Source organism: Chrysemys picta, chromosome 12, assembly GCF_011386835.1.
Source record: "Chrysemys picta bellii isolate R12L10 chromosome 12, ASM1138683v2, whole genome shotgun sequence".
NCBI lineage: Eukaryota > Metazoa > Chordata > Testudines > Emydidae > Chrysemys > Chrysemys picta.
In genome coordinates this window covers 27,851,473-27,921,824 of record NC_088802.1, presented here as the reverse complement: position 1 = coordinate 27,921,824, position 70,352 = coordinate 27,851,473, and the positions used below count along the sequence as shown (strand labels likewise).

The following is a 70,352-nucleotide window of genomic DNA, read 5'->3' as shown; positions in this document are numbered from 1 at the left end:
ACACATACTGGGGAGCGCCCCTACGCCTGCCAGGATTGTGGGCGCTGCTTCAGCGATGGCTCCTACCTCATCAAACACCAGCGCACCCACACTGGTGAGAAGCCCTACACCTGCCCTGACTGCAGCAAGGGTTTCAGCGTCAGCTCCCAGCTGGTTCGGCACCGGCGCGTCCACACTGGGGAGCGGCCCTACGCCTGCTGGGACTGCGGGAAAAGTTTCAGCCAGGGCACAGACCTGGCCACCCACCAGCGGTCCCACACGGGTGAGCGCCCCTACACCTGCCCTGACTGCGGGAAGGGCTTCAGCGACAGCTCCTCCCGCATCCGACACCACCGGCTGCACATCCAGGATGCCCCGTGATGGGCTGGTCGTGTGATGCACTGTCAGTATTACCCTGGCACCTAGGACCGGGCCCCTGTTTGATGGGTGCAAATTTACCCTAATTGTAAGTGCAACTGTAAAACATGCATATAAGTACCTAGCACGTCGCACTATCGGAGCCCAATGAACGTTGCTGGGAAAAGGTGCAAGGAGGAGATAGAGTGAAGCAGCCAAATAAAAAGGCCTTGTGGTGTAACTCAGGGACTGTGTTCAGGTCACACTCTGTAAACGAGACGTGTGGGACCGAAAATCCACGATCCAAAATTGGTGTGTCAGAAATTAGGCCCATTGGTAGACAAATTAATGAGGGGCTGGGCTATTTGGCCTGTCACTCGCCTTTGGGGGGCCTCAGAAAGAGACTAGGGGGAAAATGGGCATGGATGGATCCAAAATGCTGGCTGGGGAAAGGGAAGGAACAAGTGCCACCCTCACCTGGGACCCTGGGCCTTCACCATCCTGTCCTGACCAGACAAGCCAGAGAGAGGGACCCAGGGCCACCGCCTCTGGCTAAGTCCCAGACACCACCTGGTCTGGCCTGCACCAAAAGCTCACATCAGCATAGCTGTCTCTCTCCAGGGTCTAAAAACCCCACTCCAAGAGCTGTAGCTCTGCCACCCTAGCCCCGGCACAGGCGCAGTTTGGGGGATGGACGGATTTTTCCATTGATGTAGCTACCGCCTTTGGGAGGTGGATTACTTGTGCTGACTGGAGAGCTCCTCCTGTCACTAAAGCGAGTGTCTACACCGAAGCACAACAGCATGCGCAGCTGTAGCTATGCCACTGTAGCCTTCTAAGTGTAGACACAGCTGGAGACTTTGTCGACCCCACCCCATTCTGTCTGTTTCCTTACCCACCTTTCTTTCCTAGTACTCTCTTCTTGCCTTCTGTTTAATGACCATCAGGCTTAGCTGCCCAAGACTCCATGCTTTGTAAGAACACTGTGAGCCGTGACCAGAGACAGCTAAAAGCAAGGCAGCCCGATGCTGGTACGCAGTTGCTAAGTCTCAGAGTGGCTGATGACACCCTGTGCTGGGCCTGTGTTTCTCCTGCCATGAGGTTCCAAGCGTGAGTCGGCGCCCGAGACGGAAGCTACATTTTCCTGCTTTGCTGTTTGTTTCCCTCGCCTTGTGTGTCTCTTCTTAGGCAGTGGGATCTGCCTTTAACAAGAGTCCATTTTCTCCTTTCCCTACAAGGACAGTTAGCATCTAAGAGACTGTCAGACCAGGGGCTTTTCCTTCTAAAAACTTGCTCCAGCTAAAGGAACAAAGGCTGTTGTTGAAATAAAAGCCTCACTTTGTATCGAGATTTCTAATGCATTAGCTGCTTTTCCTTCTTTTCTGTCTCATTGGTAGGTTAAAAAGATTTGTAGTGGGGTGTTTGCCCTGGCACTGAGCAGGCTGAGCTGCTGTGTACCCAACCCTGGACCTTGTTGAACACAGTTTAATGTTGAACAGTTTCAGGGTCATGTTAACACCTTTGACACTTTGGGCCCCTGCATTCCAACTAAATTAATGGGTAGGGACTCAGGGAGCAGGGGTATCTCCCCCTGACTGCTAAGCCTCATCTCCCCTTGGACAAGGGCTGTGCAGGGGATCCTGCAAGGGGGTGGCAGGAAAGCTCAGGGCTCAGCTTTGGAGGACACACTGGGGATGGGGCCAATGTTGGAGTTTTCGGAATCTGGAATTTCTCGGTGGGGGCTGCAGCTGCTCCCAGCTTCCCAACCATGCTGCACATCACCTCGCCTGTGCTACAGGCTTCAGCCACACACCAGGTAGCTGTGCAGGGTGGCATGGTCAGGCCTGGGTGACAGGGAGACTCCAGACATGGCAGAGGGACTCAGCGGGTAAGGGCAGGCCAGGCCAGGCCAGGCACAAGAAACAGGGCCGGATTGACTTTTTGTGGGCCCGGCACCAAACATATTTGTGGGCCCCCATTAGGGAAATAGGGCATGTGATGGGGGGCGGTCCGCAGAGCGAGGGGCCAGTTGGGGGCAATGAGGCACAATGGGAGTGGCCCCACTCAACCCAGCACAAGGGCACTGTTTACAAACCCAAAACTGCTAGACATACCCTGGCCCACCCAGCCCTGTGCTGCCAGCTTGCCCCTTCCACACTGCCCCATGCCCTGCCCTTATACCAGTGCCCCCTCATCCAGAGACTTCCCCCACAGATCCCTATGCCCAGCACCCCCTGCCTAGAGACCCCTCCCGCTGCCCTCCCACCACAACTGCACAGCACCCTGCACACCATACCCCCTGCCCAGTTCCCCCACCCACAGATCCCCTACTGTCCAGCACCCCCTTCACAGTCCCACCATCACAGCTGTACAGCGCTCCATATTCCTGAGGGAATTCTGCATCAAATTCTGTGCATAATATTTGAAAATTCTGAATTTTTTTGGTGCCTATGAGTGGGGGTTCCCAGGGTGAACATGTGATCTCAGCACAGCTTTGCAGTAAGGCCAATGGGCAGCAGTGACAGGAGACACGAGGAGAACTGGCCTCCCCAGTTGTTATACTTACAAAATAAAAACCAGCAGGATCTTATTCAAGGGATAAGGCAATATGCCATGTTTATTGTGAATACAGAAGGAATCTGAGTCAGCAATCAGTTATAGCTATAACATTCCATTCACTTACACATTCATTCAAACACACACACAAGTTCTGCAAGGCTGTTGTTATAGTTACCAGCCTTAGAGTTGGTTGTGCCAAGTCACTGGCCAGGTGGCCTGGACACGAGGAGGGAGTGGGGCCTTGTCAGATGCGCATCTGATGCTCCTGGAAGTTGGTTGCAGAACCAGACCCAAAGTCCTCAGTCTTCCGGATCTGTTTTGATAGGGATTTATCCTCATACAAGTCTATAGGGTTTGCCTTGTCATGCTGTTCTCACGTTTGAAGTGATAATCAAACACTGTTCCCACGTTTGAAGTGATAGTCAATCACGCAGATGGCACAGCAATGACAGCTTGTTGTTATCTTGTTCTTTGGTTTTTCAGCCCCCGTCCTTGGGGCGGTTGTGGGGGTGGATTCCAGTGTGCCCTTGGGGTTATCGGACTATCTCACCCAGTGCATTCTTTGGCCAAATGGTCCTGGGTAGTTGTTTTTCTTATTCTAGGGTTGGCACTTCAACCTTTTATTATCCATCAAACATCCATCTGCAATCACTCTCCATTTCCCTTAACATGTTTCCTATCACATCTACATTTTATTACCTATTCATTCTTTAACATAACCATTCTAAAACCATTGGGGCATGACACACTTCAGTAAGTCCATTCATACCACTTGTTACACACGAGAAGAAAACAAGCAAGATAAGAATGCAAAAGTGTGGGGGGTTAAAAAATCTTATTCCTGAGTTCCAGAGAAGAACAGAGTTGTAACAGCAGCTGTCCTAGAGTTACCTTATTACTTTAGAACAGACTCTTTGTCTCCGAATGTTCTTCTGCAATTAACACAGACCTTGTAAACTGTCAGGCATATTTCAATTAGCACAGATTCAGTCAGGCTGAGAAGCATATTTCTTTCTAATGGTCAGGCCAAATCTGGGGTCTGTTCTGGGCTTTCCCTTTCTCATACTTTCCCCCATAATATAAATGTATTGATTATTACTTTTATCCAACACAGTCTCTTACCTGGGACAAAGACAAACAAACAGCTAGAGAGGGCAAGGCAGGATGGAGCCTACAGCAGCAAGACCAAGGGAGCCGGGTGCCGCCTTGTCTGGACTATGTCTGAACTGTTGCTTTGCTGCACTGCCGAAGACCATTCCATGCGGCATGCCAGGTGACCAGGACCCGCCTCTGATTTGAAACGGGTTAATGGAGTCACTGCAGATACCTGCTGAGGGGCATTGATCCCTGAGGGAGTCAGAGTCTTTGACTAGGAATCACTCACAGTTGGACTTGCTGGACAGCACTCACAAGGAGAAAGTGGGATACGTCTACACAGCAAGCAGAAACCCATGGCAGCAAGTCCCAGAGCCTGGGTCTACAGCAGAGATCCCCAAACTTTGCGTTCAGGGGCACAGTGGGGTCCGGGCAGGGAGCACCACCCAGTCCTGCTCTGCCCTCAGCTCCGTTCCAACCCTGCCCCCAGTCCCAGCCCCGGCTTCTGGCACCTCGCTTGGCTGCAGCATTGGCTCCTGACCCTGCCCCCCTGCCCTCACCCACAGCCCCTGGCTCCTGGCCACAGCTGAAGCTCCAGCCTCAGCCCTCGGCTTACGACCGCACCGGCTACCAACCCCAAACTGCGGTCTGGCTCCAGCCTGGCTCCCAGCCCCAACCGTGCCCCCATTCCTGGCCCTGGCTCCCGGATGCCTGGCAACCCTACTGCTCTCAGCAGTGCAGCATGGCCTGGCCAGCAAAGAGAACATGCTGCAGATCCCACGAGGCAATGGGGGGTGGGGCACAGGCAGATTACATTGAGGGTAAGAGAGGGTGTGACGTAAAACATTTGGGGAGCACTGGCTTGCAGCATGGAGCTCTGGCAGGCCTTGGAGCTGAGACTAGCTGTGTAGATGTGGGTGCTTAGGTCTAGGGAGGGCAGAGGACTTGAAACCCTGAGCACCCATGTCTACACAGCTGCTTTTAGCAGCGTAGCGCAAATCCTCCAGCCCACGAATGTAGAGCCAGGCTCTGAGACGTGCTGCCAAGGGCTCTGCTTGCCGTGTAGACTTATGCAGGAGTGCCAGAATCCAAGGCTCAGGCTAGGAGGCCATGTGGCCTACCCTTGTGGAAGAGCAGGACCCCTTGGGGGTCTGGCAACATGAAGGGGTCCTCCCAAGGGACTCCTTACAAGCTGGGGCACAGCACAGCCCCTATGGGTCTGTGGCATCTCCACACTGCCCTGTGAGTGCTGTGAGGGGGAGGGGACACTCTCTATGTCCTCTGGCCAGGGTTACGGCCTAGCCGTTAGATTACAGCACTCCCAGAACACCCCACTAGCCACCCCCCGCCCTCCCGCTGGCTCCCCTGGCCTGGCCGCTCGCTAGGGTTACCAACTTTCTTTTTCAGGAAACCGAACACCCTTGCCTTGCCTCTGCCCTGAGGCCACTGCCCTGCTCCACCCCTTCCTGAGGCCACGCCCCCTCCCTCCATGGCTCGCTCACTCCCACCCTCATTTACTCTCTCATTTTCACTTGGCAGGGCCACAGGGTTGAGGTGTGGAAGGAGATGTGGGTTGCGGCTGGGGGTGCAAGCTATGGGTGGGGGGGTTGGGGTGCAGGAGGAGGCTCCAGGCTGGGGCTAAGGAGTTCAGAGTATGGGAGGGGGTGTGGGCGCCAGGCTCGAGTTTGGGTGCAGGAGGGGTCTCAGGGCTGGGGCTGGGGGTTGGAGTGAGGGTGTAGACTCTGGGCAGCGCTGACCTCAGGCGACTCCCAGAAGCTGCTTCTAGGTGGAGGGGTCAGGGGGCTCTGCCCCTGCACACAGGCACCGCCCCTGCAGCTCCCATTGGCCACGGTTCCCGGCCAATGGGAGCTGCAGAGCTGGCACACAGGGCAGGGGCAGCTCGCAGAGCCTCCCTGGCTGCTCTGCCCTAGGAGCCAGAAGGACATGCCGCTGCTTCCAGGAGTCATGCAGAGCTGGGCAGGGATCCTGCCTGCGCCACAATCAGACTTTAAACCGCCCAGTCAGTGGTGCTGACCAGAGACGCCAGGGTCCCTTTTCGACCAGGCATTCCAGTTGAAAACCAGACGCCTGGCAACCCTACTGCTCTCAGCAGTACAGCATGGCCTGGCCAGCAAAGAGAACATGCTGCAGATCCCACATGCTGTACAACCTGAGTGTAGGAGCAACCGGGTGGCGGGGGAGTCGTGTGTGGGATTGAAGCGGAGGCCTCTGGCCCTAAGAGCTCTGGCTACGGCAGCTTGGACAAACGGCATCACTCTGTCACTTCAGCAGCTGGAACAGACTTGGTGTGTGAGGCTGAGGAATTACTGGAATGGGGCTCAGATCCCCGCCCCCAGCCATGTGGACTCGGGATGCAGTCCCACGCCATATCCTGCCCATCCCTCACCCTCCCTGACACTGCCCACTCCCAGCGTCCTCCTTGTCCTGGCTCCCTGCCCCCAGCCATGCCCCCCTCACTGCCACATCCTCCATGCTCCCTTCCTAGCCCTGCCCCCTTCCGCAGCAGTATCCGCTTGCAGGTGTAGTGCCAGTCTGTGATATTTGTTCTTTTTAAAGCCCCAGCTCCTGGGGTGACAATCTCAGGGAGTTTCCAGCCCTGGCAGCTGTGAAGAAAAGCGTGGAAATGAGATCCCAGTGTGGCCGGATGACTCCAGAGCTGGAGGCCAAGAGAGACCCAGCATTGACCAGTGTTTATGATCCCTTAAGCCGGGGGCGGGGAGGTGGGTGATTGTGATTTTTGTGGGATTGGCAACACCACACCCTCCCTACCCCCATGTCCCCACCTGCGCCTCCCGCTCCATTCCAGGCTGCCGTGGGGGACACAGGGTGGTAGCAGCCCAGCGCTCAGTCCCTGCAGTGAGCAGACACTGAGGCATGGCAGAGGTGTCAGCAGCTCTTTGCTGGGCCTGACACCATGGTGCCTGAGCAGACGCAGGCCTTGCTGTGGGTGGGGGTGCCAGTAGGCACAGAGGGGACCCTGGCTGTCTGCCAGACGAGGATGGGAATGGAAAGGAGTCCACAGAGACGCCAGCTCCTGGCATAGTATCTCCCCTGCAGCTCTGTGCAGTCCTGCCTCCGGCTGGCAGATTACAGACAGAGGCCCCCCCGGGGGGAGGGGGGCGTGGGGACTTTGTGTCATGTTTTATGTGACTTTGGCCAGGTCTAGGCTAGGCAATGAGGGTGGTCTAACAACATCACTCAGAGTGGGAGAAATGCACCCCCGACGGAGAGGGGGAGTAGCTTTCGTGCCAGGAGCAGCCCTCCTGTCCGCCCATGTAAAGTCCTCACTGGAGCGCTGCAGCAGTGCCGCTGTAGCATTTTAAGTGTGGACGGCCCTTTCTAGTTCTCCCCTCCCCGGCCCTTTGTAGTGCTCCCCTCCCCGGGGCAAGGGAGTGAGAGCTGCATGGAGAGGCAGGGAAGCAGGGGCAGACTGGCACGAAGGAACTATCGGGCTGGCCACGTGGGAATGGGGTCAATGTGTTCTAGCCACGTGGCAGCCAAGGGAGGAGGCAATGTGGGAACAACAGAGCTGTGAGGGGGAACAAAGACAGGCGATTGTGACACTGCACCCCGTATTCTTCAGTGATATGATAATGGCATAATTATGATGCATTTTGTACAAGATGGGTCACGTGAGGTGTCACTGGAAAAGTTATGATTTGCTGAACATGATGAGGTTCAACAAGGACAAGTGCAGAGTCCTGCACTTAGGACAGAAGAATCCCATGCACTGTTACAGACTAGGGACCGAATGGCTATGAAGCAGTTCTGCAGAAAAGGACCTAGGGGTTACAGTGAACGAGAAGCTGGATATGAGTCAACAGTGTGCCCTTGTTGCCAAGAAGGCTAATGGCATTTTGGGCTGTATAAGTAGGGGCATTGCCAGCAGATCGAGGAACGTGATCATTCCCCTGTATTCGACATTGGTGAGGCCTCACCTGTAGTACTGTGTCCAGTTTTGGGCCCCACACTACAATAAGGATGTGGAAAAATTGGAAAGAGTCCAGCGGAGCGCAACAAAAATGATTAGGGGGCTGGAGCACATGATTTATGAGGAGAAGCTGAGGGAACTGGGATTGTTTAGACTGCAGAAGAGAAGAATGAGGGGGGATTTGATAGCTGCTTTCAACTACCTGAAAGGGGGTTCCAAAGAGGATGGATCTAGACTGTTCTCAGTGGTGGCAGATGACAGAACAAGAAGCAATGGTCTCAAGTTGCAGTGGGGGAGGTCTAGGTTGGTGTCAAGGCTCCTTCCCCACTCTGAACTTTAGGGTATAGACGTGGGGGCCTGCATGAAAACTTCTAAGCTTAACTACCAGCTTAGATCTGGTCTGCTGCCACCACTCCCAATGTGCTAATTCCCTTCCCTGGGTAGCCTTGAGAGACTCTTCACCAATTCCCTGGTGAATACAGATCCAAACCCCTTGGATATTAAAACAAGGAGAAATTAACAATCCCCCCTCCTTTCTCCCACCAACTCCTGGTGGATCAAGATCCAACCCCCTTGGATCTAAAAAACAGGGGAAATCAATCAGGTTCTTAAAAAGAAGGCTTTTCATTAAAGAAAAAGGTAAAAATCATCTCTGTAAAATCAGGATGGAAACTAACTTTACAGGGTAATCAAACTTAAAGAGCCCAGAGGACCCCCCTCTAGCCTTAGGTTCAAAGTTACAGCAAACAGAGGTAAACACCCTAGTAAAAGGTACATTTACAAGTTGAGAAAACAAAGATAAAACTAACACGCCTTCCTCTCCTGCCACCTCTGTAATGCCTGGCTGTTTACTTACAAGTTTGAAATATGAGAGACTTGTTCAGAAAGATTTGGAAAGCATGGATTGATGTCTGGTCCCTCTCAGTCCCAAGAGCGAACAACCACCAAAACAAAGAGCACAAACAAAAGCCTCCCCCCCCAAGATTTGAAAGTATCTTGTCCCCTTATTGGTCCTTTGGGTCAGGTGTCAGCCAGCTTACCTAAGCTTCTTAACCCTTTACAGGTAAAAGGATTTTGGAGTCTCTGGCCAGGAGGGATTTTATAGTATTGTACACAGGAGGGCTGTTGCCCTTCCCTTTATAGTTATGACAGTTGGATATTAGGAAACACTATTTCACTAGGAGGGTGGTGAAGCACTGGAATGGGTTACCTAGGGAGGTGGTGGAATCTCCTTCCTTAGAGGGTTTTAAGGTCAAGCTTGACAAAGCCTGGCTGGGATGATTTAGTTGGGATTAGGTCCTGCTTTGAGCAGGGGGTTGGACTAGATGACCTCCTGAGGTCCCTTCCAACCCTGATATTCTATGATTCTATGAGCTTTGCGGCAGGGGGGTTGCAGATGGCGAGCCAAGGACACGGCCCTGTGCACTTGCCTGCCTGCCTGCCCCACTCCTCTGGGGCCTGGCCGAGAGCAACCCGGGAGTGTTGGCTCTGCCCTTGCTGGGGTGGGCATGCAAGCCCAGGCGATCAGTGCCAGCAGCGTGGGCAGGCAGCCCTCTGGAGGAGCAGCCACCTGTTCCCCTGCCAGGCTCTGCTGAGTGCTGATCGGTAGGATCCTAGAACTCCCTTTGCCAGAGGAAACCGCAGAATGTGTATTGTTACAGGGAGTCTTTAGTTTTTATATTGTGTGAGAAAACCATATACAGCAGAACCCTGGTTATTCGCATTATTTGGCTGTCTGTATTAACCAAACCGTGCTGACAGCCTGAGTCCAGGGCCAGCAGGGCGCCCGCTGTCAGCCCCCGAGGGAGCCCGCTGTAAGCCAAAGGCCGAGCCCTGCCACACAGGGATGGCCAAGGGAGGGGCTCTAGGCTGGCAACTCAATTGCTGCTTTTCCACCTCAAGCCCCACCCCCACTCTCTTCTTGTCCCAGCAACTCCCCACCCAGCCTCTTTCACATGCTTCTCCCACACCCTCCCTTCCTCTCCTGCCACCTCTGTGATGCCTCCAGGAGCCAGCCCCCAGCAGGGCCAGGCCAAGGGGCTGCAGGGTGCTGGGATGGGATCTAGTCAGGCACAGACACTGCCTGGGTGAGTCAGAGCCCGCAGGTCGTGTCCAGCACCCCCTGTAACTGTGTGATCTAGTGGCACACCCACACACACGTTGTACCTACTGTCTAGCTAGGATCTTGTCTCCCTCTGTCTCGGAGTCTGGGTCACTGAGCGGGGCAGGCAGGGACTAGATAAGGATAGGTCCATCAATGGCTATTAGCCAGGATGGGAAGGGATGGTGTCCCTAGCCTCTGTTTGCCAGAAGCTGGGAATTGGTGACAGGGGATGGATCACTTGATTATTGCCTGTTTTGTTCATTCCCTCTGGGGCACCTGGCATTGGCCACTGTTGGAAGACAGACTACTGGGCTAGATGGACCTTTGGTCTGACCCAGTAAGGCCATTCTTATGTTTTTATGACACCCCGACTGTCAGCACTGCTCAATGTGAGGGGGGCGGATCTGCAACAGAGCCTCTGGAGGACACAGGAGATGGGATGGGCCCAGCAAGAAACACCTTGTGGTAAGCTGCCACATCAATACAGCCCATTGTGTCCAGATATGGCATTGTAGCAGCCACACCTCAGTTTCCATCACTACTCCAGCCATAGGAGCTGTCTGGGTTCCTTCCCCACTCTGAACTCTGGGGTACAGATGTGGGGACCCACATGAAAGACCCCCTAAGCTTATTTTTACCAGCTTAGGTTAAAAACTTTCCCAAGGCACAAATTCCACTTTGAACAGTATGCTGCCACCACCAAGTGGTTTAGACAAAGAATCAGGGAAAGGACCACTTGGAGTCCTATTCCCCCAAAATATTGCCCCAAGCCCTGCACACACACACCCTTTCCTGGGGAAGGCTTGAGAATAATATCCTCACCAATTGGTGCAGGTGAACACAGACCCAAACCCTTGGATCTTAAGAACAATGAAAAATCATTCAGGTTCTTAAATGAAGAATTTTAATTAAAGAAAAGATAAAAGAATCACCTCTGTAAAATCAGGATGGTAAGTACTTTACAGAATAACAAAAGACTTAAAAACACAGAGGATTTCCCCTCTAGGCAAAATTTTAAAGTTACAAAAACAGGGATAAACTTCCCTCTTAGTACAGGGAAAATTCACAAGCTAAAACAAAAGATAATCTAATGCATTTCTTTCTATTACTTACTATTTCTGCAATAGTAGATGCTTAGTTCAGATATGGCTTAGGGAGATGTATTTTCCCTGCCCTGTTTCCTTGTTGACTCCGGGAGACACAGACGAAAAACCTTCCCCCCACAGATTTGAAAGTATCTTCTCCCCTTATTGGTCCTTTTGGTCAGGTGCCACCCAGGTTATCTGAGCTTCTTAATCCTTTACAGGTAAAAGAGGAATTAACCCTTTACAGGGTAAAGAGGGATTTTATGCTACCCTTAGCTGTATGTTTATGACACATCCCCCAAATCATAGACGGTGCTGGACAGCCTGCTCCACACTGGCTGTGATTTCTTCCTGGAGCTCTAGGAGAAAACAGAATTAATAAGACACATGCACCTTTAGATATACTACCGATTATGTAAAAACTAACAATATTTTCCACATTTCAAGGATGTAACCAGTTGATTCTGGGAAACTTTCACGGGAGAGTGCATCAGCCACTTAGTTAGAAGCTCCTGAAATGTGTTGTATTTCAAAATCAAAGTCCTGAAGAGCTAAACTCCACCAAAGAAGTTTTTTGTTAGTTTCTTTGACTGTGTGAAACCACTTCAGTGCAGCATGGTCAGTGTGCAGGTGGAACTGCCGTCCCCAAATGTATGGCTGTAGCTTCTCCAGAGCATACACCATGGTGTAACATTCTTTTTCTGATACTGACCAGTGGCTTTCCCTCTCAGAAAGTTTTTTGCTGAGAAACACAACAGAATGGAATTGTTGATCTGGTCCTTCCTGCATTATAACTGCTCCTACACTGTGCTCGGACGCATCTGTGGTTACAATGAATGGTTGGTTGAAGTCCGGGGCCCTCAGTACAGGGTCAGACGTAAGGGCAGCCTTAAGCTAGTTAAAGGCTTTTTGACACTTTTCAGTCCACTGAACTGCATTTGGTTGTTTTTTCCTGGTCAGGTCTGTTAGTGGGGTGGCAATTAGGCTGTAGTTTGATACAAATCGTCAGTAATAACCAGCCAAGCCCCAAAAAGGATTTGACCTGCTTCTTTGACTTTACAGACCAATTTTGGATAGCATTTACTTTAGCCTGTAGGGGGTTGATAGTACCTTGACCCACCTGGTGTCCAAGGTACATTACCCTGTTTAGGCCTATTTGACACTTTTTGGCCTTAACGGTTAATCCTGCCTCCCTTATGCGCTGTAAGACCGCTTGGAGGTGTTCCAGGTGTTCTGTCCATGAATCTGAGAATATAGCCACGTAGTCGAGGTAAGCGACTGCAAATTCCCCAAATCCAGCCAGAAGGTTATCTACCAGTCTCTGGAAGATGGGGGGTACATTTTGCAGTCCGAAAGGGAGCACATTAAATTCATACAGCCCTACATGGGTGATGAAGGCTGACCTTTCCTTGGCTGGGTCATCTAGCGGCACTTGCCAGTACCCCTTAGTTAAGTCTAAGGTGGAGATGAACTGGGCACATCCCAATTTCTCCACTAGCTCATCTGTGTGTGGCATTGGATAGTTTTCTGGCCGAGTTACAGCATTGAGTTTATGGTAGTCCACACAAAAGCAGATTTTTCCATTTGATTTGGGAACCAGAACCACTGGAGAGGCCCATGAACTCTCAGAGGGGTGGATTACACCTGTCTGTAACATGTCCTTGATCTCCCTTTCTGTCACAGTTTTGGCTTGAGGAGCCATCCGGTAGGGTTGGGCTCTAATTGGGCAAGCATCACCTGTGACAATGGAGTGGTATGCCTGTTCTGTCCATCCTGGGGTGGTTGAAAACATTAGCACAAAGTGAGCTTCCCAAAGACGTTTCATGGTCCCTGCCAGGAAGTTAGTTCCCAAATCTGTAAGGATGTCGGAGAGCCAACCTACCCTGGCAAAAATGTCTGTCAATGCCTGGCTCACGCTTTTAGCCCTGGTGTTGCTTAGACCTACTGACCTAATTCTGGCCATTAGGTGTCAAAATCTATGAAAGTTAGTTTGTACAGCTTTCCTCTGGGTATCTTCTTAGGGAAAGGACCCAAAATATTCACAGCTACATGCTGAAATGGAACCTCAATGATGGAGAGTGGCTGGAGAGAGGCCTTGACCTGGTCTTGGGGCTTTCCCACCCTCTGGCACACTTCACAAGACTGGACATAGATAGAAATATCCTTGCCCATCCACTCCTAGTGGAATGACTTCCCCAAATGGTCCTTGGTCCTGTTCACCCCAGCATGGCCACTAGGGTGATCATGGGCTAAGCTCAAGAGCTTTTCCCTATATTTAGTTGGAACTACCAACTGTCTCTGAGGATGCCAGTCCTCCTTGTGCCTACCAGAAAGAGTCTCCTTGTATAAGAGTCCTCTTTCTATAATAATCCTGGACCTGTTAGAAGACCTGAGAGGTGGTGTGTCGCTCCGTGCTGCCATCCAAGCTCCCTTGAGTCTCTCATCCACTTCCTGCTCTGCCTGGAACTGTTCTCTTGATGCTGGAGACATTAGTTCCTCGCTGGGTTGTGGACTTGGGCTTGGTTCCACTGGAAGCGATGCAGGTGATGGGGTTGTTTCTGTTGACTCTAAACCGCTCTCCACTGGTGCGCTAGGTGGTATTTCAGGCTCCGGTTGAGCCTCTTGTGCCGGTCTAGCTGCTGCTGCAGGTGCAGGCTCTGTGGCGCCCTTTGGTGCTGGCTCCCTTGACTCTGGGGGGGTTGCAAGCATGGGCTCTGGTGCTGACTGCTCCACCAGTTCCAGTCCTTGGGCTGGTTCTGGCTGGGTTCCAGGAACTGGATTTACAACTGCTGCCATAGACTCTGGTCTGGAGTCTCGTTCCACCACCTCTGTTACAGTTTTGGGCTTCCCATCTAGGATTTACCTTTCAGTTTCCTCAGGAACACCCTCTAAGAACTGCTCCATTTGCATTAGGAGAGACAGATCTTCCAGAGATTTAACACTTGCTCCTGATATTCAGGCATCCCAATTTTTTACAATGTGGTAGGCATGTCGGGAAAATGCCACATCTGGTTTGCAACTTTAGGGCTCTGAACTGCCGACGGGCATGCTCGGGTGTTAGCCCCATTCTAATTCTGGCCTTTCGTTTAAAAAGTTTGTACTCGTTCATGTGTTCTTTAGGCATTTCAGCTGCCACTTCTGCTAAGGGTCCACTGAGCTGCGGCTTCAGCTCCACCATATACTGGTCTATAGGGGTGTTGTATCCAAGGCAGGCCCTTTCGAAATTTTCTAAGAAGGCCTCTGTATCATCGTCTACCTTGTATATGGGAAATTTCTTGGAATGGAGATTAGTACCTGGAGAAGGATTGTTAGGGCTACCTGATTGATCCAGTTTAGCCTTTTCCAGCTCTAAGTGCTTCAGTTCTAACTCCACTTCCAAGTGCTTTGCCTGCATTTCCGCCTCCAGGCGCTTCGCCTCTTTCTTCTTCCGCATCAAAGCACTTTGCCTCTCTTTCTGCTTCCACCTCCAAGCGCTTCGCCTGTCTCCTCTGCTCCGCTTCCAATTCCAAGTGCTTCGCATCTCTTTTGTCCTCTGCTTCCAAGCGCATCATCTATAGGAAGAAATCCCTATCTTCTGCAGTCAGAACTCAGTCTGGGTTAAGGGCATCCCTTCAGCTTGGCACCGGGATCTCGGTTCAGGGAGGCCTGTCACTTCCCTCCTGGGAAGTCCCTGTTCCCCCATCCTTTCCCTGCATTTCTGTCATGGAGCTGGATGTCTGGGCTTGATCTGGGTCTGTCTTCTCCGTGGCGTGCCACTTGGGAAGACTGGTTTCTTTAGGGTTTCAGTGCCTGACCTCAACCTCATGCACAGGCTGCCCTACTCTAGCCTAACTATTTCATTGCCATGAAGCTAGAAAAGAATAAAATAAACTGCTTGTTGGACTCCCTGGCTTTGCTCCCCGCTCACCCCCTCACCCCCCCCCCCCCCCAAGTATAAAGCCTCATTCAAAGACCCAGGGGTCACTATATTACTGCACACAGCAGTCAATCAATGCAGTTGTAGATAAATCTCTGCATTATGCATTTTTGTATAACTTTTATATAACTTTGTATTGAACCTTGGTAATATGTTATAGCGGGCCCCTAAGGTAGTATAATTAAGGTAAAAGAAAAATGTCTTTTTGCTAGAAGTAGAATAAAATCTTCCCCCCACTTTGTAATCAATTGCCCTGTTGAATGAATGAGGTGTGAATGAGGAAGGCATGGAAGGCAGGCACCTCCAGACACCTGCAACCCTTGGAGAGGGGCTAGAGAAGAGCAAACATACTGACGGCCTAGGGGGTTAGAAGCAAGCACCTTTCTTTGGGAACGCCCTTTTTGCAGCATTGGAACAACCCCCAGCCCAGAGAAAAGCAGCAAAAAGGACCAACAGACACAGTCCCAGATTTTGAATCTGGGAGATTTGCCCCCCTCCAGCCACCGACACGCCGCTCGCCTCCTCACCCCCCCCCAAGGATAAAGCCTCATTCAAAGACCCAGGGGGTCACTATGTTAATGCACACAGCAGTCAATCAATGCAGTACCAGAAATTAAAATACTGAAAATGGATGGTTCGTAGAAATTTTGGTGGTGCCCAGAACGCTCAGAGCCCCCCTCCCCCTGAACTCTGTCCCCCACCTGCCTAAGGCTCTGCGAGGGGGTTTGGGTGGGGGGAGGATGTCTAGGGTGCAGGCCCTGGGTTGGGGCAGGGGATTGGGGTGTAGGACGGTTGAGAGGTTGGGCTCTGGGATGGAGTCTGAGGTGCAGGCTCTGAGAGGGTGTGTGGGAAGAGGTGGGGGTGCAGGCTCTGGGACGGAGTTTGGGTGCTGGGTGCAGGCTCTGGGTTGGGGCAGGGCTTCTGGGTGCAGGCTCTGGAACAGAGTTGGGGGCAGGAGAGGGTGTGTGGGAAGAGGTCGGGGTGCAGGCTCTGGGATGGAGTTTGGGTGCTGGGTGCAGGCTCTGGGCTGGGTCAGGGCCTCTGGGTGAAGGAGGGGGGGAGGGATGCAGGCTCTGGGACAGAGTTTGGGTGCAGGAGGGGGGAGGGGTACAGGCTCTGGGACAGAGTTTGGGTGCAGGAGGGTGTGTGTGGGAAGGGGTGGGGGGTACAGGCTCTGGGATGGAGTTTGGTGCTGGGTGCAGGCTTCAGGCTGGGGCAGGGCCTCTGGGTGCAGGAGGGGTGCAGGCTCTGGGACAGAGTTTGGGTGCAGGCTCTGGGGTAGAGTTTGGGTGCAGGAGGGGGGGGTGTGGGGAGGGGTGAGGGGTACAGGCTCTGGGACAGAGTTTGGGTGCAAGCTCTGGGACAGAGTTTGGGTGCAGGAGGGGATGTGGGGGGGGAGGGGTGCAGGCTCTGGGACCGAGTTTGGGTGCAGGAGGGTGTGTGTGGGAAGGGGGGGGGTACAGGCTCTGGGATGGAGTTTGGGTGCTGGGTACAGGCTTCAGGCTGGGGCAGGGCCTCTGGGTGCAGGCTCTGGGACAGAATTTGGGGGCAGGAGGGGGTGTGTGGGGAGGGGGAGGGGTACAGGCTCTGGGACAGAGTTTGGGTGCAGGAGGGGATGTGTGGGAAAAGGTGGGGGTACAGGCTTTGGGACGGAGTTTGGGTACTGGATGCAGGCTCTGGGTTGGGGCAGGGCCTCTTGGTGCAGGCTCTGGGACAGAGTTTGGGGGCAGGAGGGAGTGTGGGGGAAGGGGTGGGGGTACAGGCTCTGGGACTGGGACGGAGTTTGGGTGCTGGGTGCAGGCTCAGGGCTGGGGCACGGGGTGGGGTGCAGGATGGGTGGAGGGGTGCAGGCTCTGGGAGGGAGTGCAGAGGGCTGGGTGCAGGGTCTGGGACAGAGTTTGGGGACCAGAGAGGGGGTGTGGGCTCTGGGAGGGGGTGGTGGGTGCTGGAGGGGAGAGGACTGCCATCAGATGTGGCTTGCTTCCTTCCTCCTCTGCTGCCCCTCGCCATAGCCTCACTGGGGGTGGGGGATGGGGCTGCCCCTTGCCCAGTTTGCAGGAGTGGTGGCTGGGGGGCGGATCACAGGGTCAAACACTCACCAAAGCCCCAGCAGCTGCTCAGGTGAGTGAGGTCCACTGCCGATGATCCTGTCTCCCACCGGAAGCCCCCTCAGGTGGGTGCCGGGGGAGGGGAGGGCTGCGAAGCACGTGTGCGCTGCCTCCTCCTCCCTCCCCCTCCTGACGTGCAGCAGCTGGCTGCTTGCCCTCAGCCCTCTGCCGGCCAGCGTCTCTTATTGCCATAGAGGCAGCAGCAGCCGGGAGAGCCACACAGCTTTCCTTTCGGCAAGGATGCTCTGGCTTTTCTGTGCCCCTCGGCTTTGTGCGCCCGAGGCAAGTGCCTCACTCGCCTCACCTTTGTTATGGCACTGCAGGGCTGGGCAGACCAGTGTGCATCTGGCAACTGCCAGTTTGTACATTGCCTTGTACTGGGCTGGGTGGAGCGGGGTCAGTCCCACCATGCTATGCCTCATTGCCCCTGGCTGGCCCCTTGCTCTGGTGACCGACCTCCCCACGCCATGCTCCTTTGCCCCCATGGGAGCCCACAAATATGTTTGGGGCCAGGCCCAAAAAAGGTTAATCCAGCCCTGGACATCAGACAAGCTATTGTGGAACATTGTGGACAAAAGACTCAGTTGATGGCATAAGCAATCAGTTTGAACTGTGGGGGAAGGGAATAACAATGCCTGGCCACGAGGAACTTTATCTCTATGCTGCTTGGAGGGGTGGGGGCTGGATGGGGAGATGTTTTAGGCACAAAGTGAGAGAGTTGCAACTGCTCAGGCCTTGGCTACACTTGCGAGTTGCAGCGCTGTAAAGCTGCCCCCAGTGCTGTAACTCACTCCCCGTCCACACTGGCAAGGCATTTGCAGCGTTGTATCTCCTTGGTTGCAGCGCTGCATGTACTCCACCTCTCCGAGAGGAATAGCGAGTATTGTGCTGCCGCTGCAGCGCTGCGGCGCCAGTGTGGCCGCCCAATGCGCGGTGAATGGCCTCTAGAATTATTTGGCAGTATCCCACAATGCCTGTTCTAGCCACTCTGGTCATCAGTTCAAACTCTACTGCCCTGGCCTCAGGTAACCAACCATGTGACTGACCCTTTACATTCCCCAGGAATTTTAAAAATCCCCTTCCTGTTTGCTCAGCCCGGCGTGGCGTGGAGTGCTATCAGCAAATCTTTCCAGGTGAAAACGGCCTCTACACACCAAGCGAGCCCCAGCATGGAGCAATGGCGAGTTGCTGGACCTCATCAGTGTTTGCGGGGAGGAAGCTGTCCAGTCCCAGCTGCGCTCCAGCCGTAGGAATTACGATACCTTCGGGAAGGTATCAAAGGACATGATGGAAAGGGGCCATGACCGGGACGCCCTGCAGTGCAGGATTAAAGTCAAGGAGCTGCGGAGTGCCTACCGCAAAGCCCGCGATGCAAATGGCCGCTCGGGTGCTCCCCCCACTACCTGCCGATTCTACAAGGAGCTGGATGCGATACTTGGGGTTAACCCCACCTCCACTCCGAGCACCACCATGGACACTTCAGAGCCGGTGTGGGGGGGGAGGAGGAAGAGGAGGAGGAGGAGGAGGAGGAGGAAAATGGGAGTGATGGTGGTGGGCCGGATGGAGACACCCCGGAATCCCTGGAGCCATGCAGCCAGGAGCTCTTTTCGAGCCAGGAGGATGGTAACCAGTCGCAGCGGCCGGTACTTGGTGGAGGACAAACAGAAGAGCGGGTTCCAGGTAAGCGGTTTTTTTTTTCGGGAAGGAATTTTTTCGGTGCGGGCTCTTTGGGAGAGGAGGGTTAAACATGCATGCCTAGATGTGGAATAGTGCATTGATGTGGTTTATCACATCGCGGTAATCGGCCTCGGTAATCTCCTCGAATGTCTCATCCAGAACGTGTGCAATGCGCTTGCACAGGTTTATAGGGAGAGCCACCGTGGTCCTTGTCCCAGCCAGGCTAACGTGTCCCCACCACTGTGCCGCAAGGGGTGGGGGGACCATTGCTGCACACAGGCAAGCTGCATATGGGCCAGGGCGGAAGCTGCATTGCAGTAGAAGACCCTCCCTTGCTTCCCAGGTCACCCTCAGCAGCGAGATATCATCCAGGACGAACTCCTGTGGAAAATGTTGGGACAGTGTTCAGTGTAGGTGCCCCCTGAAGCTGTTGGCTCTCCCCAAGGCACAGAAACCCAGAAGACAGTGCAGCCCTGAAACAATCAGTCCCCATTACTCACCATTTTGAGGCTCCCGTGGGATATGTGTGCTCTATTTCAGACGGGAAAATTATGCTATTGTGTACACCTGTGTGTTTTCTACTCCTTAAGTGCGGGGGGAATCATTATTCTGTCTGGTATAAACAATGCTGCCTCTGTTAAATGTTATGTTTTGCCTATACAGCTGCATCAACCTTGAGACCTCAGCCGTCCCTCTTATCACCTGCTCAGAGACTGCAAAGACTCAGGAAGAGACCGCGAAAAAGCAAAGAAGACATGCTGCAAGAAGTGATGCAGCAATCTATTAAAGAGAACGAGAAGGCACAGGACTGGAGGGAGAGAGAAAGCAGGATCCGCCAGGAAAACGCAGCGCACCGGCGGCAAAGCACCGCGCACTGGCAGCAAAGCAGTGATAGGTTCATCAGCATCCTGGAGCGCCAAGCAGATGCTATCCAGGAGCTGGTAGCCATGCAGAAAGAGGAGCAGTACCGAAAACGCAAACGCCACCCCCCCCACAGCCCTTGTCCCAAAACTCTTTCCGTTGTGCCCCACTGTCACCTCCAACCCACTTTCCCCAACTTCCGTGTTCTTCACGCCACCCGCTGCCTCCAACACCAGTATCTTCACCACCCAACCCTGAAGACCACGACCCTTACCCTCTGCACTCAACCCCCATCACCATGCAGTATAGCTGCCCTGAAGTGCAGCACTCACTGCACAGCACACCAGACAGGACATACACGAATCTGTGATTGTACTGTTCCCCACTCCACCCCCTTGTTTCTTTTCAATAAATTTTTTTTTCTTTTCAATAAATGGATACTTTGGCTCTGAAAACATTCTTTATTATTGCATAAAGTAAAAGACTCCTTAGCCCAGGAAATAAACAGGCACTGCAAGTCTGCTTGTCTCCTAAGCAGACACTGATTCCTAAAGATTGGAACTACTGCACTTCACTCCCGTGCAAGGCACCAGATATCACTGCTGGTTTTCAGCCTCAAATTGCTCCCTCAAGGCATCCCTAATCCTTGCAGCCCCGCGCTGGGCCCCTGTAATAGCCCTGCTCTCTGGCTGTGCAAATTCAGCCTCCAGGTGTTGAACCTCGGAGGTCCATGCCTGAGTGAAGCTTTCACCCTTCCCTTCACAAATATTATGGAGGGCACAGCACGTGGATATAACCGCGGGGATGCTGCTTTCGGCCAAGTCCAGCTTCCCATACAGAGATCGCCAGCGGGCCTTTAAACGGCCAAAGGCACACTCCACAGTCATTCAGCACCGGCTCAGCCTGTAGTTGAACCGTTCCTTGCTGCTGTCAAGGCTCCCTGTGTAGGGTTTCATGAGCCACAGCATTAACGGGTAAGCGGGATCTCCAAGGATCACAATGGGCATTTCAACTTCCCCTACCGTGATCTTCCGCTCTGGGAAAAAAGTCCCGGCCTGCATCTTCCTGAACAGCCAAGTGTTCCGAAAGAAGCATGCGTCATGCACCTTTCCGGGCCAGCCTGTGTTAATGTCAATGAAACGCCCACGGTGATCCACAAACGCCTGGAGAACCATAGCGAAATACCCCTTCCGATTAACGTACTCGGATCCTAGGTGGGGTGGTGCCAGAATAGGAATGTGCGTCCCATCTATCGCCCCTCCACAGTTAGGGAACCCCATTTGTGCAAAGCCATCCACTATTTCCTGCACGTTACCCAGAGTCACGGTTCTTCTGAGTAGGATGCGATTAATGGCCTTGCAAACTTGCATCAACACGATTCCAACGGTCGACTTTCCCACTCCAAACTGGTTTGCGACTGACCGGTAGCTGTCTGGAGTTGCCAGCTTCCAGATTGCAATAGCCACCCACTTCTCCACTGGCAGGGCAGCTCTCAATCTCGTGTCCTTGCACCGCAGGGTGGGGGCAAGCTCCTCACACAGTCCCATGAAAGTGGCTTTTCTCATCCGAAAGTTCTGCAGCCACTGCTCGTCATCCCAGACTTCCATGACGATGTGATCCCACAACTCGGTGCTTGTTTCCCGAACCCAAAAGCGGCGTTCCATGGTGCTAAGCATGTCCGTGAATGCCACAAGCAATTTCGTGTCGTACGTGTTACGCGTCTCGATAGCATCGTCAGAATCCTGACCCTCACTCTCACTGTCACTTTGGATCTTAAGGAATAGTTCAATAGCCAAACGTGACGTGCTGGCAAAACTTGTCAGCATACGCCTCAGCAGTTTCCATTTCCCGCAGACAGATCGTGCTGCACAGAAACCGTTGAAAGATGGCGCCAAAGGTGGACGGAAACAAAGGGATTTCCGGGATGCGAAGCGATGCATCACGGGGCATTGGGACAGGACCCAGAATCCCCTGCACCCACGCCCCCTTCCCACAACCCACGGTGCCAGAATGGGAAAAGGTGCTCTGTGGGATAGCTGCCCATAATGCACCGCTCCCAATAGCGCTGCAATTGCCGCAAATGTGGCCACGATAGTGCGCTGGGCAGCTGTCAGTGTGGACAGACTGCAGCGCTCTCCCTACTCAGCTGCACGAAGTCAGGTTTAACTCACAGCGCTGTACATCTGCAAGTGTAGCCAAGGCCTCAGATTGGGCTAGTCCTAAAGGATGTACAGAGCTTGCTTATCATAGAAGCTACTATTACCTTTTGAAACTTATGATTGTAACTCATTTGTGTGTGTACATTTGCCTGCTTCAATCTTTTAAATAACTCTCATTTCCTTCTCTTAACCAATAAATCATTAGTTAATTTATTATAGGACTGGTTACAAGTGTTGTCTTTGGTTTGAGATCTGATGTGCAGTTGACCTGGGGTAAATGACTGGTCCTTTGGAATTGGGAGAAACCAGAATATTGTTGTGATTTGGACCATCTATCACAAAGGTAGGCTTGCATGGGTGGAAAGATTTATATTCCCTTAGGGGATTGTCTATAACTCCGTGGTAAAGCTGTTACAGTACTTGAAGAGTTCACACTTGATACTTGGTTGGTGAAATCTAATTGTAGAACACACAGCCAGTTTGTGGTTTGTGCCCTGGTTTGTGACAGTCAGTCCTCAGGTCACTATTCATGTTCCTGAGCTACTCTTGACAACCTAATCTACAATGGAAAGAGATTAATAAAGAAATAACACCTTCATTCAGGAGGTTACATACCATAGCCCTGAGGTTTAACTCTGTAGAATGCTTTCCCAAATGATAAAAATACCTTTCTTTGTGTCCAAATTTAAAATAGAGATTACACAATGGTAGCAATTTGTGACAGAGATGAATTCTTGTGTCATAATTTGCTACATCGGGACCAAAGGATGGGGAAAGAGGGTGGCAAGCAGCAAATTGTGACAGGTGCACCCCTATTAATCACAATTTGTTACCCCTGGACCAGAGGATGGGGAAAGGTGGGGGTAGCAAACTGTGACAGGCATACCTCTCTCTGTCATAACTTGTGACCTCTGCAGGGGTGAAAGTAACTGAGGACACTTACCGGTATGGGGGAGAGGCTCTGGCCCCCAAAAGGGGTGGGGCCTTGGGCAGAAGGGGCAGGGCTGGGGGTCAGCATCCCCCAGCCAGCCTTTGGCCTGCGCCTCCCTGGGCTCCCGTGTTGATTTAAAGGGCCTGGAGCTCCGGGGCGCACCAATATTAAAGCGCTGCCGTGGCAAAGGACCGTCCTTAAAGCGCTGCCGCGGCAGCGCTTTAATGTCCCTGCCCCTTTTGCCTCCCCTGTCGGCGGTTCTGCTGGTACAGACCCTACTGGCAGGGCTCCCAACAGGGGGAAGGGGCAGCAATGTTAAGGACGGTCCTTTGCCACGGCAGCGCTTTGAGGATCCTTAAAGCAGTGCCGCAGCAAAGGATCGTCCTTAAAGCTTTAACGTTGTTGCCTCTTCTCCTCCCCCCTCCTCCCCCCATTGGCGGCCCTGCCGGTACCAACCCTACCAGCAGGGCTCCCAACAGGGGAGGCAAAAGGGGCAGGGACATTAAAGTGCTTCCACAGCAGCGCTTTAATGTGGGCTGGGTATGGGCCGGTGCAGGTTCTTACCAGCCTGTACTGGCTCACTTTCACCCCTGGACCTCTGGACCAGGAATTGGGAAAGATAAAGGATAGGGAAAGGTTAGGGTAGCGAATCGTGATGAAATCTTGCCATCCATCAGAATTTGCTACCCCTCTCCTGAAGATGAGGAAAGGCTGAGGTAGGAAAACAGTGACAGCTCCCTATCCATCACAATTTGTTACCCCTGCAGCAGGAATGGAGAAAGGTAAAAGAACCAAACTATGATTAGCATATGCTGATTCATCACAACTAGCTACATCTGAATCTCCTTCTGTGGCCCCTCACCTGCCCCTCCTCTTCCCCCTGAAGCCCTGCCCCCTGATGAAGCTGGAAGCTGGAGTTGGGCCAGGCAGCCTATGTCCCATATCCAGGGCAAGTGCAAGGCAATGGTAAGAGCCACCCGGGCAGCTGTTGGGAGCCATCTGCCCTGGACAGGAGGCCCGGGGGGCAGGGACATTGGCCAGGGGCTGCTCTCGGCCCCCCCCGCCGGGGAGGTGGAGGATCTGTGGCTCCCCACAGCTGCCTGGGCTCCCTGGGCCTCTCTTACCCAGGAAGGGCTCCAGCTTCTGGCCTGGTCATGGGGCAGGGCCTCAGCGGAAAGATATGGGGTAGGAGAAAGAGATGGGTCCATGGAGGAAAGTGGACAGGACAGGCCCGTTCACTTTCAAAAGTGGGAGGGCCATGGCCCTTTGGCCCCTCTGTTCTGGTGTCCCTGAAGGGGATGGGCAAAGATAGAGGTAGCAAATTGTGACAGGCATATCCCGTATCCATGAAAAATTTCTACCCCTAGATGAGGAGATAGGGAAAGGTAGAGGATGGGGAAAGATGAGAGGTAGAAAATTGTGTTGGGAATGTCCCCATCCATCAGAATTTACCAGCCCTGGACCAAAGGATGGAGAAAGGCACAGGTGGAACCATGGGAAAACTATGACAGATGAACCCCATCCATCACAGTTTGTTACCCCTGGACCAGAAAGTGGGGAAAGGTGAGAGGTACCAAATTGTGGTGGGAATGCCTCCATCCATCACAACCTACTGCCCTGGGACTGTGGGATGGGGAAAGGCAGAAGCAGCAAATTTTGACAGGGCAGCAAAAGGGGGAATACACAGATGTTAATAACTGCTACCAGTAGCAAACCCTGCAGGCAATGTTACACTGGCAGGGTGAGGAGCAGCAGGTAGCCCTGCGGGGGAAAGGGAGGAGAACTGGAAGGTTTTTTCCTACAGCCCAGTGATGGGTTAATTTGACTACAAATAACACTGCTCTACAACCAAAATGCTTCTGAAATAAATGTAGTCAAACTTTACTATTTCTTGCATAATGACAGGTTTCAGAGTAGCAGCCGTGTTAGTCTGTATCTGCAAAAAGAAGAACAGGAGTACTTGTGGCACCTTAGAGACTAACAAATTTATTAGAGCATAAGCTTTCGTGGACTACAGCCCACTTCTTCGGATGCATATATATGTTCCATTCTATATGCATCCGAAGAAGTGGGCTCTAGTCCACGAAAGCTTATGCTCTAATAAATTTGTTAGTCTCTAAGGTGCCACAAGTACTCCTGTTCTTCTTTCTACTAATTCTGGGTCACTGAGAACGAAAACGATGCTTAAAATTGTTGATTGGCTCTCGTTTTCAAGATATGCTATTGGGTCAGTATATACGACCCTTGACTTGGGAATGGAGGAGGATAAGTGAGTTATAAAGGGAAGGGATCTCAATTTAAACCAGAAATGACTAAAATACATCTTTGACAGGATCTATGAATAAATCTATGACTGGGTTTGGACAGTACTTGCTTTTTAGGCAAAACAATGAATGATGCAATCTGAAGCTGGTATTGCATCATACATGATATGAATTGCATCATGTTATTCCTAGAAGTCATGGATGATGCAATCATAACGAAGCTTACATCACTCTGCTGAACAAATTGCCCTATATCAGCTCTAGAAATCACACAGTGTCGTGCTCTCTTATTTGTCAGTGTTTGATTTTGCAAAGGGACACATTTCTGTTTAGCCAAAGTGAGCAGAGATGCCTCGTACTTGTGTGAACAGTGCAGATAACTTCTGCTATGTTTGTGGTGAAGTGACTTTTGCATCACAAAAGCGCAGTATAACCACTATGGTTAAGAAAGCCTATCACCTTTCTTTTGGCTGCAAAATTGGAGATCAGGACAAGAGGTGGGCCCCACACATATGCTGCAACACTTGTGCAACAAATCTTCGCCAGTGGTTGAACAGGAAAAGGAAATCTATGCCTTATGTAGTGCCAATGATTTGGAGAGAGCCAACAGATCATACCAGCAATTGTTACTTCTGCATGGTGCCTCCAGTTGGGAAAGGTATGTCAAAGAAGAAAAAGTGGACTGTGCATTATCCAAACATTCCATCAGCTATACGCCCAGTACCCCACGGAGAAGGACTGCCGGTTCCTGATGCACCAGAATCATTCTCAATTGAGTCAGATGAGGAAGAGGAAGAGGATGAAACTTCTGATCCTGAACCATCAATGTCACAGGACCCACATTTTCTCCCATCCTCCTCCTCTGAACCACATCTCATAACACAAGGTGAACTGAATGACCTTGTCAGGGATTTGGAACTACCCAAGAGTAGGGCAGAGCTGTTGGGCTCCAGACTACAGCAGTAGAATCTCCTGGCAGGTGATGTTAGGGTTTCCGTGTTCCATGACCGTCAAAAGGATCTTGTCCCATTCTTCTTCATGGAAGGTGATCTTGTAGCCTGCAACAACATCGATGGTGTGATGGCAGCCCTCAACATCGTTCATGATCCAGATGAGTGGAGACTGTTCATTGATTCATCGAAGACAAGTCTTAAAGCTGTTTTACTGCATAATGGCAATGTTTTGCCATCAATTCCAGTTGGTCATGCAGTCCATATGAAAGAAACCTATGACAACATGAAACAACTTTTGAGGTGCATAAACTATGACCAACATAAGTGGCAGCTTTGTGGCGATTTGAAGGTTCTTGCTCTCTTGCTTGGTCTGCAGACTGGATACACAAAGTACTGCTGTTTTCTCTGCGAATGGGATAGTCGTGCAAGAGATTCCCACTACATCAAGAAAGATTGGCCACTCTGACAGTCATTGGAGCTTGGGAGGAAAAGTGTTCAGCATCCTCAACTTGTTGAATCAAGGAAGATTTTGTTACCACCTGTACACATTAAGCTGGGTCTGATGAAGAACTTTGTCAAGGCCATTGACAAAACACAAGCAACTTTCAAGTACCTCCGTGGAAAATTTCCAAGGTTAAGTGAAGCTAAGATAAAGGAAGGCGTCTTTGTTGGTCCTCAGATTCATGAACTTCTTCAAGATGATGCATTTGACCATGCACTGCGTGGCAAGGAAAAGACGGCATGGAAAGCCTTCCAGTTAGTGGCAATAAATTTTCTCGGAAACAACAAGGCAGACAACTACAGGTTGTTGGTGGAAAACCTCCTCAAGGCATACGAAAGCCTTGGTTGCAACATGTCACTAAAGATACATTTTTTGCACTCTCATGTAGATTTTTTTCCACCGAACTGCGGAGCAGTGAGTGTCGAGCACGGCGAGCGATTTCACCAGGACATTGCAACAATGGAGAAACGCTATCAGGGCAAATGGAGCCCATCAATGCTTGCAGACTATTGCTGGACAGTGACAAGAGATGCTCCATTTAATGACTACAAGAGACAAGCCAAGAAGCACCGAGTAGACACTGAATAGGACTAAACAATGTACAGAATAGTTTTTTGCCTTTTGTTTCATAATAAATTTTATTTATATAACCCTTTTGCTGATTTTTAAAGTGTTACATAAACAGGACAGGTGAAATATTATCATGTAAAGCAACCATATACACATGAAAAGACCTAGGTTTACAATTTATGATTAAAACTCTACTATCTACACAATATACATAGACATAAAATGTAAAAACTTAAATATCTTAGAAACAGTAGCCAATCAGTTGTTTTAATTGTCATATTTGAATTCAGCACCTCGAAATACATAATAAATAGCACATTTTATCTCTGAAGCAGACAACTTCTCAAAAATTGTAGACCAGTGTAACCAGAGAACATAGCACTGATAACTCCATGATCCAAACTACAGGAGCAGACCTTGCAGCTCAGCCCAGGGCTCGGAGACAGTGAGAAAAGAGACCCAGTGCTCTGGCTCTCGCTAGGACCCGGGAGGCGCCGGGCGGAGCGATTCCCGGGGTCACTCAGTCTGGCAGCAGGAAGTGAATTGCAGTCGCTGCAGTTACTCTGTTGCGGAGAAATCCACGTTCCTTGCAAGACTCCAGGACCTCGGCTGCTGCCGCTGGGGACCCCAGAGCCCTGGCTGCAGGCGGGGGAAGTTTCCTATCGAGGGAGGAACATTCCCGCTGCTCCCTGAGAGACTCTCCCAGTGCAGAGACCCCAGCCTGTCCCGTCCCCCCCTTACTGGGACCCAGAGCCCTGCTCCCAGGCAGTGCCCCACGTGGAGAGAAGGTGAGACCGGCCCCCACCCCAGGGAGAGACGCTCCCGGTTGCAGCCTGTCTGCAGGGGCAGGGGGATGCCCCAGGCTGCTCTCAGCTGGGCTGGCTGCGATTCCCTGCGTTGGGCAGAGGAAAGATGGCTGCCAGCTCCCATGGTTTGCAGTTAGTGGGGGGGATTGGGGGTGGGACAGTAACATATGAGGAGCCAGAAGGGGGCTGAAGAGGGGAAGGGGGATCTGAGAGCCAGAGGGCATTGAGGGGGAACTGGGGTGTGTGAGGGGGCAGAAGGGGGGTGAACAGGGATGCAGTGGGTGGGATGGGGATATGGGGCTGCTGAAGGGAGGCTGATGGAATACACAGGAATCAATGGGCAGGGGGAGAATTCTGGGGCTCAAGGGTACAGAGCTAGAATAGAAGGAAACTTTGAGTAGGGGGATAAAGGGAAGGAAATGGGGGACTGTGGGGAGGCATGAGAGCAAGCAGAGACTGGCTGGGGAAGGGAGAGCCAGAGGGTAGGGGAAGGGAGGGGGATGGTGAAAGATACAATGGCAGCTCTCCCAGCCTATGGGGTGGGAGAGGGGGCTTTCCTGCCCAGCAGCCAGTGAGGTGGGTGGACAGGGGATTTCCCGCTAAGGGCTCAGAATTTACAAGGCAAATATTCCCCCCCCACACACACACTGCCCCCAGTTTAGTCTAACTTTTTAAGACAATGTTGCTATTTGGGAGTCTGACTCCTGAATGTTAAATGTTTGGGTCTGACAGGACTGAACAGGGCCCTGCTCTGATTTCTGTGCAGGATTCTGGGTCAAACAAGAGTCACTGCTAGCAACAGCAAGCAAGGAGTCCAACTGTTTTTATTTTGGTTTGGTTCAGGTTCAGTTGCATTCAGTATGTTCAGTTTCATTTCTGGTTCAAGCCACCCAAAGAAACAAAAATAAAACTTCATGGAGGTAAATTCAGAAAAGAGAGCTGCAGCTTAAAATGGAAACTGTTTTCATTTTTGGCTCTTTATTTATTTTTTAACTTTAACTTTACATGAGTTTTCCTAGTGTTTTTGTGTTGTCAAAAGAACACAATTTTTTTATGCACAATTTGTTTGAGCAACCTAAAATAAGATCTTTGCTTTATAATATTGGATCTCTGCAGTGAAAGGATATATTTGAGGCCTGGAAATTTTATTTTAACACTCACTTGTGTTGCTGGAAGTGCCAGTAGAACTTTTGCTAGTTGATTTAGCTTGGGCATGACATTTTTCAGATGTTCCCAGTAGTTTGCTCTGTTTTCTTTCTTCTTGAGATGTGGCTTATCTGCAAATGAATCAAGAATTGGCCCAATCATTTTTTGGGCTTTCCTTCATCCAGATATCTCTTCCTTTTTGGAAATTTCACAAACTTTAAGAAGTTCCAATTCATCTTTCAGTGTCAGACGTGTCTGACATTGATTCTATGACATCATTATTTCTTACTTCTGACTGAAGTATTTCCATCTTCTTCCATGTTTTGGTGTAATGAATTTTTGCCTTTGTCCTCTGCTGAGAGTGGGGATTGATATCTAGCATCAAGATATATGTATGAAAGAAACATATCTATCTGGGGGTAGGTGTGGGGGGGTTGGAGGAGGGTATCAAATAGTGTCCTGGGAGGGGTGGGGGGGTTGGGAGTGGGCCCTGCAGCTGGCTTCAGTGGGGAAGGGAGTTTGGAGCATGAACCCTGCCTCAAGTGGGGCAACTGGAGGGAGGAGCTGCCCCAGGGGTTGGAGAGGGTGGGAGGAGGCCTGTCTAAGGGGAGAAGGTTGGGGAGCCATTACTTTTGCCCCTGGATTTGAAGAGTTATGAACTTCAGGGCCCAGGGAGCCTCCCACCTCTTCTCTCCTCAGGGGGGCATCTCAGAGGTGGTTCCTCTACCTCTGGTCCCCCCTTCTGCCTTCCATGGTGTGCAAACAGCTCCCAAGCTTCTCCTCTCCCTCCCTGCGCTTGTGGGCTGGCCCCCTTCTATTCTCATTTTCTTCTCACTATGGGGTAGGCCATTCTGGGAGCCATCACCAGCCCATTGGCTAGTTAGTTTCTTGTCTTAAAATTAAAATAAGATCACTGAATAATTTTTTTATTGAGCTTAAAAAAAATGAATATTTATTTTAACCCCCCCCCCTTTTTTTTTTTCAGTTCAGTCCCATAAATCAAAATTATGAACATAAGAATGGCCATACTGGGTCAGACCAAAGGTCCTTCTAGCCCAGTATCCTGTCTTCCAACAGTGGCCAATGCCAGGTGCCCCAGAGGGAATGAACAGAATAGGTAATCTTCAAGTGATCCATCCCCTGTCTCCCATTCCCAGCTTCTGGCAAACAGAGGCTAGGGACACCATCCCTGCCCATCCTGGCTAAATAGCCATTGATGGACCTATCCTCCAACCTTTTGAGCGGGGGTGGACTAGATGACCTCCTGAGGTCTCTTCCAACCCTAATCTTCTATGATTCCATGAACTTATCCAGGTTTTTTTTTTTTTTTTTAATGCTGTTATAGTCTTGGCCTTCACAACATCCTCTGGCAAGGAGTTCCACAGGTTGACTGTGCGTTGTGTGAAAAAATACTTCCTTTTGCTTGTTTTAAATCTGCTGCCTATTAATTTCATTCGGTGACCCCTAGTTCTTGTGTTATGAGAAGGAGTAAATAACACTTCCTTATCTACTTTCTCCACCCCAGTCATGATTTTATAGACCTCAATCATATCCCCCCTTATTCGTCTCTTTTCCAAGCTGAAAGATCCCAGTGTTATTAATCTCTCCTCATATGGCACCCGTTCCATACCCCTAATAATTTTTGTTGCCCTTTTCTGAACCTTTTCCAATTCCAGTATATCTTTTTTGAGATGGGGTGACCACATCTGCATGCAGTATTCAAGATGTGGGCATATCATGTATTTATATAGAGGCAATATGATATTTTCTGTCTTATTATCTATCCCTTTCTTAATGATTCCCAACATTCTGTTTGCTTTTTTGACTGCCGCTGCACATTGAGTGGATGTTTTCAGAGAACTATCTGCAATACAAGATCTCTTTCTTGAGTGGTAACAGCTAATTTTATGCATATAGTTGGGATTATGTTTTCCAATGTACATTACTTTGAAATTCAGTGTTGATAAATGCATCTGCCATTTTGTTGCCCAGTCACCCAGTTTCAAGAGATCCTTTTGTTGCTCTTCACAGTCTGCCTGGGACTTAATTATTTTGAGTAGTTTAGTTTCATCTGCAAATTTTGCCACCTCACTGTTTACCCCTTTTCCCAGATCATTTATGAATATGTTGAATAGGACTGGTCCCAGTACAGACTCTTGGGGGACACCGCTATTTACCTCTCTCCATTCTGAAAACTGACTGTTTATTCCTACCCTTTGTTTCCTATCTTTTAACCAGTTACCAATCCATGAGAGAACCTTCCCTCTTATCCCATGACAGCTTACTTTGCTTAAGAGCCTTTGGTGAGGGACCCTTGTCAAAGGCTTTCTGAAAATCTTAGTACACTATATCCACTGGATTCCCCTTATCTACATGCTTGTTGACCCCCTCAAAGAATTCTAGTAGATTGGTGAGGCATGATTTCCCTTTACAAAAACCATGTTGACCCTTCCCCAACAAATTATGTTCATCTATGTGTCTGACAGTTTTGTTCTTGACTATAGTTTCAACCAGTTTGCCCGGTACTGAAGTCAGGCTTACCGGCCTGTAATTGCTGGGATCACCTCTGGAGCCTTTTTTAAAAATTGGTGTCACATTAGCTATTATCCAGTCATTTGGTACAGAAGCTGATTTAAATGATAGGTTGCAGACTACAGTTAGTAGTTCTGCAATTTCACATTTGAGTTCCTTCAGAACGCTTGGGTGACTACCATATAGTCCTGGTGACTTATTACTGTTTAGTTTATCAATTTGTTCCAAAATCTCCTCTATTGACATCTCAATCTGGGATAGTTCCTCAGATTTGTCACCTAAAAAGAATGGCTCAGGTTTGGGAATCTCCCTCGCATCCTCAGCTGTGAAGACCGATGCAAAGAATTCATTTAGTTCTCCGCAATAGCCTTATCGTCCTTTAGTGCTCCTTTAGCATCTTGATCATGCAGTGGCCCCACTGGTTGTTTAGCAGGCTTCCTGCTGCTGATGTACTTAAAACTTTTTTTGCTATAACTTTTTGCATCTTTGGCTAGCAGTTCTTCAAATTCTTTTTGGCCTTCCTAATTATATTTTTACACTTCATTTGCCAGAGCCAGAGTTTATGCTCCTTTCTATGTTCCTCACTAGGATTTAACTTCCACTTTTTAAAGGTGCCTTTTTGCCTTTGAATGCTTCTTTTACTTTGTTGTTTAGCCTCAGTGGCACTTTTTTGGTTCTCTTACTATGTTTTTTAATTTGGGGTATACATTTAAGTTGAGCCTCTATTATGGTGTCTTTAAAAAGTTTCCATGCAGCTTGCAGAGATTTCACTTTTGGCACTGTATCCTTTAATTTCTGTTTAACTAACTTCCTCATTTTTGTGTAGTTCCCCTTTCTGAAATTAAATGCTACAATGCTGGGCTGCTGTGGTGTTTTCCCAGGGGTGTTAAATTTAATTATATTATGGTCACTATTACCAAGCAGTCCAGCTATACTCACCTCTTGCACCAGATCCTGTGCTCCACTTAAGACTAAATCAAGAATTGCCTCCCTCTTGTGGGTTCCAGGACTAGCTGCTCCAAGAAGCAGTCATTTAAGGTGTTAAGAAACTTTATCTCTGCATCCTGTCCTGAAGTGACATGTACCCAGTCAATATGGGGATCGTTGAAATCCCCCATTATTATTGAGTTTTTTATTTTAATAGCCTCTCTAATCTCCCTGAGTATTTCATCATCCTGGTCAGGTGGTCGGTAATATATCCCTACTGCTATATTCTTATTAGAGCATGGAATTACTATCTATAGCAATTATATGGTACAGTTTGGTTCATTTAAGATTTTTACTTCATTTGTTTCTTATGCTTTCTTTCATATATATTGCCACTCCCCCATTTTGGTTCAAGTATGAAATACTGGTTTGAACTGGTTCTCCAGTTCCAGTGTGAGTCCAGATGGGCAAATGAGATCAGCATTGGCCTGACTGTTCCTGGGGACTGCAGGGGCAGCACGGGGAGGCTTGGTCATTAGCTGCCCCCAGCAGAGGTTTTGCTAAGGAAGAGAAGGCCGGTGTCAATCTCTCAGGATTGTAGAGCCCTAGAGCTAGCTGAGTTTCCTGGGGTAGGGTTACCATATTTCAACAATCAAAAAAGAGGACAGGAGGACCCCCGCCCCTGTCCTAGCCCCGCCCCCATCCTGTCCTAGCCCCGCCCCCATCCTGTCCTAGCCCCGCCCCCATCCTGTCCTAGCCCCGCCCCTGCCCCTTCCACTCCCTCCCACTTCCTGCCCCCTCAGAACCTCCAACCCTCCCCCCCACTCCTCGTCCCCTGACTGCCCCCCAGGACTCCACCCCCTCCCTAAGCCTCCCTGCCTCTTGTCCCCTGACTGCCTCCTCCTGAGACCTTCCCCACATCCTAACTGGCCCCCTAGGACCCTACCCCCTACCTGTCCCCTGACTGCCCCAACCCTTATCCACATCCCCACCCCCTGACAGCCCCCCCCAGAACTCCTGACCCATCTAAACCCCTCTGCTCCCTGTCCCCTGACTGCCCCCTCCTGGGACCCCTGCTCCTAACTACCCTCCAGAACCCCACCCCCTACCTAAGCCTCCCTGTTCCTTATCCCCTAACTGCCCCTTCCTAAGACCCCTCTCCCTAACTGCCCCCCAGGACCCTACCCCCTACCTGTACCCTGACTGCCCAAAACCTTATCCACCCCCCAGAAAGCCCCCCCCAAACTCCCGACCCCCCCCCCCCCCGCTCCTTGTCCCTTGACTGCCCCCTCCTGGGACCCCTGCTCCTAACTGCCCTCCAGAACCCCACCCCCTACCTAAGCCTCCCTGTTCCTTGTCCCCTAACTGCCCCCTCCTGAGACCCCCCCACCTGTACTCTGCCCAAAACCTTACACCCACAACCCTCCCCCCTGCTCCCTGTCTCTTGATTACCCCCTCCCCCCGAACCTCCCTGCCGCTTCTCTGGCCCCCAGCCCCCTTACTGTGCTGCAGAGCAGCGCGCTCGACAGCGGGGGAGGGCAGCAGGGTCGGAGCTCCAGGCGAACAGCCGGCGATCTGTGAGTGCAGGGAGGGCGGGGGAGGGAGGGAGAGGAGGGGAGTGGTGCCAAGTTTCAGGAGAGAGGGGGGGGAAGTGCAAGCAGGGCTCTGGCTCTGGCTCTGGCTGTTGGAGCACCGGCTGCTCTGTAAGCCGCGCGCACGCTCTGCATGGGGGGGGGAGGAGGGGAAGTCCGGACATTGACAAATTCCCCCCGGACGCTATTTTTAACCTGAAAAAGCCGGACATGTCCGGGGGAATCCGGACGAATGGTAACCCTATCCTGGGGCACATGATGCTTAGGGTTACCATATTTCCACAAGCAAAAAAGAGGACACGGGGGGGGAGGAGCCCCGCTCTAGCCCCGCCCCTGCCCCGCCCCTGCCCCACCCCCATCCACTCCCTCCCACTTCCCACCCCCTGACTGCCCCCTCCTGGGACCCCTGCCACTAACTGCCCCCTAGGACTCCACCGCTTATCTAAGCCGCCCTGCTTCTTGTCCCCTGACTGCCCCGTCCTGAGAACGCCCTACGACCCTACCTGTCCCCTGACTGCCCTGACCCATATTCACACCCCCACCCCATATTCACACCCCCACCCCCAGACAGACCCCCGGGGACTCGCATGCCCTATCCAACTGCTCCCCGCCCCTGACAGGACCCCTAGAACTCCTGACCCATCCAACCCCCTCTGCTACCTGCCTGCCTTGACCCCTCTCCACACCCCTGACAGCCTCCCCAGACCATCTAACCTCCCCCGCTCCCTGTCCCTGACTGTCCCAACCCCTCTTCACACCCTTGCCCCCCTGACAGCCCCCCCCAAACTCCCGACCCATCCAACCCCCCCTCCCTGTCTCCTGACCAGGGACGGCTTTAAAGAGCCCAGGAATCGGGCTGCGCTCCAGCCGGGGTTGCAGGGCTTGGGGCCGGCCCGGAGGTGCCGGGCCGGGGGTGCTGGGGCCCAAGCCGGAGGGAGCTGCTCGGCCAAGGCCATGCCTCCCCGGAGCTCTCCTCCTCGCGCCCCTCCCCCCCCGCCCCAGCTTACCTGCTGCTGCCTCCCGCTTGCCCCTGCTTCTTTTCAGACTTCCCGCGAAGATCTGATTTGCGGGAAGCAGGGGAGGGGGAGGAGCAGGGGGCGGAGCGTTCAGGGGAGGAGAGGAGGGGGAAGACAGCTGTGGGCCGGACAGCGTGGTAAGGCTGCAGGGGATGGGGGGAGCCGGGAAGGGGCTTTGGGTGCCCAGCGGCGCTTGGCCGCCGCTTTTCTATCTATAAATAGCTGACCGGGGGGAAATCCCGGACGTTTTTAGATTTTTAAAAATCTCCCCTGGACGGCTATTTATAGACCGAAAAGCCGGACATGTCCGGGAAAATCCGGACATATGGTAGCCCTAATGATGCTGCCTCCATTGTGCTCTGGGAGCAGCTGCTGCTTCCCGGTGGGGTCTGTGCTGGGATAGACCATCATTAAGCCCCTGTGTATCCAGCCGATGGGGGACTTTCTCATGTGGCTGGAACCAGCCCCTAGGGCAGACCTGGGCTCTGTTGGAGACTCCAGGTGAGGAGAGAGACCTGGGGGAAAGTGCTGGCAATGGGCAAGAAAGTGACTCTGCACAAATGGCCCCAGCTCTGCTCCCGGGGATCTGCAGATCCCAGGGCTGCTCCCCTCAATACATTCTGTCTCGCGCCCCTGTTAGCAGTGGCAGTAGCTATTAGAGAGGAAAGCCCACAGGAATGGCAGGACAGTAATCTGTTCTTCCATGCAGAAGTGGGAGTGGAGAGACTGGAAGGGGCAGCAGGAGCAATAAATGGGGAGGGAGGTTCCAAGCTCCCTGTCCTGCCCAGCTCCATTTCCTGCAGCACCTCAGGGCAGATTGACTTTGCTGGGAAGAAGGTGAGGAGCAGAGAGAGGAAAAGCCAGTTCCTGCCTCTGCCTAGTCCCCACGCTGCTGGAGAAATATGCTGCCCTGGGGACAGTGTCATGGGGGATTTCCCCCAAAGTGGCTCCTTTGATTCTGCTTGTTTCTGGCATTTGGCTCAGAGGCTCGGTTACTGGGAGGGTGTAAAAAGTGTTTTGTAGGTTTAGTCCTGGTGGGAGGGGTCAGGTCTGTGTTGTAATAATGTAACTGAGGGTTTTCCCACCATGGCGGAGTCTAGAGTGTCTGTCTGTAGGAAAAGATCCTGGGGGGAATCGGGGTGTGAAATGGACTAATGCTAATTCAGAAGTCTCCCCAGTTGTCCTTCTCACCCTGACAGGCTGCAGAATAATGACCATGTTTTGCTCTAGATCATCCCATCTTCGTGGGGGACAGGGAAGTGAAATGGATGTGATGGATCCAGCTCAGGTAGGGGATATTTTGCGGGGGAGCTGGTGGGGAGGGTTGTTGTAGTGGGGGAGGGGCAGGAAATACACAGGGTGAAGCAGGGAGGGGGACAAGGTGTGATAAACTTGCTGGAACATGCTCAGTCTAGGGCCTGATTTATGACCAGACCCATTGGCGGGGTGAACATTTCCCCCATTTCTGAAACAGGAAACAGCCCCCCTGGACAGGGCAGGGAAAACAGACCAGAGTGCTGGACCCTGAACCCACTACCCAGAGACTGCAGAGCAATACAAAGGGAAGGTACTGGGATTCCTGTCTCTGTCCCCTGCATGGAGCTCTGCTTCCCACATCAGCCTGTGCCTAGTAGGTGGGTGGTAAATGAGAAGACCCTGCCCTCAGTCTGCTGGGAGGGATAAAGAACTCTCACCTTCTCTCTGTTCCTCACCTTTTTTTTGCACCTCTGGCACTCCCAGAGCGGTCCTACTTTTATGCTTTTCCCCCCCAAGAATAGTGGGATTGTGACTGGGGCAGCAGGCACTAAGTGGGGAGCACCTTTTTTTTCAGATGCCGGTGACCTTTGAGGAGGTAGCTGTGTATTTCACCGAGGGGCAGGGGGCTCTGCTGGACCCCAATCAGAGAGCCCTCTACAGGGACGTCATGCAGGAGAATTATGAGACTGTGACCTCACTGGGTAAGGATTCGTGTTTGTTGTTTGAAGCTATGGGGTCTGCATTTCTGAATCTGGTATGGGTCCTCTCGGGCAGGACTTTGGAGCGGAGCCCGGAGCTGGAGTGCAGGGCAGCTCTGGCGCAGTGGAGCTGCAGGTTTTTGCCTCGAGCTGGAGCGGAGCCGGAGCACAGCTCCAAAACCCTGCTCTTGGGTCAGCTAGATTAGAGAGGAATGGGTCCCATAGTCCACAGCTCCAGTGTAAGAGAGCCATTGATCTCCATACCTTCTCCAATGGGATAGGGGAGTCATGAGCTTAATGGACATGCTAATTCACACCCATCCCTCCAGCTCTCATGGGTGCAGAAGCAGTGTATTATCCTATCTCAGCAGTTCTCAAACTTCATTGCACCCTTCTGACAACAGACATTACTACACGACCCCAGGCAGGGGAACCAAAGCCTCAGACCGAGAACGAAGCCCACCTTCAGCCCAGGGTGAAGGGGCTCAGGCTTCGGCTTCAGGCCAGATGAGGCGGGGGCTCGGGTTTTGACTTCAGCCCCGGACTGGAGGGACTCAGGCTTTGGCTTCAGCCCCAGGCGCCTAGCAACTCTAACGCCAGCCCTGGAGACCCCATTAAAATAGGGTCGCGACCCACTTTGGGATCCTGACCCGTAATTTGAGAACCACTGTCCAATCTGCATTAATTCTCACTCACAAACAGAATCTCTGTGCACCCTCCTTCCTGGGACTAGCTCCATGTGTGGGGAGGGCTCTGGGTGCTGGAGGTTTAGACATAGGCAGGGGTTTAACACCAGAGATGTGTGTGCCTCAGCAAGTCCCCCAGAGCCCACAGATCCTGAAAACTCCTAGTGAGGGTGGGACAACTCCCCCCTCTCCAGACATCAGCCTCTCTGAAGGGAGCTCAGTGACCAAGTTCCCATCTGTTCAGAGCCCACTACCCCCTAGGAAATTATGGAGTCAAGGTGTGCCTTTGTGACAAATACTCCACCGATCCTCAGTGCACTCTGATCATGCCTGATTTCACACCCTGAGCAGGATTTCCCATTCCCAAACCTGACCTGGTCGCCCGGCTGGAAGCAGGGGAAGAGCCGTGGGTCCCGGATTTCCAGGCCTCTGAGGAAAGGAAGCTCCCAAGAGGCACCTGCACAGGTGAGGAGTCAGTGACACTGACACAGAAAGTATCTGGCAAATGAAGGAAAATGCTGAAAATCTCCCAAATGTAGTCTGAGCCCCCTCAGTTCTGTTCTCACCCAGTTCAGGCTGTGGTCAGCAGGTGTCATATCATCATGGTAGATATCGCTCATGGCTTCCCACCCACCCTGTTATCTGTGAGGAGTTTTCTCCCTGACTTGTCTTCCCTTTGAGTGTTTGGATGGGATGTGGAGGCAGAATCCAATTTCTCAGTCTCCCCAACAGTTACTGTGTTGTGTTTTCCCTCTTTTCTGTTCCCCTTTCTGTCCTTTCTACCAGTCCAAGCAATGATTCCTGCCTGGATTCTCTCTGTACCCCAGCAGGTGACAAGACAAAGAGTGAGAACGAGGAGGGGAATCCACTGCAGAAATGTCCTGAGCAAGTGGAGCTGCAGAGGACATTTTTGAGAAGAGCTGAAGAGAATTTTTCCCAGTGCTTGGAACAGAGAAAAGCCTGGAGTAATTGGCACAAGTCAGAGAGGAAGTTGGGAAACCACCAAAGGAAGAAAGTGGATGAATCAATTGAATGTGGGGGGGCAGGCAAGGATCCCAAGGAAATCACAGCCCAGCAGACAAATCACAAGGAAAATAAACCCTATAAATGCTTGGACTGTGGGAAAAGTTTCAGTCGGCGCTCCAGCCTTATTAACCATGGGAGAATCCACACGGGAGAGAAACTGTATAAATGCTTGGACTGTGGGAAAAGCTTCAGTCAGTGCTCAGGCCTTATTAACCATAGGAGAATCCACACAGGAGAGAGACCCTATAAATGCTTGGACTGTGGGAAAAGCTTCAGTCAGCACTCAGGTCTTATTAACCATGGTAAAATCCACACTGGAGAGAGACCCTATAAATGCTTGGACTGTGGGAAAAGCTTCGATCGGAACTCAAATCTTACTATCCATCGGAGAGTGCACACAGGAGAGAGACCGTATAAATGCCTTGAGTGTGGGAAAAGTTTTAGTCAGCTCTCAGGCCTTATTAGCCATGGGAGAAACCACACGGGAGAGAGACCATATAAATGCCTTGAGTGTGGGAAAAGTTTTGGTATACAATCTTCCCTTATTATACATCAGAGGACCCACACGGGAGAGAAACCCTATAAATGCTTGGACTGTGGGAAAAGCTTCAGTCAGCGCTCACGCCTTATTAGCCATGAGATAATCCACACGGGAGAGGGACCATATAAATGCCTTGAGTGTGGAAAAAGTTTCAGTGCACCATCAGTCCTTATTATACATCAGAGGACCCACACGGGAGAGAAACCCTATAAATGCTTGGACTGTGGGAGAAGCTTCAGTCAGCGCTCAGTCCTTATTACTCATAGGAGAATCCATACGGGAGAGGGACCATATAAATGTCTCGAGTGTGGGAAAAGTTTCAGTGTACCATCAGCCCTTCTTATACACCAGAGAACCCACACGGGAGAGAAACCCTATAAATGCTTGGTCTGTGGGAAAAGCTTCAGCCGGAGCTCACATCTCATTAGCCATGGGAGAATGCACACAGGAGAGGGACCATATAAATGCTTGCACTGTGGGAAAAGCTTCAGTCAGCGCTCAGTCCTTATTAACCATGGGAGAATACACACAGGAGATGGACCATATAAATGCCTTGAGTGTGGGAAAAGTTTCAGTGTACCATCAGCCCTTCTTATACACCAGAGAACCCACACAGGAGAGAAACCCTATAAATGCTTGGAGTGTGGGAAGAGCTTCAGTCAGCGTTCAGGCCTTATTAGTCATGGGAGAATCCACACAGAGGAGAGACCCTATAAATGCTTGGACTGTGGAAAAAGCTTCAAACGGAGCTCAAATCTTATTATTCATCGGAGATTGCACACAGGAGAGAGACCCTATAAATGCTTAGACTGTGGGAAAAGCTTCAGTCAACGCTCAGGTCTTATTAGCCATGGGAGAATCCATACGGGGGAGAGACCCTATAAATGCTTGGACTGTGGGAAAAGCTTCAGTCAGCGCTCAGTCCTTATTAACCATTTGAGAACCCACACAGGAGAGAGACCCTATAAATGCTTGGACTGTGGGAAAAGCTTCAATCGGAGCTCAAATCTTATTACCCATCGGAGACTGCACACAGGAGAGAGAGACTGTAAAAATACCTTGAGTGTGGGAAACACTTCAGTGAGAGCTCAAAACTTCCAGAGAGAAATCATATAAGTGCCTCCACTGTGGGGTAAGTTTCATTCAGAGATCAAACCTTGCTTCATATCAGATAATCTACACAAGAGAGAAACCCCATAAATGCTTGGATGATGGGAAAAGCTTCAACAACTGCAGGAAAAAAATTCAGTCTGAGCTCAGACATTATTCCACATTTGATAATTCACAGAAGAAAGACCTTGAATGTGATGGAAGCTTCATTTGGTGCTCACATCAGAGACTTCTCCACATAGGAGAGAAATTCTCTCACTGCCCTGACTAGGGCTGGCCTTAGTAAAAACTCCATTTCTCAATTCCCATATGCCTCAGTGGCATGTGGCTCCCAGGTATCCAGCTGCCCCGCAGGTTCCAACAGCAGCTGACCCTGAGCTGATCAGGGATCCTCTGGCTTTGCCTTGTTTAAGCAAACCCCAGGCAGAGGAGGAGAAGTACCAGCCAGCCCCTGCTGCAGCCCTGGCTGCTGAACTGATGGGTCTTCCTGCCTCCTGCTAACCTGCTGGGGGAAGGGAGAGAGAAACTCCTCTAGAAGATCCCTCTGCCTGGATGAAGTTCCCCCATCTCTCTTCCCTTCCCAGATGTGATGCCCCTTCCATGGAGATGAGGGGAGGGATACTTGGGCCAGGCCCCACATTCACTCTGGACACCTGTCCCCACTCCCCATTTCCCAGCAGTCCCTGGGCTGGACTTCCCCACTTATCTGGAGTTGGTCCCTGCAGGATGAGTGTCCCTGGGGGTTGGCAACTCTTCCCCTCCCTAAATCCCCTAAGGTGCTGGGTTCTGGGGGATCAAATGTGAAGGGACCAGGAGAGATGGGTTTTGGGGAGGAAATTGGGGGATTGAATGGTTGGGTCTGGTGGATGTGGGATGCAGAGGGTGCTGGGGAAATCAAATATTAGGGATCATGGGATAAGAGAGGAGAGTAAAGGGAAGAGAGCTGCTGCCTCTTATACTCACCCCCTCTGTCCCTTTTCCCTGCCCTCTCTGCATTCAGAAAGCACTACTGAGAGGACTGATTTTCACCTGGTCCTTTGTGGGATGCCTAAAGGCCTAGGGATCCTGTTACCCCAAAATTTGGACCCAAGGTGCCCTAATAATGGCCTCCCTATAACTGCAAACCAATTGTGAATTTGGCCCATCTCAATGGGTGGCCTGCCCTAGAGGAATTGCCTGTGTTTTATCAGGGAGCGAGTCTCTAACCCTCAGCCAACTCCTCAGAACAGATTAGTTCTGTTAACTCGTGGGAGGATATATATACAGCCCTCTGCTCAAAGGATTGACACTCAAGCAGTAATTATTTGAAAACAAAATAACATTTATTTAAACAAATAAATCAGTGTACTTAATAATTAAGAGAATATACAATGCAACACAAGCTACAGTAGAGCGATACAATAAACTACATGACCCATATAGCAGATACAATGTTGCGCAATACATTACACAGGCCGCTTATACATATGTATAAAGCCTTAATACAATGTTGCAATATTTTATCAAACCTATTACAATGTAACATACAGATCCCTTATACATATGTATAAAACAGCATTACAATATTACACATTAAATTACATTATTAAGTAATAATATTCTATGAGTTGTGATCAGTCAGTCATAGAATAGGTGGGGTAAAATCCATTCAGATGCAGGCAGCCAGCTTTATTTACAATCATACCCCTGCATTCCTTATAATCAAGAGAGGTTTCAGAGAGTTGTACTTACTTTCCATTTTCTTAAATCCTTCTGTCTGGTCTCGGTCCTTCTGCTCCGTCAAAAGTGATTTCAGTTTTTGATGGATTCTTTCTTGCTTCTCTCCGCTCTCTCGATCTGCTTCTCTCCACTGTTCAACCTGTTCCTCTCCACTCTCTGCTCTACTTTTATCTTCTCCGCTCACTTCACACCCACACTGATGCCTGTCAGCTCTCTGCCATATATACAATTTTTGAGCCTTTCTGATTGGTTGTTCTCTCAGTGCCAGTGATTAGCATAGTCCCCTCCTGGTGGGGTGATACCTGTTCAGCCAATCAGCTTTGCCTGTCATTTGACTGACCCCTCACTTCAGGTATTTGGAATGAATTTAATCTCACCCTGCTGAATTTTACTTCACCCCAGTTGCCTGCATGCTATTGGTCAATTCAACCTAAGTCCTCCATTTTGATTTTCTGAGGTAAAATCATTGTGGCTTTCTAGCTAACCTTACCTTAAACTATCACGATTTAATACTTATAAAAAGCCTTAAATCTACAACTAATTACATTTTTATGCATGTCTAAACATTATGATACTGTCACCACTTTTGTTATGCTAATTGGAGCAGTTGAAATTTACAATGTTTTTTTCTCTCTGCCTGCTTATAGCTGTGTGGCTGAATGCTCTCCTGAGAGACTGCTTTCCACAAGGTCTTTTGTGGGAGGCCTAAAGGCCTTGGGATCCCACCTCTGCCTCCACAGCATCAGCTTTCGAGGGTCTGTCTGTGGTTGGAAAGATGGTTGGGATTAGCTAGCAAATCTCCTCCGACCCTCCCCCACTTTTCCTAGTCTAGACTGACCATCATATATAATGCTTTGCATTAGCAAAGCAATTATTGGAATCACTGAGTTCCCCTTTGCTCCTGGTTATGCCAAAAACATTTATATTTTGTCCCTTAGAGACCAGAATTAAACAGATTCTAAAAGTGCTTTAGCAGGGATAGCAAAATGTGGTGTTTTGGGGTCTGTGTTATATGAAGGTGATGGGGTGAGTAGGAGGGATTCCCTCTTCCTCACTTTACTGTCACACTCCACCCCAACACAGCAGCATCTGTCTGACCCTTGGAGAGTCCTGACTGAATTTGCTGCTTGGCTGTTACTGAGGAGGCTCAAGTGAATTGAGGATGCTGAGTAACATCAGCTAAAGCTGCTGCCCTGATTTTGCCCTGCCTTGGGATGACAATTGCTCCCTACAGTTCATGGAGTTAAAAGGGTGCAGAGGGGGCAAATCAGGGGTGGGATGGCAGAGTCTGTGCAGGGTGAAATGGCACAGAAGAAACAAACAGCTGGAGGCAGGGGGAATAGAGGGTCTGAGGGGCAAAAAGCAGGGATGGGGTAGTAACCAGATTAGGAATGGGATACAGATGCTGGTAGACATGGGCAGAGATGAAAAACCCTGGAGTAGAGAGGGGCAGACGAGATAAAAGTTACCCCAGAGGGGCTGAGCCATAACAAAAATAGAGTGTTTGAGGCAGAGGGGCTCCCCTCCCACCTTTCAGCGCCATGTTGCTCAACAGCCACTTCCCAGGGATGTTTTCTTAATGGCTCAGTGCATCCCAATGCCTAGACACGGCAGCTCTTCTCTGTCTGATATGGTGTATTGAGCTGCTAAAGGAGACTTGATTCCATGAAATAGTCTACACCCCCGCCTCCAAAAAATATAATCATCAGATGTGTTTTTAGTGTTTAAATGAATCCCATATTAGTTTATATGCCAGCATAAAGCCTCATAGCAGTTCACAAATCCATCTTAGCTGCTGTTCTGGTTGTCATCCTCTATAAATGTAGATTTTTGCCTTTAAATTATCTACTTTTTAAAATGTTATTTTTATTACTTATAGCTCTTCATCATTTACCTTCGCTAACATTGTGAGATAGTTGACACTGGGCATCATTTTGCATATTTGTAATAGCAAATATAGTAGAGAGAGCCTGGGGCACTGGGCCTGGTGCAAGATCTGAGGCCTGAACCAGAGGCAGTGAATGAAAGTCAGGCCATGTATTAAAGCAGATGCTCACAAGTTCACTGCCCAGTACATGAACTTGACAAAGTTGTTGCTAGTGTACTAGGCACTAGAGATTTACGTAAATATATTCCAGCTAGTACAGATAGGTTCGTTTGACAAACAATGGATAGGGATGTTTTGTCCAAGATATCTGGAAAAAGGGGAGGTAAACATCTCATGAACCATGTAAGGTGGTACATAAGTTGTTTATCACAGATTGTATGTTTCAATCTATAAATGTTGGGGTACCTCACTGTAAGCCTTTGTCCGGCCTAGGGGGCAGCAGAAAGTCTTGCTGCTGACTGGCCTGGTCCAGTGTAATGGGCATACATGTGATAGTGTACCTGTAGAATCTGTGGGGTGCTAGTGTGACACTGAGTGAGAAAAGGTTAGTCAACTAGCAGGCTACATGACCCAAATCCAACTTTTAGAGACGTATTAAAAAGTATGAAAATGGTCATTAGGGCCTTTCCATGTTAGATAAACTAGAGCTTTGAAATGTAGACTTCTATTGTTAGAGAATTAGAAGAAGATAGTGATTGTAATTGTCTGTGTTTACCTATATCTTGTTAGAGATTAACAATGTAACCTGTCGGTCACTATGTTCTATTGCAGGGCTTGGCAACCTATGGCGGCACGCATGCTGATTTTCAGGGGCACTCTGCTGCTGGCCTGGGGTTCTGTCCGCCGGCCCCCTGCCAGCCAGGGTCCCGGCTGCTGGCCCTGCTGCTGGCTGGGACCCTGGCTGGCAGGGGCCGGCGGCTGGGACCCTGGCCGGCAGCGTGCTGGGGGCCTGGCCGCCTGCCCCACTCAGCCCGCTGCCAGTCTGGGGTTCCGGCCGCCGGCCCCTGTAAATGTAAAATGTATTACTGGCATGCAAAACCTTAAATTACAGTGAATAAATGAAGACTTGGCACACCACTTCCAGAAGGTTGTGACCCCTGTTCTATTGATTCAGAAATCAAAAGGGAATTTTAACATTTTGATGAAGCTTGGGTGTAACAATATCATTGTCTATATTTCTCTTTGAAATTTGTAGTAATCTGTCTATGAACTGCTTAATGGATAATTACCTTAGGCTGATGAATGCAACTAGTTACCTGTGTATACATAGAAAATAGGAGGTTTTACTTCAAAGCCACAGTGCTTCACCCAAGGAATATCTGCTGTCAAGAGGCTGCCAGAGAACTATAAAAGGAATTCTTGGGCCCTGATCCTGTTATCTCAGATCTACTTAAGCTTTGTCAGGGGAAGTTTGAGTCGCAAGACTGAGGTCTCCAGCTCCAGTCTGGACCATCCTGACACTGGACTATAACCTGTGGAACTAATTCTGAAAAGAAATTTTTGCAACTCTGAAGCTCACCATCTCTACTATGAAACTGACCATAGAACTCTATTCATATCTGTATATATAGTGATCTTTTAACACTTTTTTTTTTAATAAATTTTAGTTTAGATAATAAGAATTGGCTGTAAGCGTGTATTTGGGTAAGATCTGAAATATTCATTATCCTTATAGGTGATGTGTCCAATCCTTTGGGATTGGTAGAACTTTTTATATGATGAACAAGATTTTCAGTAATCCTCATTGTATTTGACTTGGGTGTCTGGGTAGGAGCCCAAGGCTGGGTTGCTTTAAGAGAACTGTATTTCTGGCTTCTGGGTAACCAGGAAGGTATTGTAGAAGTTGTTTTGTTGTTGGCTTGGTGAATCTAAGTATTAGAATAACCACCTGTTTGGGGGATTGTCTACTCCAATCTTTGCAGTTTGCCCTGATTAAGCAATCTCAGTGTTGCCCCCCTGAGACTCTGGTGACAGCTTCGTTGACAATAAACTTGGCTGAGCACCTTCACCACTGAACCAAGTCTGTGGTCTTTCTGGGCAGTGCTATCAAGGTCTGCTGGGCCAGTTACCTGTGCAGAGCTGGAGAGAACACACCCACAAGCCAAATGACAACAGCAAATAATCACTGAAAATATGTTGCTAGTAATTTCAGCAATCACATCTCAGTTTACGGCACTTCCTGGTTTGCACTGTAACATTCATTTTCATTTCTAATATTTTTATATTTACACAAGTTCATTCTTATATGACATCAAGTATGACAGATCACCTGTATTAGTGTCAAAACTTTGCATTTTTCCTTTAAACCACCAATGGGGATTGCCTTGTTATTTTGCCTCTTGATCCAGCACACTAGTGCTTTTTCACACATTGCCACTTGTGAATAGAACTTGATTCCCAAATATTCACCATAGGCCAGATTTTTAAAGGTCGAATGCACTTAGATGCTTTTGAAAATCCCACTAGTCACCTAAATACCTTTAAAAATCTTGCCCTAAGGGCACTGGACTATATTGTAGGAAATCTTTCTCAAAGGCAAATATCTACTGAAAGTTTTGCTAAACATAGATATACAGCTCCCAAGATATGAAATTTAAAAACAAAACAGACACCCCCCCCCCCCCCCCAACAACTACTACTAAATACATTATGGGTTCTTGTTATTTGCCTTTTTTGTTCCTGGGCCTTTAGAGGGCACTACTTTCATACTTCTGCTGTTATCTCTGCCAAAGAATCCATCTATCTAAAATGGTTGTACATTTCAATACCATTTTGGACTCCAGTAACATGTGCCAACCCCTTTCTAACTGAAAATGTATTAAAAATCCTTAATCCCCCATCCTGCAAACACTGAAGTACACACTTAACTCTACTATTACTTCATTTGTTGCATATATAAATGACGTTTTTTCTACTGGATTGTTTATACTTCTAATTGCATATTTTAATTCCATAGCCTTTTATGTGTGCTATTTATTTTGACACACTTCAGTGATATTCTTCATTCTGACAGGTATACAATCAAAATCAAACATTTTTTAAAATGAATTATCCTGTTCCTCTTTTGCACTTTAGGGACAGGGAGGCAGCAGGAACCTTACTTAAGTGCCTTGTCTCCACTATGTTTTTTATGCTGGGATAGCTAATACATGTTATTTAAAATGTGTGTTTTTACTACATGATATCAGTATTGAGGACCCAGACTATAAAGCTGACGCAGATGTTAAATGCACCATTATTGTTCATGTCTTGACAACTCTGATACTCCCTGTGTGGCTAACACTGCACCTTTGCTATCAGAGTTATTTGCATCTATCTGCAGCCCCCACATTTGTGTGTGTGTCACGTAAAGCCACTTAAAGTATTTTAAACTAAAGGAATTAACAGACTCCCCCATTTCCCTTATAACTTTCCCTTTATTAAGGGCTTCTGCACAGGGTGTGACACTAAAGGTGTGAAGCTAAGGAACTTAAGTTACAGTGCTTTAAACCCTCATGTGGACATGTTGATAGGATCATGCATAAGTAGTGGCTTTAGTTTTGACAATTGCAATCAGAAGATTTCAGGAATCCTTCCTCAAAACACTGCAATCATCAGGCCTTTGATCTGTCTTGACCATTTAAAAATGTTGTATAGTCCAGGTGTAACATGCATTTGGTTTTTTTTAAGTCCAAAAAGAAGGAGGGACGCAGTGGATCACTCACCTTAATATTCCCGAGTGTTGCCCTGGGTAGAAAAGCCTTTGCAATATTTCACAGGTATCAATTTTGGCCTGGTAAAATATCAATAAATGGTTCAAGGTTAAAATTTAAGGCGACCTCGCTCCTTCTTTCTGCCCTGTGCTGATCAGAACATCTTTCATGAGCAGGAGAATGAAGGCCTGGTAGTGTCATGATAGATCCTATTGTGCACACCGTGGGTGTTGGCCTAGCGGTACAGTGATCCACTCTATAAGCAATGTATAGAAAGTGATGGCACTCATGTCCCATTAGAATTAACCAGATGATCCACGGTTTTGGTGCTTTAACTGTAAAGATTCCTCTTTGATCTCAGCCTCTACCTGCTCGCTAACAACATGAGATATAAACCTTATCTGTTACTATGTGCTCACAGGAAAATTTAACTCACAAACACAGCACTAGGCCCTATCACTGTGAACTGGGCTGTGAAATGTACCAGGACTGACAGAAGGAAAATAAACACAGACTCCCCTGGTAATGTCATTATAGTTCAGACCTTTTTGCCAGACAGACATTTCTGCTCCAGCTCCCTCTGTGTTCCTAGCTTGTAGCAACTTAAATCATCTCAGCACTATGGAAACACCAATCAGTTCCTGAGAGATTGTGAAAGTCAATAGGAATCAGGCACCTTCCTGCCAGATTCATAGCTTTGTAAGGCTGCCCCAGTGCTTCTATATCCTGGGAAATTTCCCAAAATCTGGGAATTTTTGAGTAAAATGTTTCAATTTGGGAAATTGGGAATTTTCATTCAAAACCTAAATAATCCTGGGAAAATTTCATAAAAAGTAAAAGACTTTCCAAATCTCAAATCCTGGGAAGTTTTCATAAAAGGTAAAATATTTGGGTTAGGGTTAGTGTTAGGGTCGGGCTGTGCTGCTCTCCTATTGATGGTACTTCATGAGAGCACAAGTGAAGTGACACGTGTGCACATGCACTCACAACAAAGCGTGCTATTCCCTTCCCAGTCCTTGGCACAGAATAATTTTGGAATCAGGGAAACATTTTTTAACTACTTCAGTCAAGCGTTCTACAGATTGAATACTGACATTGTGTTCAGCAAAGTAACAGGCCATTCTAATCTCTGCATTTTTAACTTGATCTTCAAATTTTTGTGCTTTTTTAATTTCACAATCTTGTTTATTAAACATGTCATCAATTTTCTTTGTATTAGATACTGTCTCAACCTTTTGTTTGTTTTTTACCATTAGCGTGCTTATCTAACTCACTAGTACCTGCCTGGATTTTTACATCACAACATTTGCAATAAGCTAAAAAACGATTGTTTTCTAATTTCTGCAACCAGTCTTTGTATTTACCTTCTTGAAGCCATGAGTCTTGTAAGGGTTTTTTGAAAGTAGATGGCTTCTCTTTTGGTGGAAGTTCACCCCGAGACTTCAATACTCTGTCAGGGGTGCTATCCCGTTGTTTTTGTTTCGACGTGGACGGATCTTTGTCTACTCCTGCAGTCCTCTTCCTCTTCTCACCAGCCTTACCGGTCTCTTTATTCATTTTTTACGTTAGATAAAAAATGGAAAGAGATCTCTGAAATAATGGAATGCGATAATTAGTATAATGTATATTTCAATTTATATTTAAATCAAAGAAGGGAACATATTATATATTATTACCTAACACAGTAGGCGAAGATATTTAATATTTGCCTGGAGGAAATGCGTCTTAGAGCCTGGGTGCATGAAATAGCAGTGTAGACATAGGGCTCTGAGAGGTAGAGTACCTGCCATGGAATAGGTTTATCGCTAGGACCCAGAAGGAGCTGGGGAGGAGGGAGCGATCACCAGCATCACTCAGACCTGACAGCAGGAAGTGAACTGCACGGAGTCTATAGTAACTCTTTGTTGCTGTGGAGAGTCGACGCTTCTTGCAAGATCCCCGTGTCCCGGCTGCAGCCCGGAGAGGTGAATCTCCATCAGTAACATTCCCGCTGCTCCCCAGGAGCCTCTCCCAGTGCAGAGATCCCAGCCTGGCCAGGACACCCCCTTAACGGGAAGATCCTTGCTCCCAAAGAAGGCACTACGGGGGAGGGGGGAAGGTAAGAGAGACCCTCTCATTTTCCCTCCGTCCCCCACAGGGAGCGATGCCTCCCGGTTCCACCCTGGCTGGCGGGGCAGGGGGATGCCCCAGGCTGGCTGCGATTCCCTGCATTGCGTATAGGAAAGATGGCCGCCACCTCCCATTGTTTGCAGTGTGTGTGAAGCCAGCTTGCTCCAGTATCAGGGTGAGACAGGGATATCTGGTTAGCCGGAGCTGGAAAGGGGCTCTGAGAGCCAGAGGGCATTGAGAGATGAACAGGGATGTGTGAGGGGGCGGGGGGGGACAAGGATGAGGGGGCGGGATGGGGCCATGGGAATGTGGGGCCGCTGAAGGGAGGCTGAGGGAATCCGCAGGGGGAGAATTCTGGGGCTCCGGGGTACAGAGCTGGAACAGAGGGAAACTCTGAGTGGGGGGATAAAGAGAAGGAAAAGGGGGGATTTGAGGAGAAGGGGTGTCGGGGAGACTGGAGGAAGAATATGAGAGCAAGCGGAGCCTGGCTGGGGAAGGGAGAGCCAGAGAGTAGGAGAAGGGAGAGGGATGGTGAGAGATACAGTGGCAGCTCTCCCTGCATAGGTGGGGCCAGATTGGCAAATGAGATCAGCCTCTGCCGGAGGGGGGCTTCAGGGGCAGCGCACAGAGGGTCAGTCGTCATTGGTGCAGCCATCAGAGGGCTCTGGTTATTGCCAGGGGAGAAGAGGCTGTTGTCTGTCTCTCTCTGCTCATGATATCGGAGCACTAGAGTTCAATCTCTGGGGCAGATGCTGCTGCCTCCTCCATTGTGATCTGGGAGCCCAGATTGAGCAGCTACCGGTGTACTTTTACAAACTGCTGCTGACACCCTTTGCTGTCAGTACCAATTACTGATGCCTAGGGTTTTCCTGGGCTGCCTTATTACAATATGCTGCCTCTGCCTTTCCCCATCCTCTAGTCCAGTGGCTCTCAACCTTTCCAGACTACTGTACCCCTTTCTGGAGTCTGATTTGTCTTGCGTACCCCAAGTTTCACCTCACTTAGAAACTACTTGCTTACAAAATCAGACCTAGAAATACAAACGTGTAACAGTGCACTATTACTGAAAAATTGCTGACTTTTTCATTTTTACCATATAATTATAAAATAAATCAATTAGAATATAAATATTGTACTTACAATTCAGTGTGCGTATATTGAACAGTATTGCGTATATTGAAGAGAAATGGGCCCTTTTTCCACAGAAATGGTCTATAGGAGACGGCAGCAGGCAGCAGGCGGAGGAATAATCTGATCAAAATTATTTGACTATTGGGTAATGTGATCAAAATCACTAAAGGAATGTCAGGGGTTTCTATTGGAACTTAACTTGACTGCCCCTGATTGTCTCTGGTTGTACAAGATGGGAGTGTAATCAGGGTACAGTTGTGTAAAAAAAAAAGTAATCACAGTGCAAGGGATGTTAGGCAAAAAATAGTTTTGTGTGTGCACAGTAAAAGGAAAAGGGGAGCAATGATGGGAACACTGAGCCTTGGGGTGGCTCTGGGGGATCGGACTGTCACTTTGGGGGTGAATGAAAACTGTGGGCATGGAAAGGCAGTTACACCTTGTGTAAAATTAATATGGCTAATATAATGTTATGGAGGTTAAACTATTTCCCAGGACACGTGCAGTGTATATTGAAAAAGGGGTAAAAGAAATGCAAACAAATCATGGTACTTAATTAAAATCCTATTAGGGCTCCAAAAGGAGCCACAGTAGATTGTGCTTTCTTTTTCAAATCTGTGTGTTTTGGAGCAGGAGATAAAAGTGAAAAGTAATGAGAACTCTGGTGGAAGTGGAATGTGTCCCTTTTAAGACAGTCTCTAAGCTGCTAATAGCTTTGGATCCAGAGGCAAGCCAAGAAAGCCTCTGTGTAAATGCAAATTACCTAGCTGATGGGGGAAGGAGGAAACTACCCATAAGTAGCAGCACAAAGAATCTGGAAATAATAAATACATCTGGTCAGCAAACAAGCTACTGAAGACTCAGATTATGGCCCTCCAGGAAAGGGAGGTAAAAAAACAAATCAAGCCTGAAAATAAGGGGGACAGGTTAACACTAAGGAGTGTGTGTGCCCAGAGCAGAAATCTGAAGCTGTCTCTCAGCTATTACCTGAAAATAAACGTAAAGCTTGGTACAGCAAAGAAACTATTGCAAACCTGGTCTGTTGTAAAAGAGGGGAAACTGAGGCACACCACCTCATAAATGACCAGTGAGTGGGGTAATTCACTAGCCTAACTATAGAACAAAATAAAAACAGCCTGGAGGTAATTCTTCTGTTTTTCCTGCAATTAGCAAGGAAATTTGTAAAAGGAATTGGTATTATTATTAAGCAATAATCTGTCCCCACCAGAGGGGGTGGAAATTTTTTGTTTTTGTTTTTCAGACACTCTACAAGCAAACTGGCACCAGTGGAAGAATAACCCAGAATACCATGAATCTATGTTTTGTGTTGTTTGTCTGTGGTGTTTGTCTTGTTGCTAGCATGATGTGGGTGGGGGATGGCTTCAAAAGGCTGACCTGTGGGGGGAGATATGTATGGGAATGCAAAATGCTCAACTAATAGGCCAGTACCTGTGTAATAGCTACCATAATGCCTGGAAATAGAACGGCAACTAAGGTGGGCCCCACAAGCCCAATGGAAATAATGAGAGGGGAGGAGCTCACTGGGAATCAATGGAGGGGTGTGTAAAATGGTGTAAATCCAGAAAAGATGTTTGGATGTGCCCGTCTCCTATGACTATGGAGGAGCAGGATCAATGGCCTATGGCAAGAGGTGGACAATTGGGTGCACTGTGTATGAAGTGTTTTGCTGGAAATGTACATATTGCTGGGGGCACAATTACACCAGCCCCTAACCAAACTACACACATCTACACGCTACTATCTGGACTTTGGTGCACAAATGAATCTGTAAATCTTATCGCTGTGAATAATCAAACCGGGGCATACTGCCTGATTCCATACCAAGTGGTTAAGTTGGTTTTTACAATAACCCATTTCTCTATGCACATTCAATGGACTTATAATGTGGACAAAAGCATGCAAAACCTGCAGGGGCAGCTTGTTGCAACTGGACACATTAAGATCTTAACCGTGTCTAAGGAGGAGAGGCAGTGTTTTGGTGGTGGCTCAGATATTGGACCATACTGCAGTGGTCAGGACTCGGTGTTGTTGTGAATTGTTAACTGTACCTGTGTTATGTTGTGTATGGAAATAACCTATAAGTAATGTAGTAAGCCTCCCCACCCTGCAGTGTACTAGACAACCTGGACCCAACCTTCTCGGGCCCACTATAATGGGAAGTCTGGAACACTAATAGGAATAGGTGTGGTATGCCTGTCCGAGAGAAGGTGCAGGGCCCTGTACTACACAAGGGGCAGTGGAACAAATGGAATATCGACACCTTCCACCTTGATGCCTAACCCTATCAGGAAATGTGTTGCCATATGTCCTATGCTTTTCCAGGGATACCTGGGCAGGAGGATCCCAAAAGAAAAGGAAGGGGGGGGGGGGGAAAAAAGGGGTGGAGTGTTAGGATATAGATATTCAGGCTTGTCTGTAAAGGCCTATACTTTAAGAATTTAGGTGTATTCTTATCACTTAGCTAGTTATAGAGGTACAAAAGAGAGAATTAAAATCACTGTCTCTGTGTAAGGGACAGTCTGAGGCTCTGTTCTTAGGCTAAGGGTATGTCTACACCCAGCCGCTAGTTCGGCGGCTGGCAATCAAAGTTCTGGGTTCGACTTATCGCGTCTTGTCTGGACGTGATAAGTCGAACCTGGAAGTGCTCGCCATCGACTGCGGTACTCCAGCTAGACGAGAGGAGTACCGCGGAGTCGATGGGGGAGCCTGCCTGCCGCATGTGGACCGAGGTAAGATCGAACTAAGGTACTTCGAACTTCAGCTACGTTATTCATGTAGCTGAAGTTGCGTACCTTAGTTCGATTTGGGGGGTGAGTGTAGACCAAGCCTAAGTAAGGCCTTTGGCTAAGCAGCAGAGGCAGCCATAAGCTGAGAAGTGAACGGTCACATCCTCACATTCCAAACTAGTCACATGGAAATAAGGTGCTATTGGCTGTTAGGAATACAATTCTGTCCTGATATTCCTGTCACCTCCAGAGAAAGGAAAGAGCCTAAAACATGTAAAAGGAAATTTAGTTTGATAGTTTTCTGTCTGGTAAGAACTCACTTATCAATAGACACAGCTGGAAAACCCTTATGTCTGTATAGATGTAGTTGTGAAATCCTCACTTCTGTATTGTTTTGTATGTTTATTTGCATGGTCTCTGTCTGGTTCTGTAATTGTTTCTGTCTGCTGTATAATTAATTTTGCTGGGTGTAAACCAATTAAGGTGGTGGAATATAATTGGTTAAATAACCATGTTACAGTATGTTAGGATTGGTTAGTTAAATTTCAGTAAAATGATTGGTTAAGGTATAGCTACGCAGAACTCAAGTTTTACTATATAGTCTGCAGTCAATCAGGAAGTAAGGGGGGAATGGGAATAGGGATGGCTCTGTGGTGTCAGAGCTGGGAAGGGGGACACTGAGGAAGGAAACTGGATTTATGCTTGCTGGAAGTTCACCCCAATCAACATCAAATTGTTTGCGCCTTTGGGTATTGTTGCTCTCTGTTCATGCGAGAAGGACCAGGGAAGTGAGAGGGCGAAGGAATAAGCCCCCTAACACCACTGCTCTCCAGCTGCCCAGCTCTGAAGGCAGTGCCACTGCCAGCAAACCCCCCCCCCCACTACAATAACCTTGCAGCCGCCTCCTCCCCCAACTCCTTTTTGGGTAAGGACGCCTCCCATTACAACACTGTGAAATTTCAAATTTAAATACCTGAAATCATTAAATGTATGATTTTTAAAATCCTATGACCATGAAATTGACCAAAGTGGACTCTGCATTTGATAGGGCCCTAAGTATAAACAAGTCACCGGGACCAGATGGCATTCACCCAAGAGTTCTGAAAGAACTCAAATGTGAAGTTGCGGAACTATTAACTAGGGTTTGTTACCTGTCCTTTAAATCGGCTTCTGTACCCAATGACTGGAAGATAGCTAATGTAACGCCAATATTTAAAAAGGGCTCTAGAGGTGATCCCGGCAATTACAGACCGGTAAGTCTAATGTTAGGAGCGGGCAAATTAGTTGAAACAATAGTAAAGAATAAAATTGTCAGACACCTAGAAGAACATAAATTGTTGGGCAAAAGTCAACATGGTTTCTGTAAAAGGAAATCGTGTCTTACTAATCTATTAGAGTTCTTTGAAGGGGTCAACAAACATGCGAACAAGGGGGATCCAGTGGACATAGTATACTTAAATTTCCAGAAAGCCTTTGACAAGGTCCCTCACCAAAGGCTCCTACATAAATTAAGTTGTCATGGGATAAAAGGGAAGGTCCTTTCATGGATTGAGAATTGGTTAAAGAAAGGGAACAAAGAGTAGGAATAAATGGTAAATTCTCAGAATGGAGAGGGGTAACTAGTGGTGTTCCCCAAGGGTCAGTCCTAGGACCAATCCTATTCAACTTATTCATAAATGATCTGGAGAAAGGGGTAAAAAGTGAGGTGGTAAAGTTTGCAGATGATACTAAACTGCTCAAGATAGTTAGGACCAAAGCAGACTGTGAAGAACTTCAAAAAGATCTCATGAAACTAAGTGATTGGGCAACAAAATGGCAAATGAAATGTAATGTGGATAAATGTCAAGTAATGCACATTGGAAAAAATAACCCCAACTATACATACAATATGATGGGGGCTAATTTAGCTACAACGAATCAGGAAAAAGATCTTGGAGTCATTGTGGATAGTTCTCTGAAGACGTCCACGCAGTGTGCAGAGGTGGTCAAAAAAGCAAATAGGATGTTAGGAATCATTAAAAAGGGGATACAGAATAAGTCGGAGAATATCTTATTGCCCTTATATAAATCGATGGTACGCCCACGTCTTGAATACTGCGCACAGATGTGGTCTCCTCATCTCAAAAAAGATATACTGGCACTGGAAAAGGTTCAGAGAAGGGCAACTAAAATGATTAGGGGTTTGGAACGGGTCCCATATGAGGAGAGATTAAAGAGGCTAGGACTTTTCAGCTTGGAAAAGAGGAGACTAAGGGGGGGGGATATGATAGAGGTATATAAAATCATGAGTGATGTGGAGAAAGTAGATAAGAAAAAGTTATTTACTTATTCCCATAATACAAGAGCTAGGGGCCACCAAATGAAATTAATGGGCAACAGGTTTAAAACAAATAAAAGGAAGTTCCTCTTCACACAGCGCACAGTCAACTTGTGGAACTCCTTGCCTGAGGAGGTTGTGAAGGCTAGGACTATAACAGCATTTAAAAGAGAACTGGATAAATTCATGGAGGTTAAGTCCATTAATGGCTATTAGCCAGGATGGGTAAGGAATGGTGTCCCTAGCCTCTGTTTGTCAGAGGGTGGAGATGGATGGCAGGAGAGAGATCACTTGATCATTACCTGTTAGGTTCACTCCCTCTGGGGCACCTGGCATTGGCCACTGTCGTTAGACAGGATACTGGGCTAGATGGACCTTCGGTCTGACCCAGTATGGCCGTTCTTATGTAAGTCATTGTATGAAATTTTAGTTTGTACTGACTTTGCTAGTGCTTTTTATGTAGCCTGTTCAGGGGCACCAGAGCCTTCCCAAAAGTGGGGGGCAGGGGCAGGCCCTGCCCCCGGCCAAGTTGGAAGCTGGAGCAGGGCTGGGAGGGCTGAAATCATCCCCCTGCCTGTGTCCCTGCCCAGGACAGGTGGAGGGACCCAGGTTCCCCACAGCTGCCTGCGCGGCTCTCCCTGACCTGGCTCTGCTGGGGGGGCTTGGAGCCACAGCCTGGCCATGATAAGAGCCGGACGGGCAGCTGTCGGGAGCTGCAGTGGACCCTCCACCTGCTCGTAGTGTGGGGGACCCGAGCAGCCCATGGCCTGTGTCCCTACCCAGCGCAGGTGGAGGGTCCACGGCTCCCCACAGCTGCCCGCAGTGTGGCTCTCACCCTGGCCGGGCTGCATCTCTGAGTGAAAGTATTGTTATATGTTTATGGCCTAATCTATAATGGAAAGAGACATTAAGTTTCTATAGTAAACAAACAGTGCACACAAAACAACTGAAATTAGTGTAAAGCAGTGTAAACCTTATTTTCAATACTTATGAATACCTGTTAAATAGAAGCAATTAGGCAGCAAATCTACCAATGTTCCTTTATACAGACTTCCCCCCCAGCATACACCCATTGCCACTGTTATGAATATTGAACAAGTTTTCAACATAATATGCACATCTGTATTTTGGCACACACCTGTGAGCATATTGCCCTCTGATCTTATTTCAGAGACATTTTCTCAGGCCTTTTCCTCACTGCTGAAACCAAAGTGCCTTGTCCTCACTGTGGTTTTATTTCAGAATAGCTCCTATGCCTTAGTTACCCTGAGGTTAAAACCCCTCACCTATTTTAGCAGTGAGGAAAAAAGGCCTAAGGGCTAGATTGGCCAAGGGACTTAGGTATTGTGATACTGAGCGCTGCAATTCCTAACTTTTAAGCCCCTAGAATGTCACAGGAACAACGCCGTAATCCACAAAGCCTGAGTTAGGTACAATGAATGGTGGGAAATAGGTGCCTGAGAATGCCATCCAAAAAAGCCAGCTGGGAGCAACCTAAGCTAGCCAATGGGAGATGCCCATCAGAGGGAAGTTTCCTAAGTGTCACTTCTCTCAAAGAGGTTGGCATCTAAGTCTCCACTGCAGGTGGGCATCTGGCTCTGCCTAGCAATCCATGAATGGGAACCCCTCACCTGGAGCCTAAGATGTTTCTTGAGAGAATGAGCTAGGCAAGTACCTAACTCCACACAAAACAGCCCTTGGCAGAGGTGGTGGTGCCTACCTTATAACTTTTAGCCCTGGGGTATGAATTAAAGGTGGATGGTTACTCCATGTCCGCCTCCTGTGGCCATTTTTTGAATGGGACCTGATCCAATAGACCGCCTCTGAGCTTACCTATCAGGTAGGGCCCTGCATGGAATTCAGGCATTCACCCACCTATCATCCCTGCTCTGTGAACCACTTTCTGTGCATTGCTTATCGAGGGAATCACTGTACAGCTAGGCCAATACGCTCTGCATGCACAGCAATAGCTAGTATGACACTAGTGAAATATTGCAATGGCTTCTTTACACAAGGCAACACTTGGGATAGTTAAGATGAGTGATTCATTGCTTCCCTCCTGTTTGCGCTTAAAAAATCAAATATGGGAAACAACTGGACTATACAAAACTTTAAAAAATATTCAAGACCTGTCATAAGCCTGATGATTGACAGTGTTTCAGGGAAGGATCCTGCAATCTTGTATGGTTGCCCTGACTGCCACTATCAAAACTAAGGCCTCTTGACTTCTGAATAAGAGCATCCATGCAGGGGTTTAAAGCCCTGTAACTTATGTGCATTAAATTCACACCTTTAGTGTCACACCATGTAGACAAGCCCTTAATAAGTAAAGGGAAGGGTCATAAGGGAAACGGAAGGGGGAAGCCTCTGTTAATACTTTTAGTTTAAAATGTTTTAGCTGGTTTTCCATGACACCCACACAAATCGGGGGCTGCAGACATTCAGTTGCAAATACTTCTGCTGGCAAAGGAATAATGATAGCCACACGATCAATATCAGAGTTCTCAAGACATAATAATGGTTCATTTAACATCTGAACCAGCATTATTATCTGTGTCCTCAATGCTAAGAAGATGCGTGTTTTTACCAGAGGGTAACTAACCTGCATTAGATATCCCCACTGTAAAAACAGAATGGAGAAAAGGCACTTCAGTTTCATCAGAAAGCAAACAAAGTGAGGTCAGCACTATGCCTCCCACTGAACCAATGCAAAGGAGTAACTGAATCATTCATTTAAAAAAAAATCTTTGATTTTGGCAGGACAAAGCAGTAAACTTGTCCAAACGAAGAACATCACTGAAATGTATCCTAACAAACCATGTATCATACATAAAAGGCTATGAAATTAAAATATGCAATTAGAAGGATAAACAATTCAGTAGAAATATCAATATCTATGTATGCAACAAATGAAGTAACAGAAGAGTAAAGTGTGGATTTCAGTGTTTGCAGGATGGGATGTTACTTATAGAAATAAGGATTTTTAATATATTTCCAGTAACTCCCACACACCTTTGTAACTGAAAGTCAAAAATATTATAGGATTGTACAACCGTTTTAGGATTATGAATTCTTTAGGAGAGGTAACAGCAGAAGTATGAAACTAATGTGCCCTAAAAGCTCAGAAATCAAAAGGCGAATTAAAAGAACGCAAAATATATTTAGTTATTTGTTTAATTTCATGATTTTTGTGTGCATAATTGATGATTTTTGAATTCTTGTTTTTGTCAATCTACCTTGGAGGTGTATATCTATGTTTAGTTTTAAAAACAGTAGCAATTTGTCTTTGAGAAGAATTTCATACAAGGTACTATTGTGCCCTTGGGGTCAGATTTTTAAAGGGGTTTAGGTGAGTAGCACCTTGGTGCTTTCAACGTTTAAAAGTCTGGTCTGTAGTGAATATTTGGGAACCAAGTTCTGTACATGAGTGATGATGGAGGCTATGTTTTGGTCATGGGTATTTTTAGTAAAAGTCATGGACAGGTCATGGGCAGTAAACAAAAATTCATGGCCTGTGACCTATCCATGACTTTTACTATAAACCCCTAACTAAAACTTGGGCCAGGGGGGATGGTCCGGGACCTCCGCTGGTGCTGGGGGGAGGCAGGCAGTGGCGCATGGCCTGGGACTCCTACTCCTGCTGTGGGGAGGCAGGCAGTGGTGCTCAACTTGGGACCTCTGCTGGTGCTGGGGGGGGGGACAGGAGCGGGCAGCCCGGGACCCCTGCTGGTGCTGGGGGGGGTTGGTTGGGTTGGTGGAGCTGACAGGCTTCCTACTCAGCTCCACGCTCCTAGGGGGAGGGGTGGCCAGGGGGCTCTGCACGCTGCTCCCACCACAAGCGCCAGTGCCCATTGGCCGGGAACCACAGCAGAAACACTGTGAGGTGTGATTGCTGAAGCTACTATTAAGATATTCAATTATTATTTGTTATTAAAGTATGCACAATGACATCCATCTGCACAGTTTTAACAAAGGTAAACGATGAAGTACAAAGAGCAATAAAATCAAAATTTTAAAAAGTAAATAATTGAAAGCCACGAAACCCCATTTACAACGGATGACCAGAAGAAGGCAGTACCACTCAGGCAATCAGAACAACAGCTAAGACAAAGTTGTGACCTGCTATGAGACTTTATGAAGACATATAAACTGATAAGGGATTCATCTAAACACTGACCATTCTAATTTTTGGAGGGGAGTGGTCATAAAATATTTCATTGAATCAAGTCTCCATTCACAGATCTGTACGTCATATCAGACAGGGAAGAGCTGCCTTGTCTAGACATTGGGATGCACTGGGCCTTTAAGAACACAGCCTCGGAAGCAATTGCTGAGCTGGATGGAGGAAAAAAAACATTTGGTTTTCCCCCCACCCCATTTTTGCAGTCACTGCAGCTAGTTCATCCCGTATGGGGGAACTTTTCTCTGCCCCTCCCTATCCTGGGGTTTTCTCCTTTGCCACTGTCTGGCAGTGCCTGTACCCCATTCTGAACTGTGGCTCTTACCCTCTGCCATTTACTTTGCCCCTCTTCTTCCCGTGTCTCCAGCTGTTTGACCTTCCTGTGCAGTCCCTCCCCTCTGATTTGCCTCCTTAACTCCTGTGAACAGCAGGGAGCAGATTGTAACTCACCGAAAGGGCAGAGCCAGGGCAGCGCCTTCAGCAGATGTTACTAAGCAGGCTCAGTTGGGATGATCTTGCTGAATAATAGGCAAGCTGCAAATTGTGTCCAAAAGTAGATTGGAATGTTACGCCAGTCTCTCCTTCTTAAAGCTTGCGCTGCACCCAACTCAGGTGGGGACTTTCCCCAGTGGCTACAATTAGGGCAGCCCTGGTGCTGGGGATGGGCAGGAAAATGACTACACAAAAAGCCCTTTTCAGGGGCCTGCAGCTGGTGAGTTTGTACTAGAGGGTGACGGGCTCCCCGTGTGTCTGCGAATAGGTGTGTCTATTAGGGAGTAAATGCCCACATACATTGGACAGTAACCAGTTCTCCCCAGGCAGAAAGGTGGGGAGAGAGAGAAGACAGAACAGTAACGTGGAGAGACTAGAAGGGGCAGAGGGAGCAATAAATGGGGAATGAGGTTTCCACACCCCAACCTTGCCCAGCTCCAGTCAATGTAGCACCCCCAGGAAGATTGACTTTCCTAGATAAATTCATGGAGGATAGGTCCATCAATGGCTATTAGCCAGGATGGGCAGGGATCATGTCCCTAGCCTCTGTTTGCCAGAAGCTGGGACTGAGTGACGGGATGAATCACTGGATGATTACCTGTTCTGTTCATTCCTTCTGGGGCACCTGGCATTGGCCGCTGTCTGAAGACAGGATACTGGCCTAGATGGACTTTTGGTCTGACCCACTACGGCCATTCTTACGTTCTCATGAAGAAGGTGAGGAGCAGAGAGAGGAAAAGCCAGTTCCTGCCTCTGCCTAATCCCTGCGCTGCTGGGGGAATGTGCTGCTCTGGGGACAATGTCAGGAGGACCCCCCAAAGCAGCTCCATTGATTCTGCTCTTTTCTAGCGTTTGGCTCAGAGACTCTGTTACTGGGATGGTTTAAAAGTGTCTCAAGGTTTTAGTCCCAGTGGGAGGAACCAGGTTTACATTGTAATAAAATAACTGAGCATTTTCTCAGTGTGGCAGAGTCTAGTGTGTCTCTCTGCAGGGAAAGAGCTAGGGGAACTGGGGTGTGAAATAGACTGAAACCCCTTCTGAAACCTCCCCAGTCATCTTCTCACCCTGACAGGCTGCAGAATAACGACCACGTTTTGCTCCAGATCAACCCATCTTCCTAAGGGACAGGGAAGGGAAATGGCTGTTTTGGATCCAGCTCAGGTAGGGGAGCTGGTGGGGAAGGTTGTTGTGGAGGGGGAGGGGCAGGAAATACACAGAGTGAAGCAGGGAGGGGGACAGGGTGTGATAAACGTGCTGGGACATGCTCAGCCTAGGGCCTTGTGTGTGAACATTCTCCATATCTGAAAGAGGAAACAACCCCCCTGGACAGGCTGGAAAAACAAACCAGAGTGCTGGAGCCTGAACCCACTAGGTAGAGACTACAGTGAAATAAAAAGGGAAGGTGCTGGGATTTCTGTCCCAGTTCCCTGTGTGGAGCTCTGTATCCCATATCAGCCTGTGCCTAGTAGGAGTGTGGTAAATGAGAAGACCCTGTCCTCCTCCGTCTGCTGGGAGGGACAAGGAGCTCTCACCTTCTCTCTGTTCCTTGGAGCCTCCTGGCCACTCTGAGCAGGGTGGGGGTGGGATTCTGCTCCTCTGGCCCTCCCAGAGTTGTCATGTCTTTGTGCTTCTTCCCCCATGAATAGTGGGCTTGTGGCTGGGGCACCAGGCACTGAGTGGGGAACACCTGTTGTTTCAGATGCTGGTGACCTTCGAGGAGGTGGCTGTGTATTTCACTGAGGGGCAGGGGGCTCTGCTGGACCCCAATCAGAGAGCACTCTACAGGGATGTCATGCAGGAGAATTATGAGACAGTGACCTCGCTGGGTAAGGACTCCTGTCCCCTCAGCTATTTGAAGCTATGGGGCCTGCATTTCTGAATCTGGGCCACACCCCAATCAGGCCACAGCTGGCCTGTATAAAAAGGCTGGGAGCCAGGGGCTCAACAGTCTCTCTCTCTCTCAGAGAGAGAGCAGGGCTGGGGACAGGCCAGAGGAGCTGGGAGCTCTGACCTAAGAAAGCTGCAGGCCTGGCAAGGCCTAGTAGGTGTAGGGTTGCAGGGGGCAGCCTGTGGGTAGGCAGAGGAGCAGGTCCAAACCCCTTTGCCTGTGATGAGTGGCTGATACTGCAGTCTGCCCCAGTGAATGGGGGCTAGATGGAGACTGGGCAGTAGCCAAAACTGAGGTGAAGTGGGGATAGTAGGTGGGGGTTCCCCAGGGAGGGGAGACCCTAAGACTGAGGGGTTACTGCTAGGGGCAGCACCCCAGGTACAAGGGCACCGGGGTCCTGGGAGGGACATAGGGCCATAGGTAAGGCGGATCACCAGCCTGCAGGGGGTGCTCTGGATGCTGGAAGAGCTAATTCCCAGAAGTAACCAGCAGGAGGGCTGCAGGGGTGAGTCCGCTCCTCTATAGGCACATAGTCCAGTGGCTCTCAACCTTTCCAGACTACTGATTTCTCATGTGTACCCCAAGTTTCACCTCGCTTAAAAACTACTTCCTTACAAAATCAGACAAAAATACAAAATTGTTATAGCATGCTATTACTGAAAATTGCTGACTTTCTCATTTTTACCATGTACTTATAAAATAAATCAATCGGAATATAAATATTGTACTTACATTTCAGTGTGTAGTGTATAGAGCAGTATAAACAAGTCATTGTCTGTATGAAATTTTAGTTTTTACTGACTTTGCTAGTGCTTTTTATGTAGCCTCGTGTAAAACTAGGCAAATATCTAGATGAGTTGATGTAACCCCTGGGAGATCTCTGCATACCTTGGACATGTACCCCTGGTTGAGAATCACTGGTATTGTCCACAGCTCCAGTGTGAGAGAGCTGTTCATCTCCAAACCCTCTTCAATGGGATAGGGGAGTCATGAATCTAATGGACATTCTAATTTATGCCCATCACTCCAGCTTTCCTGGGGTCAGAAGCAGTGTATTATCCTATCTGCATTAATTCTCACTCTCACACAAGGATCTCTGTTCACCTCCCTTCATAGGACTAGCTCCATCTCTGGGGAGGGGCTCTGGATGTTTAGACATAGACAGGGGTTTAAAACCTGAGCTGTTTGTGTCTCAGCAAGTCCCCCAGAGCCCACAGATCCTGAAAACTCCTAGTGAGAGTGTGACAATTCCCCCCACCCCCAAACATCTGCCTCTCCCAAGGGGGCTCTGTGACCACATTCCCATCTGTTCAGATCCCACAACCCCCACCATGGTACGAGGCCAGGTTAGAATCAGGGAATGTTCTTTGTGACAAATACTGTACAAATCCTCAATGCACCCTGATCTTGCCTGATTTCACCCCCTCAGCAGGACTCCCCATTCCCAAACCTAACCTGATTGCCCAGCTGGAACGAGGGGAAGAGCCATGGGTCCCAGATCTCCAGGCCTTCGAGGAAAGGAAGATCCCAAGAGGCACCCGCACAGGTGAGGGGGTCAGTGACACTGACACGGAAACCATCTGGTGAATGAATGAAAAAGTTGAAAATCCGTATAATGTGGTGTGAGCCCCCTCAGTTCTGCCTCATCTCACCCAGGTCAGGCTGCGGTCAGCAGGTGTCTTGTCATCATGGTAGATCATGGCTTCCCACCTACCCTGTCAGGAGTTTTCTCTCCGACTTCACTTCCCTGTGAGAGTTTGGATGGGATGTGGAGGTCGAATCCAATTTCTCAGTCCCCCACAATGGTTATTGGGCTGCTGTGTTTTCCCTTTTGGCTGTTCTTCTTTTTTCCCCCTTTCTCCCCAGCACAGGGAATGACTCTTTTCTGGATTCTCTCTCTCCCAGCAGGTGATAGGACTGTGAGTGAGAACAGGGAGGAGAATCCACATCAGGAAAGTAAAACACTGGTGAAACCACAGGGGATGTTTTTGAGAAGAGCTAAAGGGAATTCTTCTCAATGCTGGGAAAAGGTCAAAACCCGGGGAAATCAACACAAATCAAAGAGGAACCTGGGAAACCACCCAAGGAAGAAAGTGAATGAATCCATTCAATATGGGGTAGGATGTAACAATCTCAAGGAAACCACAGCCCAGCCAAAAACCCACATGGAAGAGAGAACCTACAAGTGCTTGGACTGTGGGAAAAGCTTCAGTCGGAACTATTCCCTTATACAACATCAGAGAATTCATACAGGAGAGAAACCCTATAAATGCTTGCATTGTGGGAAAAACTTCAGTCGGAACTACACCCTTATTCTACATCAGAGAACCCATATGGGAGAAAGACCTCCTAATCAACTTGATGGTGGGAAATGTGTCAATGAGAATTCAAACCTTATTACTTATCAGAAAATCCACACAGGGGAGAGACCCCATAAGTGCTTTGAGTGTGGGAAATGTTTCACTGAGAAGTCAACCCTTGTTAAACATCAAAGAATCCACACAGGAGAGAGAGCTCATAAATGCTTGCACTGTGGGAAAAGTTTCAGTCGGAATTATACCCTTATTATACATCAGAGAATCCATACGGGAGAAAAACCCCATAAATGCTTGCACTGTGGGAAAAGTTTCAGGCGAAACTACACCCTTATTCTACATCAGAGACTCCATACAGGAGAGAAACCCTATAAATGCTTGCACTGTGGGAAAAATTACAAGCAGAAATCAAGCCTTTTTTCACATCAGAAAATCCATGCAGGAGAAAAACCCCATAAATGCTTGGACTGTGGGAAAAGCTTCATTCACAGCTCACAGCTTATTAGACATGAGAGACTACACACGGGAGAGAGACCTTATAAATGCCTCGAATGTGGGAAAAACTTCAGTCGGAACCATACCCTTATTCTACATCAGAGAATCCATACAAGAGAGAGACCCCATAAGTGCCTCAACTGTGGGAAGTGTTTCAGTCAGAAGACAAACCTTGTTACTCATCAAAGAATCCACACGGGAGAGAGACCCCATAAATGCATCGAGTGTGGGAAATGTTTCAAAGATAAATCAAACCTTATTACACATCAGAGAATCCATACTGGGGGGAGACCACATGCGTGCCTGGACTGTGGGAAAAGCTACAGTCGGCGGTCACACCTTACTAAACATCAGAGAATCCACACAGGAGAGTGCCCCCATAAATGCTTGAGCTGTGGGAAAAGTTTCAATCGGAGCTCAAACCTTGTAACACATCAGAGAATCCATATGGGAGAGAAACCCTATAAATGCTTGGACTGTGGGAAAGGCTTCAGTCAGAGCTCACACCTCATTATGCATCAGAGAATCCATACAGGGTATAAACCCTATAAATGTTCTGACTGTGAGAAAACCTTCATTCAGAGATCACACCTGCTTAGACATCAGAAAGTCCACATGGGAAAGAGATATCATAAATGCCCAGACTGTGGAAAAAGGTTTAGGAAGAACTCACACCTTATCATGCACCAGAGACTCCACGTGGGAGAGACACCTTGAATGTGGGTGATGCTTCAGTTGGGCACATATCGTATCAGGCATCAGCAAATCCACACAGGGAAGAGTTCTTTTAAATGTCCTTAGCATGGAGAAAGCTGCAATTGGGAAGCTAACTCCATATTGGACCTCAGAGACTCCTCTATACAGGAGAGAAATGCTGTCTGTGCTCTGACTAGGGCTGGTTACGGTAGTATGTGACAGCGTACCCCATAAGGCTTTATGGGGGGGTGTTTATAAATGTATGTATGATATAACTGAAATATGTTTTGTGCTGCCTGTGCCATGTAACATATCTCCGTAAAGGTTATGGTCTACTATATCTATTCATCCTATTTGTACATATATATCATTTTCTACTTGAGGTTAAGAATATGGGCTGTGTGCTTGCTTGATTTCTAAGTAAGCTTTGTGAGGCATTTGGTCAGCTTCTTTAGGAAGGAATTCGCCAGGTTAAGTACCTGATCATAGACTCATAGACTTTAAGGTCAGAAGGGACCATTATGATCATCTGGTCTGACCCTCTGCATGCTGCAGGCCACAAAACCCTTCCCTGGACTCTGCCGTTGAAGTCCCCAATCCTGTGTTTCAGTGACTTCATCGGCAGAGACCCTCCTGCTAGTGATCCCTGCCCCATGCTGCGGAGGAAGGCGAAAAACCTCCAGAGGCTCAGCCAATCTACCCTGGAGGAAAATTCCTTCCCGACCCCAAATATGGCGATCAGTAAGACCCCGAGCATGTAGGCAAGAGTCTCTAGCCTGACCCCTGTTGGCCATTATACTATTTACGTACCATTGCTTGGTTTTCCTTGGCTACTATGTTTTACCATTAAACCATTCCCTCCATAAACTTATCTAACTTAATCTTAAAACCAGACAGGTCCGTCGCCCCCACCGTTTCCCTCGGAAGGCCGTTCCAATATTTCACCCCTCTGACGGTCAGAAACCTTCGTCTAATTTCAAGCCTGAACTTCCCCACGGCCAGTTTATATCCGTTCGTTCTCGTGTCCACATTAGTACTAAGCTGGAATAATTCCTCTCCCTCCCTTGTATTTATCCCTCTGATATATTTAAAGATAGCAATCATATCCCCCCCTGAGCCTTCGCTTTGTCAGACTAAACAACCCAAGCTCCTCTAGTCTCCTTTCATACGACAGGTTTTCCATTCCTCTGATCATCCTAGTAGCCCTTCTCTGCACTCGTTCCAGTTTAAGTTCATCTTTTTTAAACATGGGAGACCAGAACTGCACACAGTACTCCAAATGAGGTCTCACCAGCGCCTTATACAACGGAAGCAGGACCTCCTTATCCCTACTAGATATACCTCGCCTAATGCATCCCAAGACCGCATTGGCTTTTTTCACCGCCACATCACATTGTCGACTCATAGTCATCCTGCGGTCTACAAGGACCCCTAGGTCCTTCTCCTCTTCCGTTACTTCTAACCAATGCGTCCCCATCTTGTAACTAAAATTGTTATTAGTCATCCCCAAGTGCATCACCTTACACTTTTCACTATTAAATTTCATCCTATTTCTGATACTCCAATTCACAAGCTCGTTCAAGTCTCCCTGCAGAATATCCCTATCCTCCTCCGAATTTGCAACGCCTCCCACCTTCGTATCATCCGCAAACTTTATCAGCCCACTCCTGCAATCGGTTCCGAGGTCAGTTATAAATAGATTAAATAAAATGGGTCCCAAAACCGAACCTTGAGGCACTCCACTAGTAACCTCCCTCCAACCTGACAGTTCACCCTTTAATACCACCCGCTGCATTCTCCCCAGTAACCAATTCCTTATCCACCTCTGGATTTTCATATCGATCCCCATGTTTTCCAGTTTAACCAATAGTTCCTCATGGGGTACAGTATCAAATGCTTTACTGAAATCCAGGTATATTAGGTCCACCGCATTTCCCTTATCTAATAAGTCCGTTACTTTCTCAAAGAAGGAGATCAGATTCGTTTGGCATGATCTGCCCTTCGTAAAACCATGTTGTAAATTATTGCTCTTGCCATTAACCTCAAGGTCCTCAACTAGTTTCTCTTTCAGAATTTTCTCCAGCACCTTGCACACTACAGATGTTAAACTAACAGGCCTGTAGTTACCCGGATCACTTTTTTTCCCTTTCTTGAAAATAGGAACCACGTTAGCTATTCTCCAGTCTAACGGGACCACTCCCGAGTTTACAGATTCATTAAATATTATCGCTAATGGGCTTGCTATTTCCCGCGCCAATTCCTTCAATATTCTCGGATGAAGATCGTCCGGTCCTCCCGACTTAGTCCCATTAAGGTGTTCAAGTTTTGTTTCTACCTCAGATATGGTAATCTCCCATCCTGTATGCCCCTCTGTAATGGTGCTAGTATCCCTAATTCCTTCATTGGCCACATTAAACACCGATGCAAAATATTCATTGAGATATTGCGCCATGCCTAGATTATCTTTAATCTCCTCTCCGGCTATAGTCTTCAGTGGTCCCACTTCTTCTTTCTTTGCTTTCTTTCTATTTATATGGCTGTAAAACCTTTTACTATTGCTTTTAATTCCCCTCGCTAGGTCCAACTCTACACGGCCTTTGGCCTTTCTCACTCTATCTCTACATTCTCTGACTTCACTAAGGTAAGTTTCCTTACTGATCCCTCCCCTCTTCCACTCTTTATACGCTTTCTGTTTTTTCCTAATCGCCCCTTTGAGTTGGTCGCTCATCCAGCTCGGTCTAAATCTCTTGCTTAATAATCTTTTTCCCTTTTTGGGGATACAGGTCTCTGACAGCTCATGCATCTTTAACTTAAAGTAATCCCAGGCTGATCAGGAAACACTTGGGGAAACAATGCATCTTGGAATGCTCCAATCCACATGAGAAGTCTTCTTGGAGACATGCAAGATACCATGTGGACAATGGCGTGGGCCTGTAAAGACTGAGTCATGCAAGGGCATGTGACTTGCCCAGGTGACTCCAAAATTCCATCTTGGAGCTGGACTTTGCATAGGAGGGAGGAGGGGGGTCTCCACCCACAAGAGAGAGTCTATTTAAACCTGTGGGAGACCCCTCCATTTTGTCTTCAGCTGACTAAAGAAGGAGCCTCTCCACCTCCCCCCCCCCCCCCCCCCAGGATACTTGAAGGAGACTGAAACAAAGGACAGTAACTACAGGGGGTGTGAGTGATTGCTGGACCCAGGCTAAAAGGAGATTAGCCTGTAAAAGGGAGTGCTCTGGAACTGGTGAGGAAATCATCTGTATTTAGTTTGATTAGACATAGATTTGCGCATTTTATTTTATTTTGCTTGGTGACTTACTTTGTTCTGTCTGTTACTACTTGGAACCACTTAAATCCTACTTTCTGTATTTAATAAAATCACTTTTTATTTAGCAATTTACTCAGAGTATGTATTAATACCTGGGGGAGCAAACAACTGTGCATATCTTTCTATCAGTGTTATAGAGGGCGAACAGTTTATGAGTTTGCCCTGCATAAGCTTTATGCAGAGTAAAACAGATTTATCTGGGTTTAGACCCCATTGGGAGTTGGGCATCTGAGTGCTAAAGACAAGCACACTACTGTGAGTTGTTTTCAGGTAAACCTGCAGCTTTGGGACAAGTGATTCAGACCCTGGGTCTGTGTTAGAGCCAGACAGGAGTGTCTGGCTCAGCAAGACAGGGTGCTGGAGTCCTGAGCTGGCAGGGAAAACAGAAGCAGGGGTAGTCTTTGCACATTGGGTGGCAGCTCCCAAGGGGGTTTCTGTGATCCAACCCGTCACAGTATATACATCTCCATTTCCTAATTCCCATAGACAGTGGTGGCATTTGGCTCCCAAGTATCTAGCTGCCCATCTCTGGGGGCAGGTTCCAGCAGCAGCTGACCCTGAGGGGATCAGGGACCATCTGGCTTTGCCTGCTCTAAGCAAACCCCAGGCAGAGGAGGAGAAGTTCCGATCAGCCCCTCCTCTCTGCTGCAGCCCTGGGTGCTGAACTGATGGACCTTCTTGCCTCCTGCTAACCTGCTGGGGGAAGGGAGAGAGAAACTCCTTCAGAAGCTCCCTCTGAAGTTCCCCCCTCCAACCGTCCCATCCAAGATTAGGAGAAGTATACTTGGGCCAGGCCCCACCTTCACTCCACATACTTGTCCCCATCCTGCATCTTCCACCAGCTTAGCTCCCACACTTATCCTGCAGGGAACAGTTCCAGATAAGTGTCCTAGGGTGCTGGGAATCAGATGTCAAGTGACCGGGAGGGGGTTTTGCCAGGGATCTGGGG

At 48.7% G+C, this 70,352-nt stretch overlaps 3 protein-coding genes and 1 long non-coding RNA gene across 19 annotated transcripts in view; 3 read left to right on the top strand and 1 right to left on the bottom strand.

The window, feature by feature from the left end:
* LOC101949470 (zinc finger protein 771) overlaps positions 1–5,485 on the top strand; it is an 11,377-nt gene extending 5,892 nt beyond the window's left edge. For 10 of the 13 annotated variants that reach the window (XM_065562564.1, XM_065562566.1, XM_065562563.1 and 7 more), the window contains exon 3: positions 1–1,686. This exon is cut by the window's left edge. In XM_065562564.1, coding sequence (XP_065418636.1) covers positions 1–360 — 360 coding nt within the window. In that variant the 3' untranslated portion in view covers positions 361–1,686. Of the gene's footprint in view, positions 1,687–4,009 lie in introns of those variants that run through there. The other 3 variants (XR_010591704.1, XR_010591706.1, XR_010591705.1) reach the window with 2 other exon arrangements.
* Positions 5,486–27,565: 22,080 nt separating this feature from the next.
* On the top strand, positions 27,566–40,379 carry LOC101949295 (zinc finger protein 345-like). Its single transcript, XM_065562331.1, is given in 6 exon segments — positions 27,566–27,860; positions 36,291–36,379; positions 36,923–37,049; positions 38,084–38,197; positions 38,560–40,187; positions 40,190–40,379. Coding segments are annotated over 5 exon segments (1,989 nt in total). The 5' UTR covers positions 27,566–27,860; positions 36,291–36,301; the 3' UTR covers positions 40,232–40,379.
* Positions 40,380–41,303: 924 nt separating this feature from the next.
* LOC101948858 (uncharacterized) lies at positions 41,304–50,077 on the bottom strand. Of its 2 annotated transcripts, XR_257389.5 has the most exons (4): positions 49,385–50,077; positions 49,073–49,298; positions 47,721–47,788; positions 41,304–46,095 (listed from the first exon to the last, which is right to left on the bottom strand). It is a non-coding gene; the product is annotated as an uncharacterized LOC101948858 (long non-coding RNA). The 2 variants fall into 2 exon arrangements; XR_010591744.1 differs by having other exon boundaries at positions 49,073–50,077.
* Positions 50,078–50,397: 320 nt separating this feature from the next.
* Positions 50,398–69,475, top strand: LOC101949737 (zinc finger protein ZFP2-like). Of its 3 annotated transcripts, XM_065562359.1 has the most exons (5): positions 50,398–61,842; positions 62,381–62,507; positions 63,999–64,115; positions 68,654–68,716; positions 68,859–69,475. In XM_065562359.1, the coding sequence occupies exons 1-4, from the start codon at positions 61,819–61,821 to the stop codon at positions 68,704–68,706; spliced, it is 321 nt and encodes a 106-aa protein (XP_065418431.1). In that variant the 5' UTR covers positions 50,398–61,818; the 3' UTR covers positions 68,707–68,716; positions 68,859–69,475. The 3 variants fall into 3 exon arrangements, with proteins under 3 accessions (XP_065418431.1, XP_065418430.1, XP_065418429.1); XM_065562358.1 differs by having other exon boundaries at positions 68,654–69,475; XM_065562357.1 differs by having other exon boundaries at positions 64,475–69,475.
* The last annotated feature ends 877 nt before the right edge of the window (positions 69,476–70,352 follow it).

Bases quoted from the DNA above. Each gene is read 5' to 3' on its own strand.
- LOC101949737 (XM_065562357.1), top strand. From the start codon at position 61,819: ATGGCTGTTTTGGATCCAGCTCAG. The intron at 62,508-63,998 runs GTAAGGACTCCT...TCACCCCCTCAG, and splicing joins TGAGACAGTGACCTCGCTGG to CAGGACTCCCCATTCCCAAA. The intron at 64,116-64,474 runs GTGAGGGGGTCA...TCTCTCTCCCAG, and splicing joins CCCAAGAGGCACCCGCACAG to CAGGTGATAGGACTGTGAGT.